At 37.2% G+C, this 72,089-nt stretch overlaps 8 non-coding genes across 8 annotated transcripts; 1 reads left to right on the top strand and 7 right to left on the bottom strand.

The window, feature by feature from the left end:
* Positions 1-6,824: 6,824 nt before the first annotated feature.
* Trnac-gca (transfer RNA cysteine (anticodon GCA)) lies at positions 6,825-6,896 on the bottom strand. The gene has a single exon. It is a non-coding gene; the product is annotated as a tRNA-Cys (tRNA).
* A 7,883-nt stretch (positions 6,897-14,779) lies between these two features.
* Positions 14,780-14,851, bottom strand: Trnac-gca (transfer RNA cysteine (anticodon GCA)). Its single transcript has one exon. It is a non-coding gene; the product is annotated as a tRNA-Cys (tRNA).
* Positions 14,852-20,339: 5,488 nt separating this feature from the next.
* Positions 20,340-20,411, bottom strand: Trnac-gca (transfer RNA cysteine (anticodon GCA)). The gene has a single exon. It is a non-coding gene; the product is annotated as a tRNA-Cys (tRNA).
* Positions 20,412-29,079: 8,668 nt separating this feature from the next.
* Positions 29,080-29,151, bottom strand: Trnac-gca (transfer RNA cysteine (anticodon GCA)). Its single transcript has one exon. It is a non-coding gene; the product is annotated as a tRNA-Cys (tRNA).
* Positions 29,152-29,612: 461 nt separating this feature from the next.
* Positions 29,613-29,684, bottom strand: Trnac-gca (transfer RNA cysteine (anticodon GCA)). Its single transcript has one exon. It is a non-coding gene; the product is annotated as a tRNA-Cys (tRNA).
* A 221-nt stretch (positions 29,685-29,905) lies between these two features.
* On the bottom strand, positions 29,906-29,977 carry Trnac-gca (transfer RNA cysteine (anticodon GCA)). The gene has a single exon. It is a non-coding gene; the product is annotated as a tRNA-Cys (tRNA).
* Positions 29,978-38,414: 8,437 nt separating this feature from the next.
* Positions 38,415-38,486, top strand: Trnac-gca (transfer RNA cysteine (anticodon GCA)). The gene has a single exon. It is a non-coding gene; the product is annotated as a tRNA-Cys (tRNA).
* Positions 38,487-51,350: 12,864 nt separating this feature from the next.
* Positions 51,351-51,422, bottom strand: Trnac-gca (transfer RNA cysteine (anticodon GCA)). The gene has a single exon. It is a non-coding gene; the product is annotated as a tRNA-Cys (tRNA).
* Between the last annotated feature and the right edge of the window lie 20,667 nt (positions 51,423-72,089).

Here is a 72,089-nt window from a genome sequence, read left to right as displayed (position 1 = left end):
CATTAGAGGGTATTTGTGGGTACAGCGACCTTCCATTTCTTGGACCTAATTTTTTATGCCATATTTGTAATCTACTGCCGAATACTTTTCATTTGAGTCCCATATTGATAGGAACGTCGATTATATCTGTTTGGAGGAGTTTTTGGGTTGGGCCGGCCCGCTGGCTACTTGGACCCAAAATTTTATATGATATTCATTTTCTAGTCTCCAATACCTTTCATTTGATACCCATATTGTGCCCATCGGACCACTTTCGGATATGGGTGGCGTTTTTGGTGTAAGGGGGAGGTTCAGCCACCATCCGATATCTAAAAATGGTATAACCTATGTTTCCTTATTTTTTGATTCTACGGAACAAACAAACAAACCGTGTCTCATATAGTCATGATGGGTCATATGCCCATTTAGGGAGTTTTTAGGGGTGACCCCTACACTTCGATCTGATTTTGTATGCCAGATTCGTAATCTACTCCCGAATACCTTTCATTTAAGCTCCATATTGATATGGACGACCAATTTGTCTGTTTTTAGACATTTTAGGGCGACTTCCTGTGTACTTGGGCCCAATTTTTAATACCATGTTCGTATTCTACTCATCAATACCTTTCATTTGATATCCATATTGCCTTTATCGGTCCACTTGTGATTTTAGGTGTTATTTTTGAGGTAACGGGGAGAGTCCGACTCCTTCCGATATCAATAAATTATAAAGCATATTTCTTATTCCTGACCATATGCGTAATCTACTCCCGAATACCTTGCATTTGAGCCCCATATTGTCATGATCGTCAAATACACCTATTTTAAGGGGTTTTGGGGCTGGGGCGGCCCCCCAGGTACTTGGACCCTTCTATTATTATGAAATTTGTATTCTACTCTTGAATAGCTTTCATTTGAATCCCATATTGTCCCGATCGCTCCACTTTTATTTTTGGGTAGTACTCTTGGGATTAGGGGGAGGGTCCGCTCCCCTCCCGATATCAAAAAATTATATTGCCTATGTTTACTTCCAGACCAACCTACACAATCTGTGAAAATTTCAAGTTAATCGGTTCAGCCGTTTTTGAGTATATACGGAACAAACCTACAAACAAACACAAATTGGATTTTATTTATAAGATATCAGTTTATAGACCGATTTGGACCATACTTACCACGAATGTTGGATTTTGACTACCAACAACACCACGTCCAAAATTTCAGCTAAATCGGACAATAATTGCGACTTCCATGGATGAAGATCTCAACTCCGGAGATTGGTTGATATGGGAGCTATATCCAAATCTCAACCGAAATGGCCCATTTGCAATGGCCTCGGACCTACATCAATAAGAAGTAGTTCGGCTGGGCCAAATCGTATATACCCTCCACCATGTATCGAATTGCTATGTCATTGTAACAATTCAATTGGCAATTGGAACATTTCGGACCATAATTGAACTGAATATTGGAGACCATAGTAGAAGCCATTGCGTAAAATTTCAGCCAAGTCTAGTAGGGGCTTAAGAAGAAAAATAGGGAGATCGGTTTATAGGGGAGCTGTATTAGGCTATAAACCGATTCATGTCATATTCGATACGTATGTTAAAGGTCATAAGAGAAGCCGTTGTACAAATTTCAGCCAAATCGGATAATAATTGCGCCCTCTAGTGGCTCGAGAAGTCAAGACCCCAGATCGGTTTATATGACAGCTATATCAGTTTATGGGCCGATTTGAACTATTCTTGGCACATTTGTTGAAATTCATAATAAAACATCTCATGCAAAATTTTAGCTAAATCGGATAACAATTGCGCCCTCTAGTGGCTTAAGAAGTCAAGACCCCAGATCAGTTTATATGGCAGCTATATCAGGCTATGGACCTATTTAAACTATTCTTAACGTAGTTGTTGGAAGTTACAACAAAACACGTTGTGCAAAATTTCAACCAAATCGGATCGAAATTGCGCACTCTAGACGCTCAAGAAATCAAGAGCCCAGATAGGTCTATATGACAGCGTCCCCTAGAGAGTTGGTCCCGAATGTTGATGTCAGATTCATGGTCTACTTTCAAATACCCTTCATTTGAGCTCCATTTTTCTATAGTTGGCAAACATGACCGATTTGTGGGTGTTTTGGGGAATGGGGCGCCCACTCAATGACATGAATTTTAAAATATATATCAGATTCGTGTTCTACTCCAAAATACCTCTTCTTTAAGCCTCATATTGCAATGGTCAGCAAATACTTCCTACTTGGGTGGTGTTATGGGGGTGGGGTGGCCCCATAGACACTTCTCCCGAATATTGATATCAGATTTGTGCTTTACTTCCAAACACCTTTCATTTGAGCCCCATATTGCTATGGTCGTAAATTTGTCTCTTTTGGGGGATGGTCTTGGTTATGAGCGGCCCCCCAAATAATTGGTCCCACATCTGGATATCAGATTCGTATTCTACACTCGAATACCTTTTATTTAAGCCCCATATTGCCATGGTCAGTAAATAAGTCCTGTTTGGGGGGTGTTTTGGGGAAGAGATGGACCCCCAGAAACTTTATCCCAAAATTTGGATATCAGATTCGTATTTTACTCGCAAATACCTTTCATTCGAGTCCCATATTGCCATGGTCGGTAAATATGTCCGATTTAGGAGTGTTTTGGAGTGGTCCCCCAAGCACTTGGTCCGACAATTGGATATCAGATGCGTTTTCTAATATTAAATACCTTTCATTTAAGTCCCATATTGTCGTGATTGGTGTATATGTATATATGGTAGGTTTGGGGGTGGGGCGCCCCCCCCCCCCCCCCTAGATACCCCATCCGAAATTTGGATGCCAAATTTTTGTATGTAGGTTAGTATAAAAGAGAGCACACAAAATTTCGCTTCAATCGCACCACCCATCACCGAGATCTGGAGTTTCTGAAAATTAGGTTAAGGGGGAGGGTCCGCTCCCCCTTCAGATATCAAAAAATTTAGTACCCTATTTTCACCACGGGATCTTATGCACCATCTGTGAAAATTTCAAAAAAATCGGTTTAGCCGTTTCTGAGTCTAAAAGGAACACACAAACATACAAACCAACAAACAAACACAAACTGATTTTTATATGTAAGATTTCCATACTAAACTAAGTCCTTTGATAACAAATATGTGGCAAATATATTTAATTCTCAATTTCGTTTAATTAAATGTGAAACTCGTATTAAAAACTGACAATTAAAAGAATCCTTGTGAAAGTGTTTCCATACAAACATAGCAAATAAATAGATATTTAAGGCTGTTTGGTATCTTTTTCATCTATATTTGCTCTAATTAAATACGAGAGCTGTATTTGAAACCGCTCTTTGTGTGTGTGTGTGTGTGTCCTCTCGATAATCCTCATTACATTTGATTGCATAAGCGAAAGCTCTATAAAATGCATTTAAATGTTTACAAAGCGGCTTATTTGCCAAAAATCCATCGATAATGTGGTGAAATGGTATAATCAAATCGTATTTTGAACATAAATAGTGGGTGGTGATGATACTGAGATATTCTACCCATTCTATATAATCCTTATTTTCTATTTTGCAATTATATTTTATCATTAGCTCTCATGGTCACTAATTTGGGTTATGTTTGTCATTAAGTATTATAGCATATAGTTGCCAAATATTGAAATATTCATTTGCATAGGCAGGATTTCATGGGAATTTTTATATCGAGGCCAACATAAAACCAGTAAGAGCGTGCTAAGTTCGGCCGGGCCGAATGTTATATACCCTCCACCATGGATCGCATTTGTCAATATATATATATAATCGGGAGATCGGTTTATATTGGACCAAATATGAACCAATATGGCCAATTAACAATCCCAACCGACCTACACTAATAGGAAGTATTTGTGCAAAATTTCATTTGCCTTGCTTTGCTCCCTCAAAAGTTAGCGTTTTTTCGATAGATAGACAGACAAACGGACGGACGGACGGATGTCAATTGTTGACCAGGGCCCTAGAAGTCCCGGTGGTCCTTTTGTCGCCTAGGCCCTACAAATTTTTGTTCGGGCTGGAAAAGCACAGATAGACAGACAAACGGACGGACGGACGGATGTCAATCGTTGACCATGGCCCTAGAAGTCCCGGTGGTCCTTTAGTCACCTAGGCCCTACAAATCTTTGTTCGGGCTGAAAAGCGCAAATGAACATTTCGCAGAGCATAGAAAAATTGGTAGTGGATGACTTAACCAGAGGGCCCACGAATAGGGCCAAGACATTCTGGGGCCCTGAAATTATACATCTAACTAACATATCGTCTAACTAAAACCTCTTCTCTATACATTTCAAATTTCATAAAGATATGTCAATTCGTTCAACAATGACAGACTGATATTCACATCTTTGAAGTCTTCCGAGCGCGTGATTTAAGAAGAATGTATAGGAAAATAACCGTGATATCCGCATTTGGTAGACATTTTTTGCCCATTTTTTAAAATATTTAAAATTAAAAATATTTTTATATTTTTAATTTTTTATTCGTTTTTTTTTTTTAATTTTTTGTAATTTTGTAATTTTTGTTTGTTTATTTTTATATTATACTATTTTTTATATTTATTTTTTTTAGTTTTTTAAGTTTTTTTATTTTTTTATTAATTTGTTATTTATTTTTTTTTTATTTTTTGTGTTAAGTTTTATGTAATTTTATAATTTTTTTATTATTTTTTTAATTTTTTTATTTTTTTCTTTATTTATTTTTTTTAATTAGTTTTTTAATTTTTACAATTTCTTTTTTATTTTTTAATTTATATTTCGCATTTGTTATATTTTTTTCTTATATTTTTTATATATATATTATTTTTTTAATTTTTATTATTACCTTCTTTTAAATTTTAAATCTTATTTTTTCTTTTGTAAATTGTTTTTTTTTTAATTTTTAAGTTCGTTTTATTAGTTTGTTATTTATTTGTTTTTTCTATATATTTTTATTTTTTGTTTTAAGTTTTCTGTAATTTTTTAATTTTTTTTTTTCTTTTTAAATTTTTTTATTTTTTTTAATTATTTATTTTTTTTTTTAATTTTTACAATTTCTTTTTTATTTGGTTTGTTTATATTTTTTGTATTTTTTTTTTATTTTGTATTTGTTATTTTTTTTATATATATTTTATTTTTTTAATTTTTGTTATTATTTTCCTTTAAATTTTAAATCTTTTTCATGTTATTTTTATTTTTTATTTTTTTGTATTTTTTATTTTTTGATATTTTTTTCTATTTTTTGTTTTGTTTATTATTTTTTAAAGTTTTTTTTTTATTGCTGTTTTTTTTTTGTTTTTATTTTTTTCTTTATTTATTTTTTAATATGTTTTTTTTTTAATTTTTTAAATTTCTTTTTAATTTTTTTGTTTATATTTTTATTTATTTTATTTTGTATTTGTTAAATTTATTTATTCTTTTTATATATTTAATTTTTGTTATTATTTCTTTTTTAATTTTTAAATCTTTTTTTGTTATTTTTAAATCTTTTTTGTTATTTTCATTTTTTAATTTTTTTTTTTCAATTTTTAATTTTTTACATATTTATTTTTTTTTAATATTTTTTAGTAATTTCTTTTTCTTATTTTTTTATTTCTTTTTATTTAATTTTTTTATTTTTTTTAATTGTTTTTTATTTTTATATTGAATTTTATTTTTTTATATATTATATTTTTTTTATTGTAATATTGTATTGTTTATTTTTTTTTATTGTATTTTATTTTGTTATTGTATTTTTTTTCATTGTATTTTAATTTTTTTATTGTATTTTATTTTATGTTTATATTTTTTATTTTATATATTTTTATTTTATTCTATTTTTTTTATTTTATTTTTTTTATTATATTTTTTTATATATTTTTTTTATTTTATTTTTTTTATTTTATTTTTTTTATTTAATTTTTTTTTATTTTATTTTTTTTTATTTTATTTTTTTTATTTAATTTTTTTTTATTTTATTTTTTTTTATTTTATTTTTTTATTTTATTTTTTTATTTTATTTTTTTATTTTATTTTTTTTATTTTATTTTTTTATTTTATTTTTTTTATTTTATTTTTTTTCTATTTTATTTTTGTTTTCTATTTTATTTTATTTTTTTTTTATTTTATTTTTTTTTTCTTTTTTATTTTTTTTTTTTTTATTTTATTTAATTTAATTTTTTTTTTATTTTATTTTATTTTTGTTTTTTTATTTTTTATTTTATTTTTTTTTATTTTATTTTTATTTTATTTTTTTTATTTAATTTTTTTTTATTTAATTTTTTTTTATTTAATTTTTTTTTATTTATTTTTTTTTATTTTATTTTTTTTTTATTTTATTTTTTTTTTTATTTTATTTTTTTTTTTATTTTATTTTTTTTTTATTTTATTTTATTTAATTTTTGTTATTTATTTTTTATTTTATTTTTTTTAATTTTATGTTTTTTTAATTTTATTTTTTTTAATTTTATGTTTTTTTAATTTTATTTTTTTTTAATTTTATTTTTTTTTAATTTTATTTTTTTTTAATTTTATTTTTTTTTTAATTTTATTTTTTTTTAATTTTATTTTTTTTTAATTTTATTTTTTTTAATTTTATTTTTTTTTTAATTTTATTTTTTTTAATTTTATTTTTTTTTAATTTTATTTTTTTTTTAATTTTATTATATTTTTAATTTTATTTTTTTTTTAATTTTATTTTTTTTAATTTTATTCTTTTTTAATTTAATTTTGTTAATTTTATTTTATTTTTTTTATTTTATTTTTTTCTATATCTTCTCAAAAATAGTATTAAAAGGAAACTGTCATTAAAAATTACATTAAGTACAAAACAAAATAGGTTTCGGAAAATTTCATTTAGGGGACACCCGGGTTTGAACCGGGGACCTCTCGATCTGCAGTCGAATGCTCTACCACTGAGCTATATCCCCCCGTTACATTATGGGAACTAATTCATTTACACACGACATTTTGCTTTATTTCATCAATACACACAGTCATGATCGCTTTGTGTTAAAAATAGCTGCAATCCATAACAGTGTGGCATAAGAACCTACAAAAAAAAAGGGGGAAAACGCCACACATGTACTAACCACAGATACGATTGTGTGTAAAAAGAGAACAAAACTTTGCTGCTGAACATGACGTCAACAAGCGATGTTATTTAAAAGAAAAGAATCATGAGTAAGATTTGTTGCCAGACATTTGTGTAAGGGGAATAGAATGATTGTGAGGTGTACTATAGAATGGGAAATAAGAGTGTTGCTTTAGAGATAACCATAAATGAACTGTTTGATGGGAAAAACCATTGAAATTGAAATAACTTGTAGTCTTTTTCTCATATTTTTTTACAATAATCCAGTGAAATTACTTTTACTTATAATTAAGTATTCGCAATAAATTAAGCATTTTTTATGGTTAATGAAATTTTTTGTTTTTGACAATTATTCGATTGTGTCTATAAAATAGGTATTTAAAGACACATAGACACACCAACAATGGGTTTTCCAAAAATGTTTGTCTGAAAACTTTTTTAAGTCTGTTTAATTAGAGCTGGTAACTCTGTTCATGCATCGCTTTGCCAAAGAACTTGTGCTTGTTGCACTCATCACCACTGAAGAATGAGGGTATATTAATTTTGTCATTCCCTTTGCAACACATCGAAATATCCATTTCCGACCCTATAAAGTACATATATTCTTGATCAGCGTAAAAATCTAAGACAGAGGGACGGACATGCCTACCGTCCGTCCGTCCATCTGTCTGATAAAATCATGCTACAGTCTTCAAAAATAGAGATATGGAACAGAAACTTTGAACAGATTCTTTTTTTTGTCCATAAGCAGGTTAAGTTCGAAGATGGGCTATATGGGAGTATATCTTTATATAGCCCTCATATAGACCGATCCGCCAATTTATGATCTTAGTCCCTTAAAAGCCACATTTATTATCCGATTTTGCTGAAATTTGGGATAGTGAGTTGCGTTAGCCCTGTCGACATCCTTAATCAATTGCCCCCGATAGGCCCAGATTCGGATATAGTTGCCATATAGACCGATCTCTCGACTTAAGATCTTGGGCCCATAAAAGGCGCATTTATTGTCCGATTCTGACAAAACTTGCGACAGTGATTTGTGTTAGGCCGTTCGACAACTCTTTTCAATTTGGCCCAGATCGGTCTGGATTTGGATATAGCTGCCATATAGACCGATCTCTCGAATAAAGTTTTGGACCCATTAAAGTCGCATTTATTGTCCGATTTTGCCGAAATTTGTAATAGTGAGTTGTCTTGTGGCCTTCGACATCCTTCTCCAACTTGTCCCAGATCGGTTCAGATATGAATATTGCTGCCATATAGATCGATCTCTTGATTTAAGGACTTGGGCCCACAAAAGGGGCATTTATTGTTCGATGGCGCCGAAATTTGCAATCGTGAGTTGTGTTATGGCCTTCGACATCCTTCGTTAATTTGGCTCCCATAGGTCCAGATTTGGATATAGCTGCCATATAGACCGATCTCTTGATTTAAGGTCTTGGGCCTATAAAAGGCGCATTTATTGTCCCATTTCGCCGAAATTTGGGACAGTGTGTTATGTTAGGCTCTTTGCCAACTTTCTGCATTTTGGGCCAGATCGGTCCGGATTTGGATATATCCGCCATATAGACCGATCTCTAGATTTAAAGTCTTGGGCTTATAAAAGACGCATTTATTGTCCGATTTCGCCGAAATTTGGGACAGTGAGTTGTGTTAGGCCCTTCGACATCGCTTTTCGATTTGGCTCAGATCGGTCTGGATTAGGATATAGCTGCCATATAGACCAATCTCTAGATTTAAGGTGTTGGGCCCATAAAAGGGGCATTTATTTTGCGATTTCGCCGAAATTTGGGTTAGTGTGTTGTGTTAGGCCACTCGTCATCCTTCTTCAATTTGGCTCAGATCGGTCCAGATTTGGATATAGCTGCCATATAGACCGATCTCTCGATTTAAGGTATTGGGCCCATAAAAGGCGCATTTATTGTCCGATTTCGCCAAAATTTGGCATAGTGTGTTGTGATAGGCTCTTTGACAACTTTCTGCATTTTGGGCCAGATCGATCCAGATTTGGATATAGCTGCCATGTAGACCGATCTCTCGATTTAAGGTCTCGGGCCCATAAAAGGCGCATTTATTGGACGACTTCGTCAAAATTTGGGGCAGTGAGTTGTATTAGGATGCTTGTAATCATTCTTTAATTTGGCTCAGATCGGTCCAGATTTGGATATAGCTGCCATATAGACCGATCTCTCGATTTAAGGTCTTGGACCCATAAAAGGCGCATTTATTGTACGATTTCGCCGAAATTTGGGATAGTATATTGTATTAGGCTCAGATCTCCCGATTTAAGGTTTTGGGTCCATAAAAGGCGCATTTATTGTCCGATTTCGCCGAAATTCGGGACAGTGAGTTGTGTTAGGCCCTTCGACATCACTTCCCGGCCGATCTTAACACCATTTTACTTGTTTTTATATTAATTGTTGATTTGTTTTATATCCTTCTTATATTCTCTAATTTAAAAAAACTCCCTTAACTCAGTGTTAATTTATTTATTATTTAAAATTAAAACTATTTAAAACTGATACTTGAAAATATCAGTTTGTGTTGTCCTCAATTTGTAATGAAATAAGTATGCCGGAACGTATGTTACAACCAAACCTTGTTTCAATACCAAAGTTAGTCCTTTATATTGAACCTTACATGAACTAAGTGAATCTTGTGGCTGTTCTTGGTTACTTTTTTGTTGGTTTTCTCAGATGTTATGGTCTAATTTATGGCCACAATATAAATTTCACCTAAAGCATCATCTCAATAAATTCTACGAGTATTGAATATGAAGAACCAATAAAATTACGGAACATAGTATAGGGAGTCATTATATTGACCAACGAGTGCTTACTACAATTCTGAATGAACCATGGTGTGTATAATGCTGGTTGCCAAGGATGAGTATGACCTCAAATCCTTACTCTCGTGTCAGTCTTCTTATCATGCGCCCTATAAATGTATGCAAGAGTCAAGAGTGTGCTGTGAATGTACCGCATGATATATGGAATACATTTGACATTAGATATCTAAGCCAAGCAGAATATGTTTTCACAATAAATATATGAGCAGAGATGAAATTCTCTATTATACTCTGTAAATTTATGGGATTTTCTGGTAATGGAAAAAACGTAAGGCCAAGCAAAAAAAAAAACATGTCATCCATGAGTATGTTGCTAAGAAAATGATAACAAAAACATTAGAAGAGATTGCTTCAGCATTTGTAATATCGAAGAATAAAGGACGATGGAACAGATGGTGTTGCTTGATGTAATATCCTTATTTAAAAATGCAAGTGAATAATTGCCTGCAATATTTCGAAATATGAAAGGGAAAGGAACTGAACCAAAGATAACATGCCAACTTAATTGAATTGTTGAAGAATAATTTAATTGTACCCATACATATACCTATGTTGGTACAAATATTTTTTTCAAAATTTTATTTCTATGGAAAATTTTTTCAAATTGAATTTTTTTAATTTTTAGTTTTATTTCTGTGGAAAATTTAAAATTTTATTGGTTTTTGTGGGTTTTTGAGTTTTTGCTTCCATTACGAATGGAACAGCACAACAACAAAAACCCTTTGAAAAGTCAAAGCAAAATGTGGTGTGCAGAATGCATTGGGCAGGCTACAGTGAGCGCGATTTCGGCCTTACCAAAAGCTTCATCAGACTGTTTGCCATTAAAAGATAACATTAGCAGTAGAAGTATGCCTTTCTAATGAAATGTTAGTTCTTAATAATTAACTTCTTTTCATAGCGCAGTAAGAAAAAATAAAAAATCCAACAGCTAATATCACTTCAAAAAACATTTAGCAACAGCAACCCACACAAGTCAAGGGCCCGGCACAGAATGTCTATTTACACCACACAGTCTGGCTCTTTGAACTACGATCTGTGTGGTGTTCATCGTCATCACGAGAAGTTCAGAGCTACCGGGCGCGTCCACAGGTTGTGGATAGTGGAACTCTTTAAACCGAGTAGCTGCAACAACGGTCGCGGACAATCAGCCGTATGAAGAGTCTCAGTGAGAGGCCGAACGGCACCGGCTCTTGCTTAGCGTGCCTATTATGTTCGGTACGACAAGGCGAGTAATTGGAAACTTTTTTATAAACACCACCGAAGGATGGGGGTATATTCATTTTGTCATTCCGTTTGCTACACATCGAAATATCCATTTCCGACCCCATAAAGTATATATATTATTGATCGTCGTAAGACGATCCAGCCATGTCCGTCCGTCTGTCTGTTGAAATCACACTACAGTTTTTAAAAATAGGGATAGGTTGTTTTTGTCCATAAGCTGGCTAAGACCGAAAATGGGCTATATCGGGCTATGTCTTGATATAGCCCCCATATAGACCGATCCGCCGATTTAAGGTCTTAGGCTCTAAACGCCTTTATTATTAACCATATTTTGCTGAAATTTGGGGCAGTGAGATGTATTAGGCCACTTGATATCCATTTTTAATTTGGTCCCGATCGGTCCAGATTTGTACGTAGCTGTCATATAGACCGATCTCTCGATTTAAGGTCTTGGGCCCATTAAAGGCGCATTTATCGTCCGATTTTGCCTAAATTTGGGACAGTGAGTTGTGTTAGGCCCTCCTACATCCTTCTTTAATCCCAGATCGGTTCAGATTTGGATATAGCTGCTTTATAGATTGATCTCTCGATTTTAGGTTTTGGACCATAAAAGGCGTATTTATTGTCCGATGTCGCCGAAATTTGGGACAGTTAGTTGTGTAAGGCTCTTCGATATCTCTCTGCAATTTGGCCCAGATTGGTCCAGATTTGGATATAGCTGCCTTATAAACCGATTTCTCGATTTGAGGTTTTGGACCCATGAAATGCGCATTTATTGTCCGATGGCGGACCAGATCGGTTCAGATTTGGATATAGTTGCCATATAGACCGATCTCACGATTTAAGGTTATGGACCCATAAACTCACATATTGTCCGATTTCGAAATTTAGGTCAGTGATTTACGTTAGGCTCTCCGACATCTTTCTGCAATTTGGCCCAGATTGATCACCGATGTCGTTAAAATTTGGGACCGTGAGTTATGTTATGGCCTTAAACATCCTTCTTCAATTTGGCCCAGATCGGTCTAGATTTGAATTTAGCTGCCATACAGACCGATCGCTCGATTTAAGGTTTTGGGCGCATAAAAGACGCATTTATTGTCCAATGTCGTCGAAATTTGGGATAGTGAGTTGTGTCAGGTCCTTCGACATCCCTCTTCATTTTGACCCGGATCGGTTCAGATTTGGCGCATTTATAATCCGATTTCGCTGAAATTTGACACAGTGACCTATGTTAGGCTTTTCGACATACGTCTCGTTTATGGTTCAGATCGGTCTATATTTGAATTTAGCTACCAAAAAGACCAATATTTTGTTCTACAAAATTGAACAATGACTTGTACTTATTTGACCACATAATGTGCGTGCCGAGGAGGCCACCGCAGCGCAGAGGTTAGTATGTCCGCCTATTACGCTGAAGGCCTGGGTTCGAATCCTGGCGAGACTATCAGAAAATATTTTCAGCGGTGGTTTACCCCTCCTAATGCTGGCAACATTTGTGAGGTACTATGCCATGTAAAACTTCTCTCCAAAGAGGTTTCGCACTGCGGCATGCGTTCAGAATCTGCTATAAAAAGGAGGCCCTTATCTTTGAGTTTAAACTCGAATCGGACTGCACTCATTGATATGTGAGAAGTTTGCCCGTGTTCCATAGTGGAATGTTCATGGGCAAAGTTTGCATTTTGCATTTGCAATGTCCGTGCCGAATTTGCGCCAAATCGGTCATTATTTACCCGAGGTGGTGGGTATCCAAATTTCGGCCCGGCCGAACTTAACGCCTTTTTACTTGTTTTTTATATGATCTCGTTAACACCTCGGCTCTAAACATTCACATTTTTCGATTTTTCCCACTGTGCAGCGTCTCGCCTTCGATTTCAAGTGTCGTTAAAGATATCCAATCAGAAACCTCTTCTAGCCCACCCAGGATTCCCATCATCGCCTTGATTATACCGCAATGTTATGACCTACTCTTTTTCTTTCTCCCTTCCTCTTAAGCCACATAGACGCTGTCCCATACCTAGTCTGTGTGTCTTTGGGTCGGACATAGTTTTTATTCTTAGCTTTAACAGCATTTCGACACTTCTGGAGGTACCATGGGTTCTTTTCTATAGGTGTTTGGCCAAGTACGGCCTTTGCGGTATTTTCCATGGAGTGGGAAATGATTCACCATTGCGCCGCTTTATTATCGAGAAGAAGAGGTGCCTTTTTCAAGTAATTGGGTTAGTAGAGTGGAGCTTATAGTTGCCATCTGTTGCAATTGCAGCACTGCGACGTTCGGCTCCATTACAGTGTCAGATCGTACATTTCTCGCTACGCTTAGAAGGGTTTAATAAGTATCCTCCCCATCGCAATCAAGATACTCTCGAGCGTAATGTGTGAAAGATTAAAACTTAAAGTCAATGAGATAATTGGGCCCTATCAATGCGGCTTTATACCTGGTAAATGCACCCAAGATCATATATTCACACTGCCCCAAATTCTGTAAAATCCGAGAAGGACAGCCCTATACGTTCAAAGGCATTTCAAGCCATGTCTGAGTTTGTTATCCCTGGAAAATTAATAAGACTATGAAGGATGACACCTGCTGATACACGTTCCTCAGTAAGAATAGGAAAGAATCTCTCGGAACCATTTAATACCAAACGAGGTTTCAGACAAGGAGACAGGTTATCGTGTGATCTCTTTAATATCCTGCTGGAGATGATTATACGAGATGCAGATGTCAATAGATATGGCACACTTATCACAAGAGAACACATGCTGCTCATCTATGCCGACGACATCGTCACCATAGGTCGGTCACCGGAAGTAGCAACTTCAGCCTTTGAAATAATCAAAAGAGATTCAGTGAAAATGGGTCTGGCAGTAAATGCAGATACGACGAAATGGATGGTTTTAACTCCCAAAACGCCTTGTAACACCAAGCAGATAAAGAAAATGGAGAAAGTTGGGAACCACAACTTTAAGATAGCAACTTTATCTACCTCGGTACCGACGTAACCGAAGCGAGGAATAATACTGGCACACAGATAGTACTTTGGATTGAGTTAGGAGTTTAGAAACAAGGTTACTTCTCGCCAGACGAAGATTACACTATACAAGACACTGATACTACCCGTGTTGTTATATGGTTCTGAGGCATGAGTACTTGTGAAACCAGGCGAGGCAGTTCTTGGAGTGTTTGAGAGAGAAATTTTTCGTAAAATATATGGACCATTTTGTCTTAATGGAGAATATAGACGTCATATGAACCACGAGCTGTATGACGACGATAGCATAGTTAAACGTATCAAAATACAACGGCTGCGTTGGCTAGGTCATGTTGTCAGAATGGATGAAGAAGCTTCAGCAAAGAAGTCTTTTGAAGGCAAACACGGTGGTACATGCAGACCGGTAAGACCAAAAGTCCGTTGGAAAGATGAAGTGGTGGGAGACACATCGAAACTTGGTGTCAGAGATTTTAGAATGAATGCAGAAGATCAAGGCGTTTGGAACGCTATTCTACGTTTGGCTAGTGGAACATATGTTCTGTCATAACCAATTAAAGTTAGTTATTGTAAGATCATGTCCTTTTATGGCTTTGTTAGTTGGCACTCCTTTGGGGGACCATGCTATGCGGAAAATATTTAAAATTTCCGATTACATGAAGGGGACACCCGGGTTTGAACCGGGGACCTCTCGATCTGCAGTCGAATGCTCTACCACTGAGCTATATCCCCCTGTAAGGCGTTATTATTGAATATGAAATATATTTTTCAAGTATATGGGGCTATTTCTTAAAATAGTAATCCATTATGGGCAATATGACTAACTGCAACTTACTCCTCATATGCATGCACATCGATTGTTCTATCTAGACTTTGCTTATCTAAACTCATTATTAAAAATTCATAACACTTTATCTAACAATAAAGCATTCGCATATGAAAAGCTATGAGGGAATGTGCGAGTTTTCTCAAATAGACGTTAATGGTATATTCATGATTGATCGGTGTGAAATCGCAAGTTTTGGTAATATTATTAACCCAAAAGACTTAGAAACTCTTAAAATGATTTGATAGTTTCGTTCTTACATTACCTTAGTTTGTCAAATTTGTATGGAAAAGTTCTTAAATGCTTCAGATAAAAGGTTTATAGACAGTCTATAGACGATGGGGCACACATGTGTAACATGATATTGAGGTATTGGCGATGTCCAATATGTCACGCATCATTATGATGGCAGATCTTAAGCAACTGTTGTACATCTTCTACTTCTGAATGTTTGTCTTTTGAAATATTACAACAATAAGATCATGCGGTTTTGACAACAGACGATGCTGTTAAGTAGTATTTGTCCATTGTTTCCATTGCCGACGATGTAATCTTAACGTGTCGAATGTCAGGGCAATTAAGTGGCTGGTGTTTAACTGTGGTTATTTTGATTTGGAAGAAAAAGAACGAGCCGCAATCCTGCTTACCCACCATAATGGATTCCTCTAAAAATGCACCCTTATTAACTGAGTTTGTATTTCAATTATTTTGAAGCAATGAACTCGGGGATTGTTTGAGGCTTCAATGTTCTCAAGAAGTCATATACGGATATCGGTACATCGTATCCGGATATTGCTACTTAGGGGGGCATATATCACCATATCAACCGATTCGGATAAGACTTGACACTGATGCTGTAAGTTCTAACAAAACACCATGTGCAAAATTTCAGCCAAATCGGACACAAATTACGGCTTGTAAGGGCTGAAGAAGTCAAACCGTGAGATCGGTTTATATGGGGATAATATCTGTTTATATAACGATACGGATCATATTTGGCATGGATGTTGGAAGTAATAACACAAGTCTTTGTTCCAAATTACAAATCGGATGAAAATTTAGGTTTCTAGGGGCTCAAGAAGTTAAATCCGGGGATCGTGCAGTAGTTGGCACAGTTGTTGAAAATCAAAGCGGAACACCACATACAAAATTTCAGCCTAATCGGACAAGAATTTGGACTTGTAAGGGCTCAAGAAGTCAAATCGAGAGATCGGTTTATATGGGAGCTATAACTGGTTATTGACCGATTTGGACCGTACTTGACACAGTTGTTGGAAGTGATAACAGAACACCTCATGCAAAATTTCAGCCAAATCGGACAACAATTGCGGCTTGTAAGGGCTGTTATACCAGGCTATTAACCGTTTCAGACCGTACTTGCACAGCTGTTGGAAGTGATAACAGAACACTGCATGCAAAATGTCAGCCAAATCGGGCAAAAATTGCGGCTTGTAAGGGCTCAAGAACTTAAATCGGGAGATCGGTGTATATGAAAGCCATATCAGGTTATAGCCCGATTTGGACAGTACTTGGCACAGTTGTTGGAAGTCATATAACACCTCATGCTGAATTTCAGCCAAATCGAAGAAGTCAAATCGGGAAATATATCTAAAATTTGAACCGATATGGTCCATTTCCAACGACGTACATATATAGTAAATATCTATGCAAAATTTCAAGCGGCCCGCTTCACGCGTTCGATCGCAATCGTGATTTCGACAGTCGAACGGATGGACGGAGATGGCTAGATCGACTCAAAATGTCGAGACGATCCAGAATATATATTCTTTATAGAGTCGCAGATCCGTATTTCGAGGTGCTAAAAATGGTGTGGGTATAACAAAATTTTAGAAACTCTGTATGGTACTACCAGAAATCAATAAAAACTCATAAGTAATGAAATTTAAGAAAAAACCTCCATTAACTGTGTTTTCGATTTTCCGTGCTCAGCTCGGTCCGCATCAAACTGGATAATCGAGGTTCAACTGTATTTTTCTTTCCACATAGTATATCTTTGAACCACAATTCCTCAAATATATGTTGGGTTGTGTGTGGCAGAATGTGTAGGGATGTGTGTCAGACATGTCGTAAGCGCACAGAGAAGTGTCGACCAGTTGCAAATTAGAATTTCGCGTCAGGCATCTGTATATGGCCGATGGGATCTTTGGTGTCTTCTTTGATTCTCTATATTTCATCACCATTTGCTGAAAAGCTGAATTCCTACTAAAAGCTATGGTGAAAGCTTAGTTACAGCAGCCTCGATTTTGGTTGCAAAAGGTAGTATACCAGAAAGTGACACAAGGCACGCCGTCTGCTACGCTCACGCGTTCAAATTATAGTACTTCTAAAAGAAAAGGATCCGAATGAACAATGCAGAAGGGACGAAAGGGCAGACGATTGGGCATTGAAGGCCAAAGAACTGCGGTTAATAAACTTGGTTAACCCGAAACCTTTCCTGTCTACGCAGTTATGGAGTTAAGGGCGTTCGCGATGAACGCGAATATAAAACTGTGAAACAGTTAAACGGTCGGTAGGACGGTGAAAATCCTATCGAGAGATCCAGATGGTGAGAAGATGAGGCTTTTACTGAAAGAAAGTAAGAAGGAGGTCAGTATAGGACAGATCGAAAAGAGAGTGCAGATATTAATCTGCCCCTATGTCACTATAGACATACACCCAAGCCAGTAATCGGTTTGTTGTGCGCTCTAAAAACTAAAAAGTAACCTCGAAAAAGAAAATCTAAGTTAGAAATTGCGTGCTACTTACAAAATCCTTAATTGTTTTCAATACCACTCCCCTAAGTTGGTTCATGTCTGGTATTGTATCTCCAACCAAGTACCGGTATCTGTTGGACGCGAAAGTCGGGCAATGACAAAGGAAGTGCTCCAACGTCTCATCATTTTCCCCGCATGCCCTACACATCCTATCACTTGCCGCACCGATTTTACATAAGTGAGCTCGTAGTCCTATGTGTCCCGTTATGATACCAATAGCTATACTGACCTTCTTACTTCCTTTCAGTTATAGCCTCGTATTCTCACCATCTGGATCCTCCTATAGGATTTTCGCCATCCTACCGACCGTTTCCACAAAGTTCCATGCGCATTCATCGCCTATTCTCTTAACTCGGAATGCGTCGACCCGAAAGGCTTCGCGAATGCGTCGACCGCGAAAGGCTTCGGGTTAATCAAGTTTATTGACGGCAGTCCTCTGGCCTACACCGGCAAATGGTCTGCCCTTTCATTTCCCCTTACTCCGTTATGGCCCGACACCCAAACGATGCGGATTTTGCCATCCTTAGAAAAGGCGTTAATCTCCTTACACTGCAAGACTGTTCGTGACCTTGCCGTCCTGGTTGTTATTGCCCTTATGGTAATTTTAGTGTCGGTAAAGATGTTCACAATCGACGTGATCGCCCGTATCTCCGCTGCAGGACCACATTATGGTCAAACAGTCTAAAACAGATCTCGGTCCCTGGGTTCTCAATGTAGACCCCCAGGCCAACTCTGCCCTCTAGCTTTGATCCATCCGTGTAACATGATCTTCCAGATGGCAATACTGGGGTTTCGGCAACCCAAGACTGTGCTGTTGGCAGCAGTGGTTTATCTCAGGTATCCGATCGGAAACCTCTTCGTCGTTTATACGTATTGGGTTGCCCAAAAAGTAATTGCGGATTTTTCATATAGTCGGCGTTAACAAATTTTTTCACAGCTTGTGACTCCGTAATTGCATTCTTTCTTCTGTCAGTTATCAGCTGTTACTTTTAGCTTGCTTTAGAAAAAAAAGTTTAAAAAAAGTATATTTGATTAAAGTTCATTCAAAGTTTTATTAAAAATGCATTTACTTTCTTTTAAAAAATCCGCAATTACTTTTTGGGCAACCCAATATATACGCAATGTATATATCTTTGTTCGGTATGTGATCAACGCCCCAGTACTTGAATCTTTTGCTATTTTATCCTCAAACTCGTACTTGATTTCATTGTGACCAAGTAGCCAACCAAGTGTTATTCTGGGGTGATCTCGATTTAGAGCATTTCTCACAAGAAAGGGATAGACATTATAAGGGATTTAAAGGCAGACAGTGATATCGAACAAATTACATATTTGCCTTTTTTTCATTTCATCATTTTACATGTTACATGTAAAGCAATAATCTCAGCTGTGTAAACGGAGGTGTAATTTGCCTAAATTGTCTTGGTTAACACCTTATCCTCTGTCGTAATACTGAACAAGTTGTAATGTTCACTTATAGACCCATCAGTTTCCTGTATCTGTATCTCTCCTTCAATTCCTCAAATAAAACGGAGAGTGTGTTGGTATGTGTGTCATATTTGTCGTGAGCGCACCAAAAAGTCTTGATTCGATCAGGATTTAAAAGCCAGGGGGATAGTTTCGATGTGTATCAGTAGTCGAAGTCGTCGATAGTTGCAAATCGGAATTTCGTGACAGACATCTGTATATAGCCAATGGGATCTTTAGTGATTCTCTAAATTTCTTCACTATTTGCTTAATGGGTGAATTCCTACTACAAGTTAGGGTCTTTGAGAGTCTAGTTACAGCAACCTCTATTTGGGTCTCAAATGACACAAGGCTCACCACAGGGGATCATTTTATCCCCACTCCAATGGGTGACCATCATATGTAACCTATTACAAATGCTGACTAAGGACGGATTTGAACCCATCTGCTTTGCAGACGATGTGATAATACTTCTAAGAGGTAAGGATCCGAATCAGCTATGCAGAAGGGCCGAAAGGGTTTGACATACGATTGGGGTAGACCCCAATTGAGATCCCAATGTTAACCCGGAGAAGACTGAAATATTTCGGTTCAAGTTGGATGAATTTGACGCACCACGTCTCCTCAATAAGACGATTTTTATAGGTGTGATACAGCCATTGCGGCTATGAGACTTAAGGTGGATGGGAAAATGGATGGAGGATAGGAGTAGGTCATACCATCGCGAGGGGTGGCAGCTATTGAAGTCTCCAGTTATTATGATAGGTACAACTTATTTGCTCAATAATTTCAAAAAGATTTTCCATACTTGTAAGAGAGTAAATTCTAATCGAATAATCGAAAGTTTTTGAATCGATCTCTAGAACAATAGCAGAATATTTAACGTGTATTTGCTATATCTGGGTATGGTAACTATTCGCACGGACTGAGGCATGGCTGAAATGAAAGGAATTATGAAGACCTTAAATAGCCAGTTGTTAAGCATATTGACCATTTTTTAGGCTCCAATTGACTTGTTCCAAGTTCTTCAACTTTAAGAAGATATACCTTAACTATATACAGGGTTTTTTATCACTCATATTGTAATGTGATGTGGATTTTTCATTTTAGTATCCTAGTACTAAGAAAATATTTAAAATTTCCGATTACATGAAGGGGACACCCGGGTTTGAACCGGGGACCTCTCGATCTGCAGTCGAATGCTCTACCACTGAGCTATATCCCCAACAAAGTGACCACCTTTTGAATATTCAACATTTCCACATAGAATGTGGACAATTCCAAAAATAATTATCCATAATGGGTAAAATGTGTGTGCGCCACCCGTCGCCACCCATTCCTTATATGGAAGCCGCTTATCACACATTCTTTAAGCGCCCATATTATGTTTTTTCTAATGGCGTTGTACGAGGTGCTTGGAGACAGTAAAACAAATATGAGTGTGTAGCATTAATAGGAATGTGCCACATGGTGGATGAATTTGCTATATGCTGAATAGAATTGTGAACTTTTTCTAACTCTGAATATTGACAAGGAAAATTATTTTTAGAAAATACTTGACTTTAGTTTTAATAAAATTTTTGTTGAAATTTCTCTTTTCTTATTGGATTGAAATGAGCCAATATGATAAAGTACCACTATTCCTGATAGAACCGATTGGAACTACAATATCCCCGGTAACAGAAGTTACATAGACTTCTATACGGATGTTTCCAAACTAAACGACCAGGCGGGCCTTGGGGTGTACTCTAAAGATCTAAAACTGGTCATATCGAAAAGGTTACGCGACCACTGCAGTATCCTTGCAATTAAGGAAGTGGTGGAATGGCTAAGATATAATGCCATTACGACGATTGACTTCAATATCTTCTCAGACAGCCACTAAATCCCTGGAGAACGTATTTCTGAACACAAAAACCATCCACGTCTGTGGCAGATCCCTCAACGAGATGGCTGAACAGTTTAAAATTACCTTGTTCTGGGTGCCGCGCCCCCGAGAGATAGTTCAGAGAATTCTAAAGCAGACGAGCTTGCGAAACTAGGAACTACCCTACACATTCCAGGGATACTTTAATCTGTGGGTATGCCTCTAGCGACATGTAAGCTAAGTTTTCAGGACCGCCTGGTCCCGCCTGAATGACAACGAATGATAGATGGCCACAAAGAGGGGGCTATGAGCATTCCAAAACACCGTGGCCTAATCTAGACTTGAACAAGTCTACTACATTGCTGTCATTGGCTAGAACAGACGACTCACTCATAGTGTCCGTCATGTCGGGTCACTTTCTAATCGGTAAACATGCTGACAGACTGAAGGTTGCCAGCAACGACTTTTGCAGAAGCTGTGAGGACATCGAAAAAGAAGATACTATAGTCTCCTTCTGTGTGTATGTATCCCGCACTAGCAGTCAGAGGGAGTTCCACTTTAGGTTCTCATTTCTTTGAGAACCTGTCTGATTTGGCGGATGTGAACATTCGCAAGTTATTGGGCTCGTCAAAGCGATCTGGATGGTTCAACGGACGAAACTATAAGGCATCTTCTTTCTTCTGTTCCTGTGGTATCACAATGGGCGGATATGTCTAAGTGAGTCTGATGACAGACTGCCACTTAAACCTAATCTAAACTACGCACACTAGCATATGTGCCCAACACTGCTTTAGAGTTTAATCTTTCACACATTATGCTCAATATTTCTCTATAGTTGGCACTAATGTCTTGTCTCCTCTCTTTTATACGGGACATAGTACGCCAAGGTTCCAATCTTCAGAAGATGCAAACGACTTAACGGCTGTAGCTTTCAGTTATCAAATAGTTCAGCTGGCAATCCATGGGCTATTGCTGCCTTGTTGTTCTTCAGTCGGGTCAATGCTACATGGACCTCATTCAGACAAGGCGTTATACATTGTGTCTGACACCAGATCTTCCTCTTTGACTCTGCAGGTGGATGTGCTTGTACCAAAGCCATTCAGCTGGCAACCCAACGGCTTCAGCTGCCTTGTTCGTCAGTCGTGTCATTGCTACTTTAACTTTATATTTAAAAGACGGTATGCATTCTACACTCATTATCATCAGGTGTAAGTTCTGCGATATCCTTGTCGCCGAAACTATCGCTATCTGTATTTGATAATAGATCTCCTTCTTTGACTCTGCAGGAGAATGTGCTTGCACCATTCAGTCATTCGACTGAAAACCCAACGGCTCCTGCTGCCTTGTTCGTCAGTCGTGTTACTGCTATTTGAACTTCATTTTGACAAGGCGGTGTACATACTCCACTCATTATCATCAGGTATAAGTTTTGCGATATCCTTGTCGCCGAAACTATCGCTATTTGTGTCTGATATTAGATCTTCCTCTTTGACTTTGCAGGAGGATGTGTTTGTACCAAAGCCATTCAGCTGGCAACCCAACGGCTCCTGCTGTCTTGTTCTTCAGTCGTGTCACTGCTACTTTTACATCATTTTGACAAGGCGGTGTACATACTACGCTATCATCAGGGATTAGTTCTGCGATATCCTTGTCGCCGAAACTATCGCTATCTGTATCTGACGCCAGATTTTCCTCCTTGACTCTGCAGGAGGATATGCTTGCGCCAAAGTCATTCAGCTGGCAAACCAACGGCTCCTGCTGCCTTGTTTTTAAGTCGTGTCACTGCTACTTCAACTTCATTTTTAAAAGGCGGTATGCATTCTACACTCATCATCAGGTGTAAGTTCTGCGATATCCTTGTCGCCGAAACTATCGCTATCTGTATTTGAAAACAGATCTCCTTCTTTGACTATGCAGGAGGATATGCTTGCACCAAAGTCATTCAGCTGGCAAACCAACGGCTCCTGCTGCCTTGTTTTTAAGTCGTGTCACTGCTACTTGGACTTCATTTTGACCATGCGGTATGCATTCTACACTCATTATCATCAGGGATAAGTTTTGCGATATCCTTGTCGCCGAAACTATCGCTATCTGTATCTGATAACAGATCTTCCTCGTTGACTCTGCAGGAGGATATGCTTGCACCAAAGTCATTCAACTGACAACCCAGCGGCTCCTGCTGCCTTGTTCTTTAGTCGTGTTACCGCTATTTGTACATCATTTTGACAAGGCGGTGTACATACTCCACTCATTATCATCAGGGATTAGTTCCGCGATATCCTTGTCGCCGAAACTATCGTTATCTGTATCTGATACCAGATCTGGATCTTTGGCACTGAGGTGGATGTGCCTGTACCAAGGCCATCGGTTTGATTATTTGGCAAAATTTCCCGAATTCATTAAGAACGCTTCAGTAGTATTTTGACATTTATGGTCGTACCATGGGTTTCTTAGGGGATGCTTCTGGTACCTTAGTATTGATTTCGCGTCATTTTCCTTGGAGTGGGCAATAGATTTCATAGCTGTGTTATATCATCGGGACATGGAATGCTCTCTTCAAGCAATTGGGTCCATCTAGTGGAGTATGCCGTTGCCATCTGTTGAGCTTTTCGACGTCCAGCTTCCTCCCTGTGTCAGGTCGATCGTTTCTTGCAACACCACAGACGGTGCGAACCTTTGCTGCAGCTACATATGTAATGATCCGTATCTATGTTCGCTCCACAATTCGGTTTCTCATTTTTTAATCGAGGGAGAACCTGTGGCCTTTTGATCCGATGCTAATAACTACCATGTTATTTGCCACGGCGTAATCTGTGACCTCAATACAAATTTCCTAAGTTGGCATCAAAGTCTTTAACCATGATATTAATGTCGTGTAAAATGTATCCTTGGTCTCTTCCTCCTGGTCTTCTGTGGAGGCATAGATACAGAAAAGACTGATATTAAATAACTTGGCCTTTATGCGAATTATGACCAGTTTCTCATCCACCGGAGTCAATCTACGGACAAGGTGCTTCAGTCTCTGACTAATACAAAACCACAGCCAAATTCATGTCTTTTATCATGGCAACTGTATTACAAGGCGTCACCATTTGGTGCTGTAGTGACGCATAGAGGAATAAAATCGAAAATCAGAATCGTAAATCGGGCGATAATATATATATGGCAGCTATATCTTGATCCGAACCATTTCCATGAAATTAACTAGTAATGTCCAAAGTCATAAGAAAATCTCTCCTGCCAAATTACGAGAGAACCGGTTAACAAATGAGCACTCTATTGGAATATCGGACAAACATATGTATGGGAGCTGTATCTAAATTTGAAGCAATTTCGACTTAACTTCTCAGATATTGTTGTAGTTGTCGAGGAAATCGTGGTACTAAGTTTTGGCAAGATTGCTAAAAAATGCGCTTGCAGTGGCTCCAGAAGTGAAAATCGGTGAATATATATATATATATATATATATATATATATATATATATATATATACTTTTTTTTGCACATTTCGGTACCAAAATGTACGAATTTTGAATGGATCATTTAGTCACCCATTATGTATTTCATTCTTGTACCTAAATGCCTAATTTCAGACCTCTAGCTCCATCTGCAAAGAAAGTACCAAATTGTACCAGTTTTGGTACCAATATGTTTAAATTTTAATAGACTAAATAAGTCACTCATCATATTTATCCTAGTTCTACCTACAAGCCAAAATTCAGACCTCTAGCACCATCTGCAAAGAAAGTACCAAACGGTACCCATTTTGGTACCAAATGTATGCATTTTAACAGATCATTTAGTCATCTATAATATATATTTCTTTCTGTACCTACATGCCAAATTTCAGACCTCTAGCTCCAACTATGAAAAAAATACAAAATTATACCAATTTTAGTACCAAAAAGTGCGAATGGTAAATATATCATTGAGCCACCCAAATTTCAAACATCAAGAACCATCTGAACAAAAAGTACAAAATGGTGTTAATTTTGGTAGTAAAATGTACGAATTTTGAATAGATCATCCATCATTTATTTCTTAGTTGTACCTACATCCAAAATGTACGAATTTTTAATAGAACATTTAGTCACCCATTACATATTTCTTAGTTGTACCTACATGTCACACTTCAGACTTCAAGATCTATCTTAACAGAAAAATCCATCAGTACCAATGTTGGTGCCAAAATGTACGAATTTTGAATACATCATTTAGTCATCCATCAATTATTTCTTAATTGAACCTACATTCCAAATTTCGGATCTCTAACTCCATCTACAAAGAATGTACCAAATAGTACCAATGTTCGTACTAAAATATTACAATTGAGAAAAAATCATTTAGCCGAGCATCAAATATTTCTAAGTTTTACATACATCCCAAATTTCAGCCCTCTAGCTCCATCTGCACAGAAAGTACCATATGGTACCGATATTGGTACCAAAATGTACGAATTGTAAAAATATCATATCATAGTCACTCATCATATGTCACCCATTCTGCATGCCAAAATTCAGACCATGTGTAAAGAAAGTACTAAATGGTACCAATTTTGGTACGAAAATGTACTAATTTTGAATAGATCATTTAGTCATTCCAGACCTCTAGCTCCATCTGTAGTGAAAGTACAGATGGAGCTGGTACATATTTGCCCAGCGCGAGGGGGCAAATATGTACCATTTCGTACTCCATCCAGCCTTATCCCATGACCCAAGGGGCGGCCACCTAGATATCCCACCCTAAAGAAGGAAACTAAATTTCTGTTTCATTGTTTTTCAAAGTCAAACCGATAAAAAATATGACAAACCAAATTTCTTTTAAATCGCCCCATCCATCTTTGGCGTTTTTGAAAATAGGGCAAGGGAAGGGTCCTTTGGCCTGAAAGTGGATATCGGATTCATACTCTACTCCCAATAACCACATTTGACCTAAATATTGCTATAGTCCTTATATATGTGTAGTTTAGGGGGAGTTTTGAGGTGAGGCGTCCCTAAAACCCTTGGCCACAAAAAAGATATCAGATTTGATCCCCTTTTTGCCATAATTCACAAATATGTTTGGGGGGTACTAACTAAATTTTCATGTCATGATTTGTCTTCTAATTTTAAATACCTTTTATTTGATGTCCACAGCGATAAATGTCCTGTTGGGTGGTGTTTTTGGGGGTGGGAAACTCCCCGACTCTTAAACACCTTTCATTTGATACCTATATTGTCCCAATCGGTGAACATGTTTAAGATCCATACTGCCATGGTCGGTAAATATGCCCGATTTGAGGGGTTTTTCGGGGGTAGGATGACCCACGAATCATTTAGTCGCACAATTGGATATCAGATTCGCTTTTTACTTTCAAATAACTTCAATTTGATACCCATATTGGGGGTGGGCGGCCCTTATAGGCAACCCACCTCAGATTCTGATACCAAATTTTTGATTTTAGGTTAATACAAGTGTGCCAACAAAATTTCGCTTAAATCGCCCTACCCATCTCCGAAATCTGATGTTTTTGAAAATTATTGTTAAGGCCCGTCTTAGAGAGGGAAAGTTAAAAATTAATACCGCAAACAATCGCAATGAAGTCATAACGAAGATAAATGCTGTATGATAAATTTTGACCACTCTGCCCTCTTTCTGTTCATGTTTGCTTCTCCAAACTAGCGCAATCTTAACGTTATTGTTTGCAACATCTGCTATCACGCTGAACGTCATAATTTTGGGGGTATGGCGGCATACATTTATTTGTTTCCCCACACATTAGTTAAATCACACAGTGTCCTGCTAGGTCATTATGTTTGATCGACTGTTTTGGGATGAGGTGTTACGCTAGATTTATGAACAGAATGAAGATATAAGATTCCCAGCCCACAACCTTCTACTTTTAATTTAACTCCATATTGTCATGATTGGTGAATACAGCCGTTTGGTGGGGGGTATCTATATGAGGGTTGTGCTCCACACCCCATCTGTCACTTGAGCACAAAGTTGAATGACGCACTCTACTCAAAAAATCTATCACTTGATTCCCCATTGTTTTCATAGGTCAAATAACCTATTGGAGGCGATTTAAGAAGGTACAGCACGACCTAGATTTTTGGACACAAAGTTTAATGTCATATTCGTAATCTGCTCTGAAATGCCTTTCATTTAAGTGTCATCAAGCTATGATCGACTAACACTTCCATTTGGAGGGCTTAACGGAATGTGGCGACCATAAATTACTTGGACCTCATTTTTTATATCATATTCGTAGTCTACTCCCAAATACCTTTGATTTCAGTCCTATATTGATATGTTGGTCCAATATGTCTCTTTTTTATACCATATTCGTATTCTTGTCTTTAATATCTTTAATTTGATACCCACAATGTCGCTATCGGTCTACTTTTGATTTTAGGTGGTGTTTTTGGGGTAATATCAACAAATTATAAAGCCTATACCTCCTTCCTGACCATATTCGTAATCTACTCCCGAATAGCTTTCATTCCAGTACCATTGTCATTATCGTCCAATAAACCTATTTTAGGGTGTTTTGAGGACGGGGCGGCCCTCTAGTTACTTGGACCAATTTTATTGATATATATAATTCGCATTCTACTTCTAAATACCTTTCATTGGAGTCCCATATTGTAACGATCGGTCCACTTTAATTTTTTCGGTCGTACTCTTGTGGTAAGGGGGAGGGTCCGCTCCCCCTTTCGATATCTACAAATTATAAAGCCTGTATCTCCTTCCTGACCATATTTGTAATCTACTCCCGAATATCTTTCATTCGAGTCGCATATTGTCATTATCGTCCAATAAATCTATTTTGGGGGTTTTTGAGGTCGGGACGGCTTGGATCCAACTTTTGATATCATATTTGTATTCTACTCCTGAATACCATTCATTTGAGTTGCATATTGTCCCGATCGGTCCACTTATATTTTTGGGTAGAACTTTTGGAGTAAGGGGGAGAGTCCGTAGCGCAGAGGTTAGCAGTCCGCATATAACGCTGAACGCCTGGGTTCAAATCCTGGTGAGACCATCATAAAATTTTCAGCGGTGGTTATCCCCTCCTAATTCTGGCGACATTCGTGAGGTACTATGCCGTATAAAAACTTCTCCTCAAAAGGAGTATCCCACTGCGGCACGCCGTCCGGACTCGGCTATAAAAAGGAGGTCCCTTATCATTGAGCTTAAACTTGAATCGGATTGCACTCATTGATATGTGAGAAATTTGCAATAAGTACCTCTTTTAGGTATTTATTTGGGTATTTTCAATTTTGCAGATATCTTGGGTATAAAAACATTTTTCAAAAAAATTTTTGATGATTTCATATTTTTTGTATATAAATCTGATCGTCTGATCTCATAAAATCGGATTTTAGTTATTATAGCCGCTATATAGACTGATCTACAGACTTAATGTCTTGAGGCAATAAATTGGTAATTTTTCATCTGATTTCGAAGAAATTTGGCACAGTGAGTTCTGGTAGACCCTTATTCATTTTTGTGAAGTGCGGTTCAGATCGCACTATATTTGGATATAACTGCCCTTAGACCGAGCACCCAATCTCCCGATATAGGGTAATGAGGCCATAAAAGATCCATTTATTACCCGAATTCGATGAAATTTAGCACAGTGTGTTCTGGCAGACCACTACCCATTCCTGTCAAATGTGGTACAGATTGGACTATATTTGCATATGGCTGCCATATATACCAATCTCCCGATATTGTGTTATGATCCTATAAAATGAGCATTTTTCATTCTATTTTAATGAAATTTGGCAAAGCAAGTTCCGGTACCCTTTTAAACCTTTTTGTTGCATATCGTCCAGATCGGAACATATTTGGATATAGCTGTCATAAAAAAAAATTTTTTTAAAAATTTTTTTAAAAAATTTTTAAAAAAAAAAAATTTAAAAAAAAAATGTCAAATTTTTTTTTTTTTTAAATATTAAAACTTAAATAGAACAAAAACAATAAAAATAAGAAAAAACTTAAAATAAATTAAAAAAAAAATAATTATAAAAAGAATATCAGGGGACACCCGGGTTTGAACCGGGGACCTCTCGATCTGCAGTCGAATGCTCTACCACTGAGCTATATCCCCAACCACAAATATCCTTGACAAAGTTCTCAATATAAACCACACACATGAAGCACAAATGAATTGCAAGCTTTCAAGTCGCAAAAAACACACCCATATGCAACGACAATAGTAATAAAAAATTATTTTTCATAGTTGTTTTTTTGGAATATAAAGCAAGGCTGTTATTTGTTCAATATAACAATCAAAGTAAAACACAATTAAAATGTTCTCTTTTAAATGGTGTGTGATGTTAACAATGAAACCTGAATATATGAGAGAACACAACATGCTATGTACACATAGAGTATTTTTTTTACAATTACAATATTTAATTGTACCATGCATTTCTGATGCATTTCAAAGAATGGTGTTTTGTAAATTGATTTTTGATTGTTCTTCCCTTTGTGCTATATTTGAATGATTATTTAAATTTAATTTAAAACGTTTACTTACATCAAAGATTAAAAATCTTTATAAAGGTCAGGGGACACCCGGGTTTGAACCGGGGACCTCTCGATCTGCAGTCGAATGCTCTACCACTGAGCTATATCCCCATGACCATGTATGATGAATAGTTTAAAATACCATCAATAATCTGAATAATAATGTATTTAGTATGGTTGCACTAATGGCATTGATGTATGTCTGTCTAACTAATGGCAGTAACTTCTTTAAGCCTCAACAAAGGATTCGGAGTAAGCATCCATACGATAATGATTTGTTGCCTTTCATTATTGTTTTACTCGTTGAACTGAAAGAAAAAAACTGTGTATTCAGGGGACACCCGGGTTTGAACCGGGGACCTCTCGATCTGCAGTCGAATGCTCTACCACTGAGCTATATCCCCCCTAATAGCACATCACTGAAAAAAAAACAAAACTTTTCTCTTCTGTCTTTGATTTTGTCGTTTTCCAACCAACCACCATCAATGACTACAAATGTCAACCTCACTTAATTTCCTTTTTAAGATAAGATTGAAACTATTTTCATCATTGAATTTGGTAGCAGAAAGCAGTGAGCTTGTTCACCATGTGGGAAGAATGTGGAACGTTGAGATAAAATAGCACTTGCCAGCATCGTTTTTTTCATTTTTCTTGCGTAGGCCGGGACTGGTGGCTGATAAAGTCTTGTTTTATAATATTTTTAGATTTTAGTCATATTCATTGTTGAACAACGTTCCTATAAACTTATCTTATCAAAAACAGAGGTCCATATGCTATTCAAGCAATTTTACATTCTTTGTTAAACAATCCCAAATTAGTAGTATGGGACAGTAGGAATTTTTTTTATGTGGGTAGGAAATTAGAAAGTTATGGAAAATGGTGACAAAATTTTGTGGCGATTTTAAAAGGATATTGTTTCTAAATAGGAAGCAAAAGAAAAAACAAGTAAGAGTGTGCTAAGTTCGGCCGGGCCGAATCTTATATACCCTCCACCATGGATCGCATTTGTCGAGTTTTATGCGCGGTATCTCTTTTTAGGCAAACAAAGAATATTGAATAAGAACTGTTTGGAGCTAATGGAGCTATATCAAGTTATAGTCCGATTCGAACCACAAATGAATGCTGAACATTGTAGAAGTCATTGTGTAATATTTATGTCCGTCAAGTTAAATTTGAATATAACTTAGCCAAGACACAAACCTGACATTTTAACAGAGCTATGTTAAGTGATTAACAGAGCACTGTTAACTAATTTTCTTTTGTGTTTTACATAAAAAAAATCATTTTTAGCACTTTCTCACCTAATATTTTCTAAAATCACTTGCTAAGAATTTATCTACAACTATAAAATGCTTAATAATAACTAAACCCTCAAACCTCTATGCCAAAATATTTTTTGAAGACCTATATTACCCATTTTTAAAACGGCAATGCAGTGAACTCGTCATAGATAGGTGATACAAACTAATACCAGAATTAGCTCCTACCAAGAGCTATTAGAGTCTGAAGTCCCCATATTCAAATTGTATTTCAGAACGGAGAAATTTCGCCCCAAAAATTATATTTGAATTTAACATAATGGCCCACTGTGCTGGATTGGTTATAGAAAGGTAATACAAACTAATACCAGAATTAGCCCCTACCATCAGCTATTCGAATCATATTATAATTGTATTTTAGATCGGAGAAATTTCGCCCCAAAAGTTACATTTGAATTTAACATAATGGCCCACTGTGCTGGACTGGTCATAGATAGGTGATACAAACTAATACCAGAATTAGCCCCTGCCAAGAGCTTTTAGAATCAGAAGGTCCCATATTCAAATTTTATTTAAGATCGGAGAAATTTCGCCCCAAAAGTTATATTTGAAGTTAACATAATGGCCCAGTTGTTGGAAGTTACAACAAAACAACTCATGCAAAATTTCAGTCAAATCGGGCGAGAATTACGCCCTCTAGAGGTTAAAGAAGTCAAGACGCAAGATCAGTTTATATGACAGCTATACCAGATTATGAACCTATTTAAAACATACTTAACACAGTTGTTGGAAGTCATAACAAAACATCTCGTGCAAAATTTCAGCCAAATCGCGCTCTAGTCAAGAAGTCAAGACCCAAGATCGGTTTATATGGCAGCTATATCAAAACATGGACCGATTAAAGCCACACTTAGCGTAGTTGTTGGAAGTTCTAACAAAACACGTCGTGCAAAATTTCACTCAAATCGGACGAGAATTGTGCCCTCTATTGGCTCAAGAAGTCAAGACCCAAGATTGGTTTATAAGGCAGCTATATCAAAACATGGACCGATTTAAATCATACTTAGCACAGTTTTTGGAAGTGATACCGAAACACTACGTGCAAAATTTCAGCCAAATCGGATGAAAATTTCGCTCTCTATTGGCTCAAGAAGTCAAGACCCCAGATAAGTTTATATGGCAGCTATATCAGGTTATGGACCTATTTCAACCATACTCAGCACAGTTGTTGGAAGTCATACCAAAACATTACGTGCAAAATTTCAGTCAAATCGGACGAGAATTGTGCCCTCTAGAGGCTCAAGAAGTCACGACCCAAGATCGGTTTATATGGCAGCTATATAAAAACGTGGACCGATATGGCCCATTTACAATCCCAACCGACCTACACTAATAAGAAGTATTTTTGCAAAATTTCAAGCGGCTAGCTTTACTCCTTCGAAAGTTAGCGTGCTTTCGACAGACAGACGGACGGACGGACATGGCTAGATCGACTTAAAATGACATGACAATCAAGAACATATAGACTTTATGGGGTCTTACACGCATATTTCGTGGTGTTACAAACAGCATGACGAAATTAGTATACCCCCACCTTATGGTGGAGGGTATAAAAAGAACTAAAAAAATTTTCCACAATTTTAGGAAAATTTTATATATTAAATATTTATACCCTACACCACCACTGTGGTACAGGGTATTATAAGTTTATGCATTTGTTGCAACACTAAGAAGGAGAAAAGCTAGACCCATTGATAAGTATACACGATCGACTCAGAATCACTTTCTGATTCGGTATAGCCATGTCCTTCTGTCCGTCTGTGAGTCCATGTATTCTTCTAATCAAAGTGCAGGACTTAATTTTGCACATATCACTTATTTAGTCCAAGGACGAACGCTATTGGTTTTGGTAAAAATCGGTTCAGATTTGGATATAGCTCCCTTATATATGTATCGCCCGATTTGCACTAAAATGGCCTTAGAAGCTACAATTTTCAACCGATCTGCAAAAAATCTGGCACGTACTGTTTTGGTACTGATCTTAAGATATCTGCAAGATTTTATCAAAATTGGTTCAGATTTAGATATAGCTCCCATATATATGTATCGCCCGATTTGCACTTAAATGGCCGTAGTAGCTAAAATTTTCAACCGATCTGCAAAAAATTTGGCACGGACTGTTTTGTTTCTGATTTTAACATATCTGCAAGATTTCATCAAAATCGGTTCAGATTTAGATATAGCTCCCATATATATGTATCGCCTGATTTGCACTAAAATGCCCGTAGTAACAACAAATTTCGACCGATCTGCATAAAATTTGGTACATATTGTTTGGTTACTCATCTGAACATATATGCAGGATTTCATCAAAATCGGTTCAGATTTAGATATAGCTCCCATATATATGTATCGCCTGATTTGCATTTAAATGCCCGTAGTAACAACAAATTTCGACCGATCTGCATAAAATTTGGTACGCATTGTTTGGTTACTCATCTGAACATGTATGCAAAATTTCATTATAATCGGCTAAGATTTTTATGTATAGCTCCTATATACATTTCGCCCGATTTACACAATAAATATAATTTTCAACCGATCTGCACAAAATTTGGCACCGATTGTTTTGTTACCGACATATCTGTAAGATTTCATCAAAATCGGTTCAGACTTGGATATAGCACCAGTGCAGATTAAGATTTAGCTCTCATATACATATGTATATTGTCCGAATTTATAATTGTAGGGTAGGTCTACGGTATTATATAGTCGGCTCCGCCCGACTTTTGCCTTTCCTTACTGATTCCTTTTTTTTTAAATATAACAAAATTTTTAATCCAATAAAAAAATTTATTTAATGAAAATTTTGTTAAAATTTTATTTTTATAACTATTTTGTTTTTTTTTTAATGCAACAAAATTTTTAATACAATACATTTTTTGTTTTGGAAATTTTTATCAAAATTTTATTTTTTTACGAAATCTTGCCCAAATTATGGAATATATTGTAAAAACTTTATTTATATTGATAACTAGCCGAATCAGACCCACCTTCCCCTGTGCCTTCTTTTTATGGTGGGGACACTTCGCTTTGAATGTGGATAATGAATTCGTGCCACTGTAGCCTACGTGCGCCTATGACGCTGAACGCCTGCGTTTGAATCCTGGCGAAAACATCGGAAAAAATTAGCACCGATTGTTGTTATCCCCTCTTAATGCTGGCGACATTAGCGAGGTGCCATACGATGCATGGTCATGTAAAAAATTCTCCCCAAAGAGGTGTCGCACTGCAGGACGCCGTTCTGACTCGACAATGAAAAAAAGGTCCCTTATCATAAAGTTAAAACTTGAATCGGAAAGCACCCATTGATGTATGAGAACTTTGCCCCTTCTCAGTTCCTGGACAAATTTTTACTCTACTCCCAAATACCTTTATATTGAGTCGCATATAACCGTAGTGGTAAATATTTTTGATTTGGGAGTATTTCGTGGAGGGGGGGGGGGGGGGGGGTGTGGCCATCCAGACTCTTGGCCCTTAAAGTAAATATAGGCTTTGTGCTCTTCTCTCAAATACATTTTATACGAGCCCCTTTGTGGCATGATCGGCAAATAAGTTTTGTTTGATTGTGAGGTGGACCCCACATTATATCCCGAAAATCAATCGATTTCCACATAACTTTTATATAATAGGGAGGTATTTTGGGGTGTGACAGCTGCCCAAACACATGGATCTTCAATTCGATATCAAATTCGTTTTATTCTCTCAAGCACCTTTCGTTTGAGCTCTATATTGTCGTGATTGGTGTATATACCCATTTGGCGTGATTTGGGCGATCCCCGAGGCACCCGGTGACAGTGAGGGTGCAAAAAAATTTCGAACGAATCGCATTGCACAATCTCTTAGATCTGGTGTTTTTTGAAAATTAGTGTAATGAGAAGTTTTTTTAAGGGAGGTATGGTACCTCACACATTTCGAATCAAATATGGATATCAAATTCGTGCTCCACTCCCAAATCCCTTTAATTTGAACCCCATATTGCCATTGTCGGTAAATATGTTTTGGGGCTGGGGTGGCCACCGACACTTTGCCCTGAAAATATATATCAAAAATTCGTTCTTTCCATATTTCCATTGTCGGAAATACAGTTCAATTTAAGCGAAGCTTTGGGGCGTTCCCCCAAACACTTGGCTCCAGAGTTGGATATCAATTTCGTTTTCTACTCCCAAATATCTTCATTTGAGTCTCATGTGACACCTAAATCAGGTTCTTGACCAATTTTAACCGGACTTGCCACATTTGTTGCAAGTCATAACGGAACACTATATGCAAAATGTCAGCCAAATCGGACAAAAATTGCGGCTTGTAAGGGCTCAAGAAGTCAAATCGGGATACCGGTTTATGTGGGAGCTATATCAAGATAAAGACCAATTTGGACTGTACTTGGCACAGTTATGGCAATTCCTAACATAACACCACATGCTTAATTTCAGCCAAATCGGACAAAAACTGCGGCTTCCAGGGGCTCAAAAGATCGGTTCACATGAGAGCTACATCAGGTTATAGACCGATTTGGACCGTACTTGGCACAGTTGTTGGAAGCCATAACAGAACACTCTGTGCAAAACCGGATGAAAATTGCGACTTCCAGAAGCTCAACAATTAAAATCGGGAGATGGGTTTATATAGGAGCTACATCATATTATAGACCGATTCGGACCGTACTTGGCACATTTGTTGGAAGTCATAACGGAACACTAAATGCAAAATTTCAGCCAAATCGGATAAAAATTGTGGCTTCCAGGGGCTCAAAAAGTCAAATCGGAAGATTGGCGCTAGTCTTATTCGATTTGGCTGAAATTTTGTACAACGACTTCTCCTATGACCTTCCACTTGCGTGCTAAATAAGGTCTGAATCAGTTTATAGTCTGATATAGACCGATATAGACCACCACCTTCCTGTCGAATTTCGAGAGAATCGGTAAACAAATGACCACTTTATGGCAATAATAGTCCAAATCGAAAGAACATATATATGGGAGCCTACCATGTAAACGTTCGTTAGATTTTGGGCAATAATGTTGTCATTTTAATTGTTTCAACATATTTGCCTGAAATGTGATGCGGTTTGTTTAATAACCCATCTGAAAACATCCGGCGAGGTCCATCAAATTTGGGTCGGATTAAGACATAGCTCACACTTTGTACATATAGGGTAAGTGTTGGGTATTATACAGTTGGTACCACCCGACTTTTGCCTTTGCTTACTGGTTTCATTATCGGTCTGGTTGGCTACCATAGCCCCCGATGTTATCATGACCACTTACGAGGCTGAACGCCTAAGTTCGCATCCTGGCGGGAACATTGGAAGGACATTTTCTGCGGAGGTTACCTCCTCCTAATTCTGGCGAGGTTTGTGAGATACTTGTGCCATTTGAAAAAATGATATGGCAGCCATGTAAAAACTTCCCCCGGAAGTGGTGTCGCACTGCGACATATATTTTTCATCTTAAGTCTGTATGTCCGATTTTAGGTGTGGGGCTTAAGACTCTTGGCCATAAATTTGATTATTAGATTTGTATTTTACTCCCAAATACCTTGTAGCCTCATATTCCCATGGTCGATAAATATGTCCTATTTGTAGATCTTTTGGGGGTGTGACGGCCCCTCGGACATTTCGCCTCGAATGTGAATGTCAAATTTGTGTTCTACTTCCAAACACCTTTCTTTTGAACCCCAAATTGTAATGGTCAGTACAAATGTCCGGTTTTAGGGTAGCCACTCAGACACTTGGTTTTGAAAGTAGTCAGTAACAAAGCCATGTTTGGGGTGTGAGGTAGAGCCCCAGAGGCTTGATCCTGAAAGTTGGTATCAATTTCGCGCTCTACTCCCAAATACCTTTCCTTTGAGCCCTATAATGACATGGTCAGTAAATAAGTCTCGTTTGGGGTATTTTTTGTGGAGAAAACGATCCTCAGTCATTTCGCCTTGAATGTAAATTGCCAATTGCAAATTTTGCCCATGAATATTCCACTAAGGAGCAGAGGCAAACTTCTCACATATCAATGAGTGCAGTCCGATTCAAATTAAAGCTTAATGATAAGGGGCCTCCTTTTTATAGCCGAGTCCGAACGGCATGGCGCAGTGCGACACCTCTTTGGAGAGAAGTTGTACATGGCAAAGTACCTCACAAATGTTGCCAGCATTAGGAGGGAAAGCCACCACCGAATTTTTTTTTCTCATGGTTTCGCCAGGATTCGAACCCAGGCGTTCAGCGTCATAGGCGGACATGCTAACCTCTGCGCTACGGTGGCCTTGCCTTGAATGTGGACATTGAAATCGTGATCTACTCCTAAATACCTTTGTTTAGAAACCCACATTGCCTTGGTCGGTAAATATGTGCGGTTTGGGTATTCTGGGGTGGCCACTCAGACACTTGGCCCTAAAAGTGCCAAATACCTTCTATTTGAGAGTTTTTTGGGGTGGCAATGGACCCCCAGAAACTTGGTCCCAAAAATGGGCAGCAATTTTGTGATCTACTCTCAAATGGCTTTCATTTGAGCCCCATATTGTCATGGTCGATAAATATTGGGTTGCGCAAAAAGTAATTGCGGATTTTTTAAAAGAAAGTAAATGCATTTTTAATAAATCTTAGAATGAACTTTAATCAAATATACTTTTTTTACACTTCTTTTCTAAAGCAAGCTTAAAGTAACAGCTGATAACTGGCAGAAGAAAGAATCCAATTACAGAGTCACAAGCTGTGAAAAAATTTGTCAACGCCGACTATATGAAAAATCCGCAATTACTTTTTGAGCAACCCAATATATCCGCTTCAGGGAGTGTTTTGGATGGTAAGGCGGCACTTTAAACACTTGTCCCCAAAATTGGATATTACATTCGTGTTCCACTCTCAAATACCTTACATGTGAGTCCCATATTGAGTGATAGGTCTGTATATGCTTTTGGGGGTTTTCGGGGTGGGTTAGTCCCCCTTGGTGCCCCACCCTAGACTTTGATAAGAAGTTTCAGTTTTTTGGTCACCTTAAAAACGCAAACAAAATTTCCTATGAGGTATGGTAAGGGGGAGCGTTACCGAAAATTTTGTCAAAATTTTATTTCTATAGAAAATCTTGTCAAAATTTTAGTTCTATAAAAAATTTCCGAAAGTTTTTTGTCAAAATTTTAGTTCTATAGAAAATCTTATCAAATTTCCTAACCATACTGAACCAAAGCACTTCGAGTGAGACCCTCGTATTCTAGGTCATATTAATGCCTGTTGCTTTTAAATGGCTGGTTTACACGCATTTTTATTCTAATGTCCTGAATTAACACTTTTTTTTTGTTTCCAAAGTTGTCCATTTTGTTGATGATAACTTACCTCTATCTCTGTCTCTAGATATCCCAAGTTTGTTGTGATGTGTGCCATCATAGTAGAACGCTTTACAAACTATGCAAAGAAGTCGTATAAGTATCAAAAACTAGTTGTCGATAAGATAGTTCTCTGTATGTTGTTGAGTGTACGTTTGTGAGAATGCGTTGCACACAGTCACAACTCTACTTGGCTGACTATGTGTGTATGGGGGATATAGCTCAGTGGTAGAGCATTCGACTGCAGATCGAGAGGTCCCCGGTTCAAACCCGGGTGTCCCCTAATGAGCAATTTTTTTTTTAATATTTTTTTAGTTAAAATATTTTTTTTTGTTTTAATTAATTTTTTTTTAATTTAAAACTAATTAATTTGTAATGTAAACTTTTTTATTTTTTTTTTATTTTTTTATTTACCTACTTCTTAATTAATTTATTGGTTATAATTTTAATTAGATTATTTTTTATTTTTTGCCCTTTAAAAATATTTTTTAAAATATAAATATATAAATATGTTTTTAAATATTATTTTTTAAAACATATTTTTTAAAATAGTTTTTGTTGCATTTTTTAATTAATTTATTTATTGAAAATTAATTAATTTCTGTTACTCTTTGTTACTTTTATTCATATGGAGAGGTCCCCGGTTCAAATCCGAATGTTTCCCATAAACATTTTTTTAAATATTTTTTATTTAAAATATTTATTTTTTTGATAATAATATTTTTAATTGAAAGTGAATTAATTTCGAATTTTTTCTTTTTAATTTTTTTAACTTTGTTATTTTTATGATTTATTTATTTTTTACTTTTTTTAATTCTATTGATTTTAGTTATGAATTTTAAATAAATGTTTTTAATTGAATTAATTTTTTTATTAAAATTTATTTTTTTTTTATTTTTCATTTTTTATTATTTTTATTTTAGTTTTTAACTCTAGTTAGTTTTTAGTTTAAATTAATTTTTTAATTTTAATTTTATTTTTTAAGTTTATTTTTCTTTTAATTTGAATTTAGTTTTTATTTATTTTTAATTTAATTTAAATAATTTTTTCTTAAATTTTATTTTTAGTTTTTTTTTATTTATTTTTAATTTAAATTCATTTTTTTAATTTAAACTTATTTTTTTATTCTCTTAATATAAAGTAATTGTAACAATTTTTAAAAAAAATTATTTAAACAAAAACAATTTTTTCGATTTTAAAAATCACAATAAAAAAAATTATAAAATATTAAAAAAAGAAAACAAGTAAGAGCGTGCTAAGTTCGGCCGGGTTGAATCTTATATACCCTCGCATCTGTCGAGTTCTTTGCGCAGTATCTCTTTTTAGACAAACAAAGAATAATGAATAAGGACGGAGGACAAAGGAGGAGCTATATCAAGTCATAGTCCGATTCGGGGCTCAAGAAGCAAAATCGGGAGATCGGCTTATATGGGAGCTGTATCAAGCTGTGGATCGATTCTGACCATATTACACACGTATGTAGAAATCCATGGGAGGAGCCGTTGTACAAAATGTGTGCCAAATCGGATGAGACCGATTTGAACCATACTTAGCACAGTAGTTGGAATTTATAACAAAACACCTCATGCAAAATTTCAGCCAAATCGGATGATAATTGCGCCCTCTAGAGGATCAAGAAGTCAAGACCCAAATTCGGTTTATATAATAGCTATATCAGGTTATGGACCGATTTGAACCATACTTAGCACAGTTGTTAGAAGTGATATCAAACCAATATGTGCAAAATTCCAGTCAAATCGGGTAAGAAGTGCGTCTTCTAGAGGTTCAAGAAGTCAAGACCCAAGATCGGTTTATATGGCAGCTATATCAGGTTATGGACCGATTTGGACCAGTTGTTGGAAGTGATGTCAAAACACTATGTGCAAAATTTCTGTCAAATCGGACGAGAATTGCGCCCTCTAGAGGATCAAGAAGTCAAGACCCAAGATCGGTTTATATGGCAGCTATATCACGTTATGGACCGCTTTGAACCATACTGAGCACAGTTATTGGAAGTGATATCAAAACACTATAAGCAAAATTTCCGTCAAATCGGATGACAATTGCGCCCTCTAGAGGCTCAAGAAATCAAGACCCAAGATCGGCTTATATGACAGCTATATCAGGTCATGGACCGATTTGAACCATACTTGGCACAGTTGTTGGATATCATAACAAAACACGTCGTGTAAAATTTCATTCCAATCGGATAAGAATTGCGCACTCTAGAGGCTGAAGAAGTCAAGACCCAAGATCGGTTTATATGGCAGTTATATCAAAACATGGACCGTTTTGGACCATTTGTAAACCCAACTGACCTACGCTAATGAAAAGTATTTGTACAACATTTCAATCGGCTACCTCTACTCCTTCAAAAGTTAGCGTGCTTCCGACAGACAGACGGACGGACAGACAGAAGGACGGACGGACAGACGGACGGACATGGCTAGTTCGACTTAAAATAAAATTTCGATGTGTTACAAACAGAATGACGAAATTAGTATACCCCCATCCTATGGTGGAGGGTATAAAAATAAGCCGCTAGAGGGCGCAATACTTGTCCGACTTGGTGGAAATTTGGCACATTGACTTTCCCTATGACTTCCAACAGATGTACCAAGTATCAGTCTAAAACTTAATATAGCTCTCATATAAACCGATCTCCCGAATATACATCTTAAGCCCCTAGAGGGCGCCATTCTTATCCGATTAGGCAGAAATTTTGCACATTTGCACTATGGTCTTCAAAATCTAAGCCAAGCATGGCCCGAACAGTCTTATCCCGATGTAACTCCAATATCACAGAAATTCTTATCCATTGTCTTTTGTTTGTCTATAAAGAGATACCAGGCAAAGATCTTGACAAATGCGAATCATGGTGGTACGATTTTACATGTTTTTCCCCAAGGCCTAAATTGGCCTCTATATTTTAGACCAATTGTAATAATGTGATGGATATTGTTATCCAAAATAATCTCAAAAATTTTTATTAAATTTTTCTAATGCAATTTTTTCTCTTTTCTTTTTAGGTAAGAAACTCTTATGAATAGCGGCTTTATTAATGGATAGCTATGGTAAGCTGAAAACTCTGTCATGTATTTAAGTCATCAGTATTCTATCCATTCACATTGAATAAAATCTTGAGCGAAATTTTTATAAACATTTCATAGGAATTTTGTTTTTAGAAAAAATTTCTTTACAATTTTGTGTTTAGAGAAAATTTCATGGAAATTTTGTGTTTAGAAAAAATGTCTTTAAAATTTTGTATTTAATGAAAATTTCATAAGAAACAAGTTAGAGAAACAAATTTTCCCCTTAAAGAATCCCTCATAAAACTTTTGCCTTTAGAGAAAAATTTCTCTTTAACGAAAACTGGCTAAGCTGGGACCGCTCCGATGTGTTTTCCTTCAGTTTCGAATACCTTTCACTTGAGCCGTATATTGCCGTGATTGGTAAATAAGACCGACGTGAGGGTGTTTTGGGTGTGGATCGCACCCTTAGACATTTCTCTCCGAATTTGGATATTAAATTCGTGGTATAATTTCAAATATGGAACTCGATGTTTGGAACTCGATTTTTTTTTTGCATGGCCATCATGGACACGCTTGTAGAAGACCAGACGCTGTGTGTGTGGTTGCCAATTAGGTTGGCAACCCTGCCTGTGTAAAGTCAAGTTTTTTTGCTCATTCCCGTCGTTGGATTTTAATTTTTAAATATTCCTACAATTAAAGACGTTTTTTGATTCTGTTAAGAATATTTGGTTTCAACAATATTAAGTGGCTGTGAATTTATTAAAAAATGCCAGCAACAAGCAGACGCAGTGTTAATAACAAAAAAATTATATGCGGCCAGTGCGAACTGACTGTGCAAGAAAATGAAGGAAGCATAGATTGCGATAAATGCAACAAATCATTTCATGTTGTTTGTACTCGCCTAAACAAACGACAGTTCAATCATTTGCTTGCCCACGAAGACGAAGATTTTTTTTGTGATTTTTGTGTGCCCAACGTAAGCAACAATAACAACAATGCCAACGACAGCGGCAGTAGTCTTGTTACAGCTGAGTTAAGTGCTATGAGGATGGAGTTGAAAACTCAGCTGGGTGAAATGAGAGAGGCAATGAATTTCATGTCAAAACAATATGACGATATTTTGAGAGGTGTTGCAGATAATAAAAAGAAAATAGAAGCAGTACAAAAGGAGAATAAGATGCTAAAGGCAGAAATTAATACAATGAAGGAATCAATGAAGTATATTAACGATCAAAGAGTGTTAAATGACTGTTTGGTTACTGGAATGAAGGTGAGCGAAAACGAGTCAGCTGTTGAGGCGGTTATGAAGTTGTCTTCTGATGCTGGTGTAACTTTGCAACCGCAGGCAATAGCTGATGCATATTTTTTAAGGCGAAATAATGGTAATAGTCAATCAGTTGTAATTAAATTTAATTCGAGGAAAGCTAAGACTGATTTAATGACAATAAAACCAAAACTTAAGGAGAAGGAAGAAACAAAGAAAGTATATGTCAATGACTATTTAAGCCGTGAGACTTTGAACTTGTTTAAATATGCTAAAGTTTTAAAAAATATTGGATTTCGGTCTGTTTACACCAGCGGAAGTAAAGTCTTTGCCAAGAGAGGTGAATTGTCTAAGCCAAGGCTATTGAAAAGTGAAGCTGATGTTGATAATTTGCTCTCGGAAGCAGCAACATATCCAAAACAGCAAAGTAGATCACGCAAGGAGTCCCAATTTGAAGAGCATTCGGATAATGATTATCAATCACCATCCTAATTTCAATTAATTTCTTTTTTTTTTTTTTTTTTTTTTCCTTTTATTTAACTTTGCCTATGAGCTTGTAATTAGTATCAATTTTTATAGAATTATGAATAATAATTACTATTTTAATATAAACACATTTAATAGCAAAGAACTTTTGAATACAAATTTGTTTAAAATGGTCTCTATAAATATTAGAAGCATTTCATCAATTACAAAATTTAATAAATTTAAAAAATTATTATCAACATTACCTGTACTACCTGCAGTAATTGCAGTGCAAGAAACGTGGTTCAAAGAGAATGTGGTCCAAATTTATAATTTACCAGGGTACAAATCAATACATTGTTGTCGATCAGACGGTTACGGCGGTACATCGTTATTTATCCGTGAGGAAATATGTTTCCAAGAAGTTGAAAATAAAACTGGTGACTTCATAGACTACATTGTTGTTCGTCTTGATGACATTAAGGTGGACCGTAAACCAATCACGCTTATGAGTTTTTATAAATCTCCTAAATGTAATGGTCAATTCTTTTTAGAGTTTTTGGATGATTATCTTGAACGTTATGGAAGGACCCCAAGTATATTCGTTGGAGATGCTAATATTGATGGTCTGGAAGTAAATGAGTTTTCTGATATTCTTTATACGTTGTCGGCTTACGATTTTCAAAATTGTCACAATTTGATTACTAGGCCACTAAGTAGTTCATGTCTTGATCATGTCTACAGTAACATTTTAAGGCCGATGGCAATTGATTCGATAGAATGCAACCTCTCTGATCATAACCTGATACACATTGCTGTAGATGTTCGGGTTAAACTGAAAGAAGTTGAGCGTAAGAGTGTTGCAGTGTGTGATTTTGACCTTTTGAAAGAACAGTTGGAAACCGACTTAGATATTCTTCAAAATACCGGAAACTGTTCCGTTGATACAGAAAATTTGTTGAACTGTATAAAAGTGGCAACTGAAGCGTCAACTTTTACCAAGAACAAGAATAATATTTTGAAAAATAAACTAACTCCCTGGATTAATGGGAACCTACATAATTTGATAGCATATAAAAACCGACTTTTAAAACAAAGAAGGAAAAATCCTAGCTGTGAAACTTTGAAAAGTATGCTGAGAAGAATAAGTAAAGTAATAAATAAGTCACAGAAATTCTCCATGAACAATTATTACGAAAGCAATCTAACAAACTTTCAAAACGATCCTAAAAGGACTTGGAGATTTCTAAATGATACGCTTGGGAGGAGCTCTAAGAGTTGTGTAAATATTTTTGATGAAGATGGAGTTGCCGTAGTGAACAATTTGGATAAGGCAGAAATGTTGAACAAATACTTTGCAAAATCTGTTGAAAATCTTAAGCGGGGTATAGAAATTTTGCCTATGGATCATTTTAACTCCTTGAGAACTGTTCGTAGATGTGGAACTGTATTTGAAATCAATCAAACAACTGCACATGAGATGTACGTTATAGTATCGGGTCTATCACTGAGTAAAAGTTGTGGGCATGACAACGTATCCCCTAAAATCCTAAAGGAATGTAGTAGCAGTATTGTGCCACAGTTAGTTAATATTTTTAACACCATGTTGAATACCGGTGAATATCCAGAAATTTTGAAAATTCATAAAATCGTACCTATACCAAAGGAAAGATCGCCAACAGCAATGTCTAGTTTTCGCCCGATTTCAGTTCTGTCGTCTGTAAACAACGTATTTGAGAAAATCCTTTATCGACAATTGTCTGCATACTTCGAACAAAATAGTTTGCTTAATCCTAGCCAATACGGTTTTCGGAGAGGCTGTGGTACCGAGGAAGCAACAATAAATGTAATCAACTATATATGCAAACTTTTAGATGAAGGTTATAACGGCGTGGCTGGGATTTTCTTTGACTTGACAAAAGCATTTGACATGATCGATCATGATATAATGGTACAAAAACTAAGAAATTATGGAGTTCGCGGTAATGAGCTTTCACTTTTTAAATCATATTTGGAGAATCGCAAGCAATTTGTTCAGATCAATGAATGTAAAAGTTCAATGATTTCGGCGAAACATGGCGTACCTCAAGGAAGTACGTTGGGCCCCTTATTGTTCATTATATATATGAATGATCTTGTCAATTTGGAACTAACCGGAAAATTATTTATGTATGCAGATGACATATGTGTTTTTTACCCATACAAATCTGAAGCTGTTGTAAAGTCTTACATGGAACGGGACGCTTCGTTAATATGTGAATATATGCGAGTAAATAAACTATTTCTTAACGAGTCTAAAACTAAGATAATGCGCTTCAGACCACTCAGACATTTTAATTCGCAATTCAGCCTAAATATTGGTGGAAAAGAAATCAAGGAAGTAAGCACAATCAAGTACTTAGGATTACACTTGCAGTCGAATTTAGCCTGGGATGAACATATCCGGCATCTAAAGTTAAAGATATCGCCGGCTCTTGGCTTATTATATAAATTCAAGAACAAATTTGATACTCGAACTAAATTTTTAATCTATCAAAGTTTAATTGGAAGTCATCTTAATTATTTGGCCATCATATACGCCCACAAGAACAATACGGCTTTGAAATCACTCCAGCGTCTTCAAAATAGATCTCTGAAAGCAGTGGCTAATCTGGATATAAGGCATTCCACGTCTAGTCTCTATCATGATATTTTCCCATCGGTTATGCCAATATATTGTAGATATAGATTCCAAGTTCTATTATATGTCTATAAATGCCTTAAAAACATTGGACACCACACACTTCTTTTTACACGAAATCAATCAAGTTTCAATACTCGGAATAATCAGCAGCTAAGAGTTGTATTATGCCGTACTGAGACGACTAAACAACGTATTGAGTATGCTGGTTGCCACGCATTCAATGCCTTACCACAAATTTTTAATGAATACAATAGTATCCAAATCTTTAAACGCAAATTGAAGGAATATTTATTATCTCATGTTGATGAATTTGTTTAAGACAGTACACAAGCTATGATTGTTACTAATTGTATATACGTAAATAATTTAAGAAAAAAAAGTTTACAATATTAAAATTACTATAAATACAATATGAAGTAATGTTTTTTGCCAACTAGCCTCTTTAATGCCTTTTTGGCGCTGAGGCACCAACATAATTTTGAATTATTGTATATATAAGATTTATAACGAATAAAATAAAAAAAAAAAAAAAAAAAATCCAATTTTCGGCGGTTGTCAAGCTTAAATCGGCCGATACTGCTGCAATTTTGCGTACGTTGATCGTACGAATTTTATCAATCGTCGCTGACTTGTTGTCATAGACCATAGACTGGACGAAATTGTCTATCGGCGTATAATCGCACGACCAAAGCGGTCAATGGACTTGACCATTTCGTGAAATAACACGTTCACCAAACTTGGTTTCCAATAAATTGATTGTGACATTCGCTGTGTGGCTTGTGACGTCGTCCTGTTGGAACCAGATATTCTCCAACTCCACATCATTCAATTTGGGCCAAAAATATTCTGTTGTCATTAAACGGTATGGTCTCCTTTAGTGATGATTAGGAACGTGCCGTTCCTAATCATCACGGAAGAAGTACGGCCCAATGACGCCGCCGACCCATAAACCTTACCAAGCCGTATTTTTTGCAATGATGGCTCATGGTGTACATGTGGATTATTGTCTGACCAATAACGCCATTCAGCCAGAAATAAGCCTCTTCGCTTTAGATGATTTTTCGATGAAAACAATGAGGCCTTGACTCTGAATTCGCGGTAGTGAATTTTAATCACCTCAACTCGTTGTTGGTTCTTGCATCTATCCATCATGAAATGACAAACCATACTGACGAGAGAAATGTCAAAAGAGCGACAAAAAGTATGGCCTCGTTTTCTGTCGTTATCGGTCTAATTTTGTAGCGTCCCTGAAAAACCCGTTCTATACAATTAAGGCGATGTTTTGTGGGTGGAGCGCTGCCCAAACCCTAGGCCTTACAATTGTATACCAGATTCGCTTTGTACTCGCAAACACCTTTTCTATGAATCCCATATTGCCACGATTGGTTTATATATCCATTATCGGACCCGCTAAGTACCATACTCCGAATTTGGGTACCAAATGATTGTTTGGTTACTTGCGCCACAGAGCAGAAGTTGGCATGTCCGCCTATTACGATGAACGCTTTAGTTCGAAAATCCTGGCGAGAACATCAGAAAACATTTTCATCGGTGGTTATTCCCACCTTATGCTGACGACACTAATGAGGCACTATGCCATGCATAGAAGCCATTTAAAACCCTTTTCCAAAAAAGTGTTGCACTGCTGCATGCCGTTCAGACTCGTTTATAAAAACGAGGACCCTTATCGTTGAGCTTAAACTGGAAGCGGACAGCACTCTTTGATATGTGAGAAGTTTGGCCCTGTTCCTGAATGGAATGTTCATGGGCAAATTTGCAGTTTCATTATTCGGTTTGGGATTATTTTAGAAGTTGAGGTGGCCACACAGACATTTGGTCCTCAAAACAGTTATCAGGTTTATGATCTTCTCTCAAATACGTTATATTGTAACCCCATATTGTTATGGTCGGTAACATCGATTAAGGGGATGTTTTGGGAATGGAGCGCTCCCCTAACACTTTAGGTACCGGATTCGCTTTCCACTTTCACCTTTTCTTTGAATCCCAGTCCCCCCTAGGTAACACACTTCAAATTTGGGCACCGTAGCGCAGAGTTTGGCATGCCCGACTATGACGCTGAACGCCTTGATTGAGGAATCCTGGTGAAGACATAAGAAAAACTATCAGAGGTGGTTATCCCTTCCTAATTGTGGCGACATTTGTCAGGCACTCTGCCATGTTTAAACAAGACATAAGAAAAATTATGAAGGGTGGTTATCCCTTCCTAATTGTGGCGACATTTGTCAGGCACTATGCCATGTTTACATGGCATTCGTGAGCTTAAACTTTAATCTAACATGACTGATTCATATCTGAGAAGTTTTTCCACTGTTCCTTGGCAAAATTGCAATTGGTTAGAGCATAAGAAACAATATCGCTTGAATCGCCCACCCATCTTCGAGATCTGGTTTTCTGAAAATAAGCAGAAGGGTCCTCTCCCCCCAAATTTCAAAAAACAAAGTACCTATTTTCACTACGGGACATTTCATTTCAGCATTTCTTAGAAATTTTATCTTTAGAGACAATTTTTTAGAACCACTTGATTTTTCCATCGGTCTTTTGGTCGTCCTGGTTTACGTGTACCACTGTGTTTGCCTTCTAAAAAACATCTTTGTAGGAGCTTCTTCATCCATTCTGACAACATAAGCTAGCCAACGCAGCCGTTGTGTTTTGATACGTGTAACTACGCTATCGTGGTTCATGCGACGCCTATATTCTCCATGAACGCAAACTGGTCCATATATTTTTAGGAAGAATCTTTCTCTCAAACACTCCAAGCATTTTGAGAAATACTTTCCTCTTTTTAGAGGTTTTAGGGTCCCATATAGTCATGATCGACCAAAACTCCCATCTGAGTGGGTTCTCGGGTCGGTGTGGCCCCCTAGGTACTTTTACCAAAATTTTAATTTAAAATTTTTATTCTACTCTCGAATACCTTTCATTAGAGTCCCATATTGTCCTCATCGGTCAACTTTTACTTTTGGCCGATGCTTTTGGGGTAAAGGGGAGGGTCCCCAAATCGGGTCGTAATCCACTCCCTAATACCTATCATTTGAGTCCCATATTGTAATTTTCGTGCAATATGCTTATTTGAGGGGGGTTTAGATCGGGGCGGCCCCCTAGGTACCTAAACGCAATGTACCCAATGTACTCAAATTAGTACTCTACTCCCGAATATCTTTTATTTGAGTCCCACATTGTCCCGATCGGTCCACTTTTATTTTTAGGTGGTGCTTTTGGTGTAAAGGGGAGGGTCCGCCCCCTCCTTACGATATCAGCAAATTCTATAGCCTAATGCTCCGTCCAGACCATATAGGTTATATACTACCTAATTCGTTGCATTTGAGTCCCATATTCCCATTATCGTCCAATATGCATATCTGAGTGGGTTTTGGAATTGTGGCGGCCCCCTAGGTATCTGGACCCATTTTTTTAATATCAACTAAGTACTCTACTCTCGAATACCTTTCATTTGAGTCCCAAATTGTCCCAATCTGTCTACTTTTATTTTTTGGTAGTGCTTTTGGGGTAAGCGGGAGGGTCCGCCTAGTCTATAGAATTTGCTGATATCATAAGGGGCGGACCCTCCCCCTTACACCAAAAGCACCATCCAAAAATAAAAGTGGACCGATCGAGACAATATGGGACTCAAATTAAAGGTATTCGAGAGTAGAGTACTAAGTCGATATTAAAAAATGGGTCCAGATACCTTGGGGGCCGCCACAATTCCAAAACCCACTCAAATAGGCATATTGGACGACAATGAGAATATGGGCCACAAATGAAAGGAATTAGATAGTATATAACGAATATGGTCTGGACGGAGCATTAGGCTATAGAATTTGCTGATATCATAAGGGGCGGACCCTCCCCCTTACACCAAAAGCACCATCCAAAAATAAAAGTGGACCGATCGAGACAATATGGGACTCAAATGAAAGTTATTCGAGAGTAGAGTACTAAGTTGATATTAAAAAGTGGGTCCAGATACCTAGGGGGCCGCCACAATTCCGAAACCCACTCAAATATGCATATTGGACGATAATGAGAATATGGGACTCAAATGCAACGAATTAGGTAGTATATAACGAATATGGTCTGGACGGAGCATTAGGCTATAGAATTTGCTGATATCGTAAGGTGGCGGACCCTCCCCCTTAAACCAAAAGCACCACTCAAAAATAAAAGTGGACCGATCGAGACAATATGGGACTCAAATGAAAGGTATTCGAGAGTAGAGTACTAAGTTGATACTAAAAAATGGGTCCAAATACCTAGGGGGCCGCCACAATTCCAAAACCCACTCAAATAGGCATATTGGACGATAATGAGAATATGGGACTCAAATGCAAGGAATTTGGTAGTATATAACGAATATGGTCTGGACGGAGCATTAGGCTATAGAATTTGCTGATATCGTAAGGTGGCGGACCCTCCCCCTTAAACCAAAAGCATCACCCAAACCATATTCGTAATCTACTCCCTAATACTTTTTATTGGAGTCCCGTATTGTCCCGATTGGTCCACTTTATTTTTGGGTGGTGCTTTTGGTGTAAGGGGAAGTAAAATTTAGTGTAATGGGTCGCTTTCGAGTCTCTTCGGAGCAAACAAATACACTTTGAGTTTTATATATAAGATTTTGTCTTTAGAGAAATATCCTTAGAAGTCATGTCTTCATAGGCTTTCCCATTCCAAATTTTGAGCTTCCAAAATGTCTTTAACCTTTTTTTGTTGCCAATTATTCTTGATTTTATGTTCCATAATTGAAATTTAACGAAATTTGATGATGAAAACGCAAAAAATTCCCATCCAAATCAATGGAGCATCGTTTGCCATGAGTCATTTGTGATGTGAATGTACCTGAACCAAACTACCCTACTACTCTTGGCATTCGTAGAAATAACAAAATCAAAATTGACGATTGATTGTGTTTTTTGTTCGACGTAAGCACGTGCAATTTAGCGGAACGTTTCCAAATGTTTTCGCCACTCCACCACCAGCAGGCAGCATTCAAATCGATTGGTCGCCACCATTTCTCTGTTGTTTATTAGCTGAATATGCAAATGAGCTTTTGATGATTGTGATTTGGTGCTGATTTTTTTTGTGGAAATTTGCAGCCGTTATCTATGGCCCATTGATGGCTGAATTGAAGAAGACACAATAATAATGAGAAATTACAATCAAATATTTTCGCCTGGGGGTAACTCCTCCAAAGCTTCTATCATGACCTTTTTTGGTGGGGGTTTTTTCATCATCCCACCATTTTCCTTTGGTTATTGCTTTGCTACAGAGTAAGCAAAGGACCACAGCACTTCAGCGTGTCAAATAACATTTGATTTGAATGATGAGGTCTTAAATATATACTCACTATCAATTGATGGGTGGCAATTTGTTGGCAGCACAGCCCTAATATCAGTGTTGGTGAAAAAAGGCGAAATCACAGGCGGAGAAGGAGCAATAGAAGCTTAGGGTGAGAGTTAATAGGGAATGATGACATGAAAAATTGCTTCTTTTTACATTTAAGCATCCAATCTTAGGTACTTAGGCTGGGTAGACAAGCAAAGCGCCAGCCATTGGCCTTGGGAATATTCTGCCAGTTACGATGTGAGAAAAATTGAGGAATCCTTTCCCGGGAGCCGCCCTCCCTTGTGTATTGTTATCTATCTCTAAATTGTCATGGTAAATTTATAAAAATTTTTATTTAGGGGACACCCGGGTTTGAACCGGGGACCTCTCGATCTGCAGTCGAATGCTCTACCACTGAGCTATATCCCCTTATTGAAAAATCCTTATGCGCGCATCATAAGATAGTAAAAAAATTTAACTACAATTGATTGCTACTAAACGTCAAATTTGTCGGCTTTCATTTATGGTTGTCTATGGTATCTCAAGAATACGGTGGTGGGTATAACAAATTAACAAAAATTATAACAAGCTCTAAACTGATAAGATGTCATGGAATATAACTATGGCCAACAAAATAACAACAACAAAAATGGAAACAACTTTTTTGCTATATAGAATGAGATTAAAGAAGCGTACATTTTAATTAAGGGTAAATGGGAACAGTTAACTAGAAACAAGTAAGGGCAGACTAAATTCACGCAAAGTTACCCACATTACTTTAATTGGCTATGACAGAATATTTGTTCCACTAGCCGAACGGAGAATAGCGTTCCAAGCGCCTCGATCTTCTGCGCTCATTCTAAAATCTTTGACATGGGAGCAGTTAACTAGAAACAAGTAAGGGCGGACTAAATTCGCGCAAAGTTACTTACTTTACTTTACTTCAATTGGCTATGACAGAACATTTGTTCCACTAGCCGAACGTAGAATAGCGTTCCAAGCGCCTCTATCTTCTGCGCTCTTTCTAAAATCTCTGATACGAAGTTTCGAGGTGTCTCCCACCACTTGATCTTTCCATCGGGCTTTTGGTCTTCCCGGTTTGCGTGTACCACCGTGGTTGACTTCAAAAGACGTCTTTGCTGGAGCTTCTTCATCCATTCTGACAACATGACCTAGCCAAAGCCGACATTGTATTTTGATGCGTGTAACTATGCTATCGTCATCATAGAGCTCGTACAGCTCGTGGTTCATACGTCTCCTATATTCTCCGTTAACGCAAACTGGTCCATATATTTTACGAAGAATTTTTCTCTCAAATACTCCAAGCACTGCCTCATCTACTTTCACAAGTACCCATGCTTCAGAACCATATAACAGCACGAGTAGTATCAGTGTGTTGTATAGTGTAATCTTCGTCTGTCGAGAGGTGGCCTTGTTTCTAAACTGCTTACTTAGACCAAAGTAACATCTGTTTGCCAGTATTATTCTTCGCTTAATCGCAAAATTGGTGTCATTCGTTTCGAGATAGATAAATTTACTGACTATCTCAAAGTTGTGGTTCCCAACTTTCTCCAATTTCTTTATCTGCTCAGTTGTGCAAGTCTTTTTGGGAGTTGAAACCATCCATTTTGTCTTATCGTCATTTACTGCCAAACCCATTTTAACTGACTCTCTTTCCATTTTTTCAAAGGCTCCAGTTACTACATCCGGCCTATGATATCGATGTCATCGGCTTAGGCAAGTAGCATGTGTTCTCTTGTGATTAGTATGCCATATCTATTCACATCTGCATCTCCTATAATCTTCTCCACCAGGATATTAAAGAGATCACACGATAGGCTGTCTCCTTGTCTGAAACCTCGTTTGGTATTAAATGGTTCCGAAAGATTCTTTCCTATTCTTACTGAGGAACGTGTATCAGCAAGTGTCATCCTGCAGAGTCTTATATCTAATTTTGCAGTGATACGAAACTCAGACATGGCTTGAAATACCTTCGAACGTATGGGGATGTCGAAAGCGGTTTTGTAGTCAACAAAAGATGATAGGTGTTGAATTGTACTTCTCGGATTATTTCCAAGATTTACCGCAGTGTGAATATCTGGTCCAGGGTGGATTTACCAGGTGTATCTCATTGACTTTAGGTTTTAATCTTTCACGCAGTACGCTCGAGAGTATCTCGTATGCGATGGGGAGGAGACTTTTTCCTCTGTAGTTGGCACATTCCGTCTTGTCTCCTTTCTTGTGTACGGGACATAGTACCCTGAGGTTCCAATCATCGGGTATACGTTCTTCTAGCCAGATTACGCAGATAAGCTGATCCATACGCCTTATCAGCGTGTTGCCTCCGGTCTTAAATAGTTCAGCGGGTAACCCGCCGGCTCCTGCTGCCTTGTTGTTCTTTAGTCGGGTCACTGCTACTTGGACCTCATTCTGACCAGAAGGTTAACATTCTATACCATCAACATTGTTTGGTTCTGCGGTATCCTCTACGCCGCCAACGTCGGATACTAGCAGTTGGGTAGAATGTTCTTTCCTTATCCTCAGCATGTTATCTGCGTCAGTTACCAGATTTCCTTCTTTGTCTCTGCAGGAGAATGTGTCTGCACCAAAGCCATCGGTTTGATGTTTAATTCTTTGGTAGAATTTCTGGACTTCATTCTGACTCCTGCACATCTCAATTCGTTCACTCACATCTTTCCATTTCCTATTTCTTTCTGCGGAATAGACGTTTCTCCTTTCTTTTTTTTCTCCCGATACCTCTCCGCATCTGGCGCATTGCTACTGATTGCAGGGTTGCTCTATATTCCGCACTCATGGCTTCAGTAGCAACTCGAAACTCTTGGTGGTACCATGGGTTTCTTGGAGGAGGCTTCCGGTACCCAAGTACGGATTTCGCGGCATTTTCCATGGAGTGGGCAATAGTTTGCCACTGCGCCGTTATATCATCGGAACAAAGAGTGCTTTCATCAAGCATTTGGGTCAGTCGAGAGGAGTATGCCGTTGCCATTTGCTTTCCAATGTCCAGCTTCCGTACAGTGTCAGATCGTACTTTCCTCATTATGTTCAAACGGGTGCGAACCTTTGCTGCAACAAGATAATGATCCGAATCTATATTCGCTTCACGGATCGATTGTACATCTAACACGCTAGATTAATGCCTTGCATCTATCACAACGTGATCAATTTGGTTTCTCGTGTTTTGATCGGGTGACAGCCATGTAGCTTTGTAAATAGTTTTATGTTAAAATCTGGTGCTACTAACTACCATGTTTTTTGCCGCGGCGAGATCTATCAGCCTCAACCCATTACTGGAAGTTGTCTCGTGGAGGCTAAACTTTCCGACTGTTGGACCAAAAATGTCTTCCTTCCCTATCTTCGCATTAAAATCTCCCAGAACGATTTTATTATCATGGGTGGGGCACCGGTCATATTCTCTCTCTAGGCGCTCGTAGAAATTATCCTTGGCCTGCTCGTCTTTGTCTTCCGTCGGGGCATGGGCACAAATAAGGCTGATGTTGAAGAATTTGGCTTTTATGCGGATTGTGGCTAGCCTCTCATCCACCGGAGCGAAGCTGGAGACAAAGTGTTTCAGTCTACGACTAACCACAAATCCACAGGCAAATTCATGCCATTCCTAGTCCATCGCACTTCCTGTAAGGCGTTAATATCTGCCATGTACTTCTCGAATACATCCGCCAGCGCGTGTACTGCATCTTCTCTATAAAGATTGCGGACATTCCAGGTGCAGTTCCGCAAATCATGGTCTTTTTTTCGTTTGCGTGGGTCGTCAACGCTGGGGGGCGGGGGTCCGCTTTTACTATTCCTTTGTTTCTCATAGTTTTCCGGGGGCGGGTTACTGGTCCAGCGCCCCAACCGCATGGGTTTTGCGGGATTGCACATGTATCCCCCGTTGTGGCGAGCCGCTTACTCCAAGATCCGACGCTTGCCTCCAGCCGCCCCTAACCTGGGAACAGACGCTGATATTGGCCATTGGTTATTTGAAGGCGCCCATAACTCGCCTTGTCATTTCGAGAATCATTGGCACTCAGTATTTAATTAAGAGCTAGTGCCACCTGACTCCTCACTGAGACTCTCCTCTCGAAAATCCCTGACTGCCCGCGGCCGCATTTGCAGCTACTCCGCATAAAAACGGAGCTTTCCACCATCCGAAACCTCTGGACGCGCCCGGTAGCTTTCAGCTAAGCTTCCCGTGATAACGATGGACACCACACAAGTCGGAGCTCAAAGTTCCAGCCTGTGTGGTGCTCATAGTTATTCCGTATCGCGCAAAGTTGACCTTATGATATCCTACACCATATTGGGTATGCAGTGATTTAAAGAGTTATTGCAGAATTTTCATGCTCTGTCAGGCAGGCTCGCCAATTTCTCAACTGCCTCTAGATGCGTAAGGAAACTTATCATGACAAAATCGAACGAATCTTGTAAGGTAAGGTTGAACTCCTGGCGGACTCAGAAGACGTGGCTAACGCAACAGTGGTGGAAAATCTAAATTGTGACTATGGTCCGGCTTATGCAGATGAGTCACCACCATTGTAAGGCCGCTTTGGTGATACTAAAGGTCCTTTTGATGACGGGAGGATTTGATGATGTACCTCAAGAGCGGCCCAATTTACCGGCGCAGCCAGTGGTACTCGCAGATGAGCGTCATGGGGTTCGGGACTCATCAGAATTAGCGAGGTGCATCTGGAAATAAACAGGGTAGTCATCGGTTTATATGGCAGCTATATCAGCTTATATACCGATTTAGACCAATCTTGGAACCGTTATTGGAAGTCGTACCAGAACGACTTATGCAAAATTTCAATCATATTGGATAAGAATAGCGGCCACTAGAAGCCGAAGAAGTCTAATCGGGAGATCGGTTTATATGGCGGCTTTATCATGATATGGACTGATTAGGTCCATACTCGACACAGTTGTTAGACAAACACTTCATGCTAAATTTTATCGAAATCGGCGGAAAGGAATTGCGCCCTCTAGAAGCTCAAGAATTCAAGATCCAAGATCGGTTTATCTGACAGCTATATCAGGTTATTGACCGATTTAGACCATACCTGGAACAGTAGTCGAGAGTGGTACCAAAACGCCACGTGCAAAATTTCATCTAAGTCAGATAGGAATTGCGCCCTCTAGAGGCTCAAGAAATCTAATCGGGACATCGGTTTATATGGCGGCTATATCAGGTTAGGGACTGATTTAGACTATACTTGGCACAGTTGTTGGGAGTCATATTATAACACTTGATGCAAAATTTCAGCCAAATCGGATAAGAATTGCGCCCTCTAGAAGCTCTAGAAGTCAAGACCCAAGGTCGGTTTATATGGCAGCTATATCAGGTTTTGAACCGATTTACACCATATCTGGTGCAGTTATCAGAAGTGATACCAAAACATCACGTGCAAAATTTTAGCCAAATCGGATAAGAATTGCGCTCTCTAGAAGCTTAAGAAGTCAAGACCCAAGATCGGTTTATATGGGAGCTATATCAAAACCTGAACCGATTTGGCCCATTTAAAATCCCAACCGACCTACACTAATAAGAAGTATTTGTGCAACATTTCAAGCGTCTAGCTTTACTCTTTCGAGAGTTAGCGTGCTTTCGACAGATGGATGGACAGACGGACGGATATGGCTAGATCGACTTAAAATGTCTTGACGTCGTCAAGAAGTCAAGACCCAAGATCGGTTTATACGGCAGCTATATCAGGTTATCGACCGATTTAGACCACACCAGGCACAGTTGTCGAAAGTTATACCAAAACACCACGTGCAAAATTTCAGCCAAATCGGATAGGAATTGCGCCCTCTAGAGGCTCAAGAAATCTAATCGGGATATCGGTTTATATGGCGGCTATATCAGGTTATGGACTGATTTAGAGTATACTTGGCACAGTTGTTGGGAGTCATATTATAACACTTGAGGCAAAATTTCAGCCAAATCGGATAAGAATTGCGCTCTCTAGAAGCTCAAGAAGTCAAGACCCAAGGTCGGTTTATATGGCAGCCATATCAGGTTTTGAACCGATTTACACCATACCTGGCACAGTTGTCGGAAGCGATACCAAAACACCACGTGTCACATTTCAGCCAAATTGGATAAGAATTGAGCTCTCTAGAAGCTCAAGAAGTCAAGACCCAAGATCGGTTTATATGGCAGCTATATAAAGTTATTGACCGATTTATACCATACCAGGCACAGTTGTCGGAAGTGATGCCCAAACACCACGTGAAAAATTTCGTCCAAATCGGATACGAATTGCGCTCTCTAGAAGCTCAAGAAGTCAAGACCTAAGATCGGTTTAGCTATATCAAAACATGGACCGATTTGGCCCATTTACAATCCTGTCTTCGTGAGTCCTGCCGTGTACTGGGGAAAACGCGTTTTCATCAAAATCCTCAACATGTCCTCCATTGTCTCTCCCACTGTGCGTCGGTCCCCTCAATTAAGATATGAGTGGAACCAAGATTAGCCTAAATTTTGCCAACTTTTCCATACTAACTCCAAACCGTTACTTGGTATCCTCATCGCCTATAATCATCAAAATAGTTCTGTCAAACCTATTAAAAATGCATTTCGTTCAGCATAATTACTTACCGCCAATAAGCTTTTAATATTTATACACAATAAAGAGAAATGTGATGTTTGTTAGCACTCACACCCCCTTCGTTTGAAGGACGAATGACCCCTCAGATGTTTTAGTTTAATATATGCCCATATATATTTTACATCCTTTTGTCATTTGATACAAAAATTATCTGTTAATTAACAAACATCACACGTCCATACTTCTGCCACTGATGATGATGCTGGACACTGTTATTACACTGCTGGCTGGCATATCCCTACCACTCCTCACCTGCCCTCATTCAACTGGATTAAGGATGTTCTTCACAGTCATCAGTATCTTCATCTTTCATTTAGATTGGCACGTAGTTGAGATGAAATACGAAAGTCATGTTGTTTGTTTAGTTATTTTGTTGTTCTTGCTGTTGTTGTTGTTTTCGTCATGACAAAGGATTATAGTTAGCATCCATTGCCATTTGCCCATACATATTGTCGTTGATCCATTCATATCGCTGCAACAACAAAACCAACATTTTATGCGTCCTTTACAACTGTTTTTTTGTTTTTTGTTTCTGAGCGCTTTCGTTCTCATTCGCTACTTTCAATGTTTAATTATTATTTAATCTGTTGTAGTGAACAGTGTTGCCAACAAATGAGGATTCTCGCCTCAAAGATATAAAAAAAATATCAACAATTTTCTATAAAACTAAATTTGGACATCACTTTCACAGAAAGTGATGTCAAAATTTAGTTCTATACAAAATTATTGCAATTTTTTTTTTATATTTTTGATTTGTTGGCAACACTGTTCACTACAACAGATTTTCTAAGGAATAAAATATTGACAAAATCTCGTATATAAGAAGCAAGGACAGGCTAAAGTCGGGCGAAGCCGAGCTTTTGATACCCTACACCACATTGGATATGCAGACTAAGTCGTCGAATCTAAATTTGATTTTTTGAGAAGATTGATTGATAAATGGGGCATTGAAAGTGAAAATCGGGAGATGCATATGTATGGGAGCTAAATCTAAAACTCCATAAATTTCTATGAAATTCATCAGTCATCCAGGGAGTTTTAAGAAAAATCTTCGTGCCGAATTTTGTGAAGATATGTTAACAAATTACTAAATTATTGAGTATTATTTAAAATCGGACGAAAACGTCTAGGGGAGCTATATCTTAATCTCATCCGATTTGGATTTAATTCAATAGCAATACCAAGAGTCATAAGAGAATCCTTTGTGCCAATTTTCGTGTGAATCGGTTAACAAATGACCAAAATTCTTGCTATACTAGTCCAAATCGGGCGTACATATATATGGCAGCTTTATCTAAATCTGAACCGATTTCTATGAAATTCACCAGTAATGTGGGGACTTATAAGAGAATCCCTCTTGCAAAATTTCGTGAGAATCTGTTTACAGATGACGATATTATTGCAATTTTAGTCCAAATCGGACGAACATATATATGGGAGCTATATCTAAATCTGAACCGATTTTTTTCAATTTCAATAGGCTTCGTCTCTAGGCCCAAGAAAATGCTTGTGCCAAATTCGAAGACGATCTGATGAAAATTTCCACCGGTACTTTGTACACAAATTAACATGGGCAGACGGAAAGATAGACAGACAGACGGATAGCTAAATCGAATCAGAAAGCGATTCAGCGATTCTGAATCGATCGGTATACTTATCAATGGGCCTAACTCTCTTCCTTCTGGGTGTTACAAACAAATTCACTAGGGTTAGGTTAGGTTTAAGTGGCAGTCTGCCATTAAACACAGTAACAGAATAAGGAAGATGCCTTCTGGTTCCTACCCTTGAACCATCCAGATCACTTAAAAAAGCCCAATAACTTGCGAATGTTTACATCCGCTAAATCAGACAGGTTCTCAAAGAAATGAGAACCTAAAATGGAACTCTTTCTGACTCCTAGTGCGGGACACACACCCATAAGGTGTTTTATAGTCTCTGCGTCTTCGATGTCCTCGCAGCTTCTGCAAAAGTCGTTGCTGGCAACCTTCAGTCTGTCATGTCAGCACGTTTTCCGATTAGACAGTGACCTGTCATGACGGGCACAATGACTGAGACGTCTGTTCTCGCCAATGACAGCAAAGCATTAGACCTCTTCAAGTCTAGATTAGGGCACATAGTTTTGGAGTGCTCACAGCCCCCTCTTTGTGACCATCTATCATTTGTTGTCCTTCAGTCCTGATCCTAAAAACTTAGCTACATGTCGCTAGAGGCATACCCAGAGATTCCAGTACCCCAGAGATTCGGAGTCTCGCAAGTTCGTCCGCTTTACAATTCCATGGGCTAACTCTGTGGTGCGGCACCCAGAACAGGTAGATTTTGAAGTGTTCATCCATCTCGTTGAGAGATCAGCCACAGTCGAGGGCGGTTTTGTGTTCAGAAATACGTTCTCCAGGAATTTAATGGCTGCCTGGCTTTCTGAGAAGATATTTATGCCAATCATCGTGATGACATTATATCTTAGCCATTCCACCAATTCCTTAATTGCAAGGATCTCCGCTCGATACTCACTGCAGTGGTCGAGTAACCTTTTCGATATGACCAGTTCTAGATCTTTAGAGTACAACCCAAAGCCCACCTGGTCATCAGAAGTCTATGTAACTTCTGTTACCAGGGATACCGTAGTTCCAATCGATTCTACCAGGAAGAGAGGTACAGTATTTTTTATCAAAAAGCGGCTCAGGTAGGGTGTAATCCACACTGCCTGGAACTTTGGATATTGAATCAAGGAGAACACAGTGTCCGTAGCTTCTGCAAAAGTCGTTGCTGGCAACGTTCAGTCTGCCAACAACGATTAGTCCGATTAGTCAGTGACCTGTCATGATGGACACAAATGACAGCAAAGCAGTAGACCTCTTCAAGTCTAGATTGGAGAAAGTTCCTCTCAAGTCTAGACTAGACCAATGAGAAAGTTCCCTTAACCTCACGGCAGTGGTCGCAGCAATTTGGGTAGCCAAAATATCCAAAGGCACTAAAGGTAGCATTAAATTCAGTGGATCAGATGGTGTCGTCCTCAGGGCGGCTGTAATGCACAAACAAGCCATCTTTAGGATCCGGTTAGGTATTAAGCAGTAGGTGGACTTTTGAAGCGCCATTCACCAGACCACAACACCATATAGCATTATAGGTATGACAACTGCAGTATATACCCAATGCATGACACGCGGTATAAACCGCCAACTTTTGCCAATGGCTCCCTTGCAGGTGTATAGGGCAAGAGTTGCCTTTCTTGCCCTTTCCAAAATGTTGAATATAAAGTTCAATTTCCTGTCTAGTAAAACATCCAGGTATTTTAAGCTTTCTATAAATGAAACATTATCTCCTCTCTAGGAGACAGGTTCCACTGTAGGCAACTTGTACGGATTTATATCAAGATCACTGTCGGTAGCTCACTTTGCTGTTGCACGTAGGTTCCTGAAGTATATCTCTTAGAGTGCTGGGAAACTTTCCCCTAATGGCAATTGCCACGTCATCAGAATACGCGACCACTTTTACACCTTTTTCTTCCAGAGACAATAATATATTGTTAAGGTCTATATTCCTTCTTGAGGTGTTCCTCTGCTGATCCATCTTTTTAGATCCACAGATCCCAGGTCTGCCGTAATGCATCTTTTCGGTAATAAGTTTTTAAAAATCTTTCTCACTGTAGAGTTGATGCCTATAAACTCCAACTCCTTCATGATTGACGTCGGTTTTACATAATTGAGTGCACCTTCAGTATCCAGAAATGCTGCCATTGTATATTCCTTGTCAGCGAGAGAACCTTCTATGTAGCCGACTAGGTCGTGAAGGGCTGTTTCACTGGATTTGCCTTTACTATATGCACGCTGCTGCCGCGACAGGTTATCTCCAGGGATCTTTGCCCTAAGATATGTTTCTAACAACCTATCAAGAGTCTTCAGCATAAAGGATGATAGACTAATAGGACGAAAATATTTCGCCTTCGTGTGGTAGAGTTTTCCATCTTTCGGAATGAAAATGACCTTCGTGTCCCTCTATTCCACAGCTATATATGACATTCTGATACAAGCAGAGTATATCTCTTTAAGGCAGGGAACCACTCTATGAGACACAGCTTGTAATTCAACCGGTGATACATCATCAGGACTTGGCGACTTAAAGGAGTCGAAACTTCTTATCGCCCAAAGGATTTTCGGCTTAGACACAGTTTCCCTAATAAGCTCCGACAAATTCATACCAGTGATACAAATTCACTAAGTTATAATACCCTGTACTACAGTAGTGGTGTAGTGTATACAGACACAAAAACGGCTTAAGTGATTGCTTAGAAATTTCCACAGATTGTGTAGGTTGGTCTGGAAGAAAACATAGGCTATAAAATTTTTGATATCGGAAGGGGGGGCGGACCCTCCCCCTTACCCCAAAAGTTGTACCCAAAAACAACGGTGTACCGATCGGGATAATATGGGACTCAAATGAAAGTTTTTGGAGAGTAGAACATGAATATAGTATTAAAATTTGGGTCTAAGCACCAATCGGATCGCCCCAACCCCAAAACTGCCCCAAACAGACATATTGGACGTCCATGTCAATATGGGTACTCAAATGAAAGGTATTCGGGAGTAGATTGGCATACAATATCAGATCGAAGTATAGGGGGTCACCTTACCCCCCAAAACGCCTCAAATAAGCATATGAGCCATCATGACTATATGGGCCTCGGTTTCTGTTTTTTGTTCCGTATAGACTCAAAAACGGCAGAACCGATTTGCTCGAAATTTTTACAGATTGTATAGGTTGGTATGTAAGGAGACGTAGGCTATATAATTTTTCGCTGCGGAGCGGGCGCGTGTCGCTTATATATAAAAATCAATTTGTGCTTGTTTGCTGAAAATAGGGTTCTAAATTTTTTTGATATCTGAAGGGGGGGCGGACCCTCCCCCTTACCTTAATTTTCAGAAACGCCAGATCTCAGAGATGATTAGTGCAATTAAAGCGAAATTTTGTGTGCTTTATTATAGCGATCAAAAAAAAAATTTGGTATCCAAATTTCGGATGGGATACCTAGGGGGGGGGGGGGGGGGCGCCCCACCCCCAAAACCTACAAAATATATGTATAGACCAATCACGACAATATGCGATTCAAATGAAATGTATTTAAGATTAGAAAACGTATATGGTATTCAATTGTCCAACCAATTGTTTGGGGGACTACCTCAACCCCCAAAACACCCCCAGATCGGACTTATTTATCGGCCATGATAATATGGGACTTAAATGAAAGGTATTTGCGAGTAGTATACGAATCTGATATCCAAATGTGGGACAAAGTGTTTGTGGGGAATGGGACTCAAATGAAAGGTATTTGCGAGTAATATACAAATCTGATATCCAAATGTGGGACAAAGTGTTTGTGGAGCCGCCACTCCCCAAAAACATCCCCCAAAGAGTACAAATTTACGACCATAGCAATATGGGGCTCAAATGAAAGTTCTTTGGGAGCAAAGCACGAATCTGACATCAATATTCGGGAAAAAGTGTCAATGGGACCACCCCAGCTCCATAAAACCATCCAAAGAAGAAGTATTTGCTGACCATTTAATTTAAAGTACAATACGAGTCTGATACATATTTACAGGGCCAAGTCACTGAGAGTCCGCCCATCCCCTAAAACACCTCCCAAACAGGACATGTTTGCCGACTATGGAGATATGGGGCTCAAATAAAAGGTATTTGCGAGTTGACTACGAATCTGAGATCAACATTCGGGACCAACTGTGTAGGGGAAGTCGCACCCCCATAACAACCCTCAAATAGGACGGATTTGCTCACCATGACAATTTGGGTCCTAAAGAGGGGGGAGCTCGATATTGATAGTTTCTAGGGCCCATACCGTACATATTTGATGACTTCTGCAATAAAAGGTTTAAATGGAAGGTATTTGAGATTAGAAAACGAATTTTATATCCAATTTTGAGGCCAATGGCAATATCGGGTTCAAATAAATGATATTTGAGAGTAGAGCACGATTTTGATTTATTTTCAGAGCTAAGTGTTTTGGGGGACCATTCCACACCCCAAAACACTTAGCCCTGAAAATAAATCAGAATCGTGCTCTACTCTAAAATATCATTTATTTGAACCCGATATTGCCATTGGCCTCAAAATTGGATATAAAATTCGTTTTCTAATCTCAAACACCTTTCATTGGGGGACCATCCCACTCCCCAAAACACTTAGCCCTGAAAATAAATCAGAATCATGCTCTACTCTCAAATATCATTTATTTGAACCCGATATTGATTTATTTTCAGGGCTAAGTGTTTTGGGGGACCATCCCACTCTCCAAAACACCACTAAATCGGACCTATTTAATGACCATGTCAATGTGGGCCTTAAACGAGAGATATTGGGGAGTAGAGCACGAAATTGATACTCATTTTCGGACAGATTTTCTGGGGGTCTACCTATTCCCAAAAACACCCCACAAATAGCATTTATTTACTGACCATCGCAATATGGGGCTCAAATAAAGGTATTTGAGAGTAGAATAGGAATCTGATATACAAATGTGGGACCATGTATTTGGGGCACCTTCCCCAAGATACCCCCCAAAGAGTACAGACAACATTTTCTATAAATTTTTTTTTTGTTGAAAAATAAATTGCCTTAAGCGGCAACTCCTGCAGTGACTTGGGCCATAGTTTGTGCCCTTGGCAAGTGTTTAAGGTGTTCTTAATGTTTATGGCCATGTCAGTACTGGAAGCAAAGGCAGCATCATTTCGGGCTCATTAAAGTTTTTTATTCTTGGGTCTTCCAACTAATGACAGGCGATGACTTGTTCTATTTTCTTTGTTTTGCGTAGGTCGAAATAATGTTTGGTCGGGAGGGGAGGACGAGGGAATTTTCATGGAATTTTAGAGCCCTTATTTTACTCATGCAATCTCTGAAATCAGATGTTGGATACTGTTTCAATTTCCCCTCAACCCTCACCCCGGCTTAAGGCTGGTTTTTTATGTTGGTGTATTTGTTTTTTTAAGAATCTGCCTTTTTCGCTCCCCCTATTCCCCAAAGACCGGTGGCAACGTACCATTAACATTCAACTAAGCAACTCATGGCAAGTTAGTCAACAGTTGGTTTACAAATGTTGGCATATTTTTAGCAAATGGTTTTCATATGTTCGTACCACAGTTGTTGTTGCAGTGTTGGTTTTTTAGACCCTCTTCCTCCACGAATCATGCCCACGCGCTGGCTAGAATGAAATGAAAACTCATTTGAAATGTTAATATCCTACACTAACGCTGCTCAAATGCTGGGAAAAAGGACATTCATTGGTGGCAAAGAGAAATGTGTCATTGGGGAGCTGCATTTGAAATGTAAGCAGCATGACATCGAAACTCGCATTCGCCCTATTCTGGCCCACTCCATCATTTCATTAGACCGATTCCCTTTTCTGGGGGCCATATTTTACTCACGAACATGACGGAGTTATGACAAATTACTATTTATGAATAAATGTAAAATGGGACTTTCAAAAAAAGCCAAACCATGTTACGAACACTTTCTAGGGGACTCTTGGCCTCGAAACATGAAACAGACACAAAAAAACGGAAAAACGAAATTTTTGACAAAAACTGAACATAGTTATGCTTTTTGGCCCAAATTAATTGAGGGATAAGATGAATGGCATTTAGTGAATAACAAGACATAAAAACTGACATCAAACAACGATGTGGACTTGTATTTAGAAAAAAAAAACATGATAACAACTGCTGAGATAGCAAAATAATCAAAATTTTGGGAATTTAGTCTCTAGAGAAAATTTCATGGAAATTTTGTCTTTAGAGAAAATTTTATAGAAATTTTGTCTTTGGAGAAAATTTCATTGAAATTTCGCCTTTATAGAAAATTTCATGGAAATTTTGTCTTTAGAAAAAATTTCATGGAAATTTTGTCTTTAGAGAAAATTTCATGGAAATTTTGTATTTAGAGAAAATTTCATGGAAATTTTTCTTTTAACGAAAATTTCATGAAAATTTTGTCTTAAGAGAAAATTTTATGGAAATTTTGTCTCTAGAGAAAATTTCATGGAAATATTGTCTTTAGAGAATATTTCATGGAAATTTTGTCTCTAGAGAAAATTTCATGGAAATTTTGTCTTTAGAGAAAAGTTCATGCGAATTTTGTCTTTAGAGAAAATTTCATGGCAATTTTGTCTTTAGAGAAAATTTCATGGAAATTTTGTCTTTGGAGAAAATTTCATGAAAATTTTGTCTTTAGAGAAAATTTCATGGAAATTTTGTGTTTAAGGAATATTTCATTGAAATTTTTTCGTTAGAGAAAATTTCATGGAAATTTTGTATTTAGAGAAAATTTCATGGAAATTTCGTCTTTAGAGAAAATTTCATGGAAATTTTGTCTTTAGAGAAAATTTTATGGAGATTTTGTGAAAATTTCATGGAAATTTGGTCTTTGGAGAAAATTTCATGGAAATTTTGTCTTAAGGGAAAATTTCACGGAAATTTCGTCTTTAGAGAAAATTTCATGGAAATTTTGTCTTAAGGGAAAATTTCATGGAAATTTTGTCTTTAGAGAAAATTTCATGGAAATTTTGTCTTTAGAGAAAATTTCATGAAAATGTTGTCTTTAGAGAAAATTTCATGAAAATTTTGTCTTAAGAGAAAATTTCACGGAAATTTCGTCTTTAGAGAAAATTTCATGGAAATTTTGTCTTTAGAGAAAATTTTATGGAAATTTTGTCTTTGGAGAAGATTTCATGGAAATTTTGCCTTTCGAGAAAATTTCATGGAAGTTTCATTTTTAATTAGTAGCTGAGCATTGGAGACGATAATCACACTTAAGAGGAATTAAAATAACTCTTTGCAAGATGTTGGAACTTTTACGTGAAATGAATTGAAAATGAACCCACAACTATTCTTCAACTGAGTAATGAGTACCTCATTTATTTTCGTCAAGTCTTGTCTGCAAAAAGGCTAATCTCCAAAAAGAAAATTTATTTTTGTAAAGATTGCCTTATGTTTGAGAAAAATTGCAGCACTAGAGAATTGAGCTGCTTACTTTTTTCGTGAAATCATGTTGGGTTTTAAGTTTAGTCCTTCATCAAAATGTTAAAGTTTGCACTTTCCTCTAGATAAAATTTTTTTTCTCAAAGTATTTTCAATTGAATTTCATTTAGTTTTCAATCATTATAATGAAGTTTATAGCGAAGACTAAGTATTCTGAGAAAACATCTTAAAAGTGACTGCTCTCAAATGATTTGCATATTGCCCCACTATCAATACCCAACTCATTTCAGTGTGCATTTTTCCCATTCTAGTCCACTAAAGAAGCCATGCATACAACAAAACAACTTAGCTTGCCTTCTACTTTGGGTACTAAAACCCATGATTAAGTCTGCCCCATGCACATTTTTCACTCGAGTTTGTTTAAACTTTCGTATTTTCTATTGAAATTGAACGTTCAAGAAATTCACTTGAACGCTTAAGGAGGACAAGAAACTGTTTGGCCGGCAGTGATTTTTCGCAATCACCGTTTCGATAATAAAAGGTTTGTGTAGGAGGAAGCTTTTGGACTCCATTATTAAAGGCACAAGCAATGGCATGAATATTTGAATTTGAAGAAGGGCAAAAAATGAGAACAAATACTAAAGTTAGGCAAAGGCGACATTTTAATAACTCAACGGTGTCATGAAGAACGGGAAAAAACTACGAAGAAAACATTTCAAAAAAAATCTTCCTGAAGAAAAAACTTGAACGAAATATTCTCTCAAGACGAAATTTCCATGAAATTTCCTCTAAAGACGAAATTTCCATGAAATTTTCCCTTAATACAAAATTTCCATGAAATTTTCTCTAAAGACAAAAATTCCGTGAAAATTTCCCCAAAGTCTAAATTTCCTTGAAATTCTCTTTAAAGACAAAATTTCCATGAAATTTTCTCTAAACACAAAATTTTCATGGAATTTTCTCCATGAAATTTTCTCTAAAGACAAAATTTCCATGAAATTTTCTCTAAAGACGAAATTTCTATGAAATTTTCTCTAAAGACGAAATTTCCATGAAATTTTCTCTAAAGACAAATTTCCATGAAATTTTCTCTAAAGACGAAATTTTCATGAAATTTTCTCTAAAAACAAAATTCCATGAAAAAATTCCCAAAAGACAAAATGCTCATGAAATTTTCTCTAAAAACAAAATTTCTATGAAATCTTCTCTAAGACAAAATTTTCTCCATGAAATTTCTCTAAAGACAAAATTTCAATGAAACTTTCTCTATAGACTGAATTTCCATGAAATTTTCTCTAAAAGCAAAATTTCCATGAAATTTTTTCTAAAGACAATATTTCCATAAAATTTTCTCTAAAGACAAAATTTCCATGAAATTTTCTCTAAAGACAAAATTTTCATGAAATTTTCCCTAAAGACGAAATTTTCATGAAATTTTCATGAAATTTTCTCTAAAAAAAAAAATTCCATTAAATTTTCCCCAAAGACAAAATTTCCATGAAATTTTCTCTAAAGAAAAATTTCCATGAAATTTTCTTTAAAGACAAAATTTCCATGAAATTTTCCCTAAAGACAAAATTTCCATTAAATTTGTCCAAAAGCAAAATTTCCATGACATTTTCCCTAAAGACAAAATTTCCATGAAATTTTCCCTAAAGACAAAATTTCCATGAAATTTTCCATAAACATAAAATTTCCATGAAATTTCTCCTAAAGACAAAATTTCCATGAAATTTTCCCTAAAGACAAAATTTCCATGAAATTTTCCCTAAAGACAAAATTTCCATGAAATTTTCCATAATGATAAAATTTCCATGAAATTTTCTCTAAAGACAAAATTTTAATGAAATTTTCTCTAAAGACAAAATTTTAATGAAATTTTCTCTAAAGACAAAATTTCCATGAAATTTTCTCTAAGGACAAAATTTCCATGAAATTTTCTCTAAAGACAAAATTTCCATGAAATTTTCTCTAAAGACAAAATTTTCATGAAATTTTCGTTAAAGACAAAATTTCCATGAAATTTTCCATAAACATAAAATTTCCATGAAATTGCTCCTAAAGACAAAATTTCCATGAAATTTTCCCTAAAGACAAAATTTCCATGAAATTTTCCATAATGATAAAATTTCCATGAAATTTTCTCTAAAGACAAAATTTTAATGAAATTTTCTCTAAAGACAAAATTTCCATGAAATTTTCTCTTAAGACAAAATTTCCATGAAATTTTCTCTAAAGACAAAATTTCCATGAAATATTCTCTAAAGACAAAATTTCCATGAAATTTTCTCTAAAGACGAAATTTCCATGAAATTTTCCCTAAAGACAAAATTTCCATGAAATTTTGTCTAAAGACAAAATTTCCATGAAATTTTTTTCTAAAGACAAAATTTCCATGAAATTTTCCCTAAAGACAAAATATCCATGAAATTTTCTCTAAAGACGAAATTTCCATGAAATTTTCTCTAAAGACGAAATTTCCATGAAATTTTCTCTAAAGACAAAATTTCCATGAAATCTTCTCTAAAGACAAAATTTCTATGAAATCTTCTCTAAAGACGAAATTTCCATGAAATTTTTTCTAATGACGAAATTTCCATGAAAGTTTCCCTAAAGACGAAATTTTCATGAAAGTTTCCCTAAAGACGAAATTTCCATGGAATTTTCTCTAAAGACAAAATTTCCATGAAATTTTCTCTAAAGACAAAATTTCCATGAAATTTTCTCTAAAGACAAAATTTCCATGAAATTTTCTCTAAAGACAAAATTTCCATGAAATTTTCTCTAAAGACAAAATTTCCATGAAATTTTCTCTAAAGACGAAATTTTCATGAAATTTTTCCTGAAGACAAAATCTCCATGAAATTTTCTCTAAAAACAAAATTTGCATGAAATTTTCCCTAAAGACAAAATTTGCATGAAATTTTCCCTAAAGACAAAATTTGCATGAAATTTTCCCTAAAGGCAAAATTTTGCATGAAATTTTCTCTAAAGACTGGTTGTCCCAAACTATTGCCCTATGCCACTAATATCTCCATAGCAATAGCGTTCTTGTGTATAACAGTTAATGCAGCCAATGCAAGGCGTTCAAAACACCAATGCAATTCATTGCCGTAAGTCTTTAATTTGAAAACCTGACTGGATCCTTAAACCCCTAACGCCAATTTACTTTTCAAGGAATTTATGTTGTACACCACACACCCACCCTTCTCCTGGCTTGCGATCAGACCATACGTACCTTGACCCAAACTATGCTTCTTTGAAATAATATCCAAGTAATTGTTTTCCGGACCACCGCCTACAGCCTTAGTTGCAATATTTTTATTTTTCTACTCTTTATATTTTTTTTCCTTTTGCGCGCAATTTAAACATTGCCTTTTAGCCAGAAAGGAAAATAAAAAAAGGAGGACTGGCGTATAATTTGGCATGGCAACTTGGTAATAGATTGCATTCACGAGTACTGAAGGAAAGCCTGCCGAATTGGTGTGTGTGACTGCATAAGAAGACCTGAAGCTTTTGTTAAAGAGGCCATTGTTGCTCTTCTTCTTCCATTCGCTTCTAAGCTTCTAGCTGACATGGGATCAACTAACCAGTCAACCGTCTGACTGACTTCATATTCGACAAAGTGCTTTACTGCAACTAGCAAGGAAAAAAACAGTTATTACACTTAGAGAAAAGATTATGAGGAAAAGTTTTGTGAGTCTTAATATTAAAAAAACTGCAAATGTGAATGAAATATAATATTTTTATTACTCCTGAATGAATCTCTGACAACGTTATTTTTCTCTTTTCTTTCACAGGTATGTGTAATTACACTAACGAAATGACCTTATGTAGCTGGTATGTGCGAAAACTTACTTTTTTTATTAAACTTTAACAATTTAACAACAAATTTAATTTTTATTTAAAACTGTCCGAACCGGACCTGCTCCGCTGCGCCTTTTTTAACTCTCTAATATCTCTTTAGGGTGGGGACACTTCGCCCTGAATGCGGATATCGAATTCGTGCCATTGTAGTCTATGACGCTGAACGCGTTCGAATCCTGGCGAGAGCATCGTACAAATCGGTGTTTATCCCCTCTTAATGTTGGCGAGGTACAATGCCATGCATGAACATTTCAAAAATTTTCCCCAAAGAAAGGTCCCTAATCATTGAGTTTAAACTTGAATCGGAAAGCACTCATTGATGTGTGAGAATTTGCCCCTTCTCGGTTCCTGGTGGTAATGTTCTCCCTTAAGGTTATGTACTTAGACCCCCGCTGGGTACTTGGACCCAAATTTGAATACCATATTCGTTTTCTGGTCTCCCATACCATTCATTTGATACCCTAAGTGTGCCCATCTAACCTCTTTCGGATATGCGTGGCGTTTTTGAGGTAAGGGGGAGGGTCCGCTTCCACCCGATGTCTAAAAATTATATAGCCTATGTTTCCCTCCAGACAAACGTACACAATCTATGAAAATGTTAAGAAAATCGGTTCAGCCAAGTATCATATAGTCGTAATGGGTTTAATGGCGTTTTTGAGGGGTGGTGTGACCCATTATACTTAGATCTGATTTTGTATGCCAGATTCGAAATCTACTCCCGAATACCTTTCATTTGAGCCCCATATTGAAATGAACGTCCAATATGTCAATTTGGGGGAGTTTTGGGGGTGGGGCGGCCCGATGGGTAATTAGACTCAAATTTTAATACCATATTGGTATTCTACTCTCCAATACCTTTCATTTGATGCCTACATTGTTCCGATCGGTCCACTTTTGATTTTGGGTTGTGTTTTTGGCATAAGGGGGAGGGTCCGTCCCCCTTCCGAAAATTTCGAAGAAATCGGTTTTGCCATTTTTCAGTCTATACAAAACAAACAAACAAAGTCCCATATATCCGTGATTGGCTAATGCGCCCATTGTGGGCGTTTTTGTGAGGGTAGGGTGACCCCCTATACTTCGACATGAATTTGTATGTCAGATTCGTAATCTACTCCCGCATACTTTTCATTTGATACCCATATTGTCCTTATCGGTCCACTTTTGAGTTTGGGTGGTGTTTTTGGGGTAACGGTGGATTATAATTATAAAGCCTATTCCTACATTTTGACCATATTCGTAATCTACTCCCGAATAATTTATGCTCTGTAGCAGCTATATCGAAATACAATCCGATTTGGCCCAATTTGGTACGGACATTGAGTGGTCTTATAAGTACAAGTCACTATTCAATTTTGTAGATCAAAAACATATTGGTTTTTTTGGTAGCTATATCCAAACAAACACCGATCGGAACCATATACTACCAATTGCCGAAAAGACTAACATAAGTCACTGTGTAAAATTTCAGCGAAATCAGATTATAAAGGCTCCCTTTATGGGCCCAAGAACATAAATTGTGAGATCTATCTATATGGCAGCTATATTAAAATGGGGACCGATATGGGCCAAATTGAAGAAGAACGTCGAAGACCCTAACACCACTCACAGTCCCAAATTTC

This window comes from Stomoxys calcitrans, chromosome 4 (genome assembly GCF_963082655.1).
Source record: "Stomoxys calcitrans chromosome 4, idStoCalc2.1, whole genome shotgun sequence".
In the NCBI taxonomy this organism is placed as follows: domain Eukaryota; kingdom Metazoa; phylum Arthropoda; class Insecta; order Diptera; family Muscidae; genus Stomoxys; species Stomoxys calcitrans.
Note: the sequence above shows the minus strand (reverse complement) of the source record. Positions and strands in the feature narration are given on the sequence as shown.